General features: G+C 41.0%; 1 protein-coding gene across 5 annotated transcripts; it reads left to right on the forward strand.

Moving 5' to 3' along the window:
- The first annotated feature begins 2,953 nt into the window (after window positions 1–2,953).
- PJA2 (praja ring finger 2, E3 ubiquitin protein ligase) lies at window positions 2,954–33,725 on the forward strand. 5 transcript variants are annotated; one of them, XM_014951448.1, is made up of 9 exons: window positions 2,954–3,009; window positions 17,732–17,929; window positions 20,088–21,144; window positions 22,146–22,328; window positions 23,755–23,940; window positions 26,140–26,251; window positions 31,543–31,657; window positions 31,953–32,068; window positions 33,052–33,725. In XM_014951448.1, the coding sequence occupies exons 2-9, from the start codon at window positions 17,734–17,736 to the stop codon at window positions 33,181–33,183; spliced, it is 2,097 nt and encodes a 698-aa protein (XP_014806934.1). In that variant the 5' UTR covers window positions 2,954–3,009; window positions 17,732–17,733; the 3' UTR covers window positions 33,184–33,725. The 5 variants fall into 5 exon arrangements, with proteins under 5 accessions (XP_014806934.1, XP_014806935.1, XP_014806933.1 ...); XM_014951449.1 differs by having other exon boundaries at window positions 2,955–2,985; XM_014951447.1 differs by lacking the exon at window positions 2,954–3,009 and adding an exon at window positions 3,342–3,365.
- The last annotated feature ends 38,364 nt before the right edge of the window (window positions 33,726–72,089 follow it).

Consider the following 72,089-nt stretch of genomic DNA (forward strand, 5'->3'; position numbering starts at 1 on the left):
GCTCACTTGGCTGCCAAGGCACACTGCTGACTCCTACTGAGCCTGCTGTTGACCAGTACCCCCAGATCCCTTTCTGCAGGACTGTTCTCCTGCCACTCCTCTCCTAATTTATACTTGTGTTGGGCACTTCTCTGTCCTAGGTGCAGAATCCAACATTTGGACTTGTTAAATCCCATGCCACAGATGATTCTCCAATGCCCCAGTTTATTTTGATCCCTCTGCAAGGCCTCTTGTCCCTCAATAGAGTCAACAGCACCTCCCAGTTTAGTATCATCAGCAAACATTCAACTCCTACACTCAGGTTGTTGACAAGTACATTGAACAGAACTGACCTTGAATTGAGCCCTGAGGAACACCTCTGGCAACCGTTCTCCAACCAGATGTAGCCCCATTCACTACAGCTCTTTGAGCTCTGCCCTTCAGCTAGTTCTTCACCCAGCACACGATGAACCCATTCATCCCACAGATGGACAACTTGTCCAGGATACAGTGATGGATCATATCAAAAGCCTTACTAAAATAAAAAAACCTGCATCCACCACCTTCCTTTCATCCACTAGGAGGGTGACCTTGTCATAGAAGGATATCAAATTAGTTAACTTTCTCTTTGTGAACCCATGTTGACTGTGCCTGCTGATCGCATTGTTCTTTAAATGCATTTCAATAGTACCCAGTATAATCTCCATATTTTTTCCAGGTACTGAGGGTCAACTAACACGACTGTATGTCCCTGGGTCTTCCCTCACACCCTTTTTGTAAACTGGAATAACTCTGGCTAGCTTCCAGTCAGTGTGGACCTCCTCAGACCCTCAAGACCTTTGGTAGATGATTGAGAGTGGTCCTGCCATAACATCATACCCTGGTATGAGCCCCAACAGGTTCCATGGCCTTGTGAACATTCAGCTGATACAGCTGGTCCCTTACAATTTCAGTGCCCGCAAATAGAAAGTTGGTTATTCCCACTCTTGTGGTCCTCTGACTCAGGGGACTGGACAGCCCAAGGTCTGTCAGTTTAATTACAGACTGAGGCAAAAAAAATTGAATGTCTCCCCTTTTTCTCCATCCCTATTAGTCAGGTGATTATCTTAAACATATTTAGATTTCTGCAAGTTCTGCAAAAAATTAGCAGCTATCTACAGAAGAAAGCAGTCATCACTTCTATTAACCATGAACTCTATAGCCATTTATATTTATATAAACATAGATATATATTATACTCATCTATTATATATATATAAATGCAAATTTCTCTCTATATATACAGCTAGCCATTTATATTTTTATTTAGTTTCCTGGCTAGCAGTCAGCATGCTAGCTGATTTATTAGCACATAGAAAGCTAGTAACCCTCTCACTTTTCTTGCATTAAATGGACAGATGTGAAAAATATTTACAGGAAACATGGATGAACAAAGAGCCAAAGAGTGAGAACTGAACAGGTAGCGTAAGAGAGCAGGGAAGGAGCTGTAAGAAAATGGATGACCGGGACTTCTTGTTGCTGAGTGTCAGCAGGAGTATGGGACACACTCATAGAAATCACATTTCACTGGGTCCAGTGTTCACTTGTTTTCTACTTTGGGAGTGAAGTTTATTCTCCATCTTGGTCGCCATGTTTCAACAAGTGTTGATGTTCATTAATCTTCATTCCTAACTGCCTAGAGTGTACCCAACATTGTAATACTGGATCACTAAAAAGCTTTTGTTGCAGATGGAAGCAGGCTAGGTTACCATTATCTAATACTTTTTTCTAATTATTTTTTTTTTTTTATTTTGCAAGAAGCGAATCTGTTTATCATTGGAACAGAGTGTAGGGATGCTTACACTCACAAGAGTATCAAACAATGTAAGTTTGCTGAAATACTCTACACGAAGTTGATAACGACAGATTTCCCTGAGGAATGACTAATCACACTAATAAAAATCAATACTCAAACTTTATAAAAACCGCAGTTGAAAACAGGTGAAGCTCCATCACCGCAGACAATGTGCAGCATGTCTTGTCTGGCCTTGCCTTTGCACAGCGTAGTGTGTGCCCTGCCTTCATCCCAAACACCCTGTGCTTCTCCTCCGGCTTTCTGTATGCACACAACATACCACAGTTCTTCCCGCATCAGGCCATTATTTTCCTTCTTCTCCCTTGCTCTGCCCCTGTCTGTCTTTCCTCTCTAAAGTGTGTGCCTTCTGGCTTAATCTTGCTCTTCAGTACAACGTTCATCTCCCGATGCTGTGCGTTAAATCTCGGTCCTACCGTGAGCCACCCCTGTCCCACTCCTCTGCAGCAAAAGGAGAAATTGCTTTGTGCCTGCCTCTGAAAAGGAAAATCTCCTTCTAAATTCGGATAAAAGTGACCGGCTTAGAGGTGAACTCCCTCTGCGTGATTTAAACACCTGATTAGAAGGCTAACGGTAATTTATTCAGAAACGGACCGCACATACAGACCGGGCCAGGCGAAACCCGAGCAGCGGCAGCACTCCGGGCGAGCAGCCCGCTGGCGACTGAACGCCCAGGCACGCCGGCCGCCAGGGCCTCCCTGCCGCGGCTGCCTCAGGCCCGGCCAGGCCCCGTCCCCTCGGCGGGCCCGCCCTCTTCGCACGGCCCGGGAAGAACAGCCCAGCGGCCCTCCTGCCCGCGAGGGCTCACCTCAGCCGTGGCCTCCGCCCCCACCGGCCACCCTCCGGGCGGCACCGTAGCCCTCACGAGGGCAGAGGGGCCGGTCCTCCCGGCCGAGGGCTGGGGAAAGGGCTGCCCAGCCGGGCCGGGCTGTGGCTCCCGCCCCGCTCCTCACCGCCGCCCCGCCTCCACCCTGCCCCGCCCCGCCCCTCTGTGGGTGGCCGGGGCGAGCCCGCTGCCTCCGTTCCCGCCCCCTCGGCCGGGATTGGTCGCTGCTCCCTGGCCCTGACTATGTATTGGCCGCCGCTGGAGGCTGCAGAGCGTCAGGATTGGCTGTAGTGGCGGCCGCGGGCAGGCCGGCGGTGGCAGCGGGGAGGTGGGCGAGCCGGGCTCGGGAGGGGTGAGTGTGGGGCCGGCCCGGCTCGGTCTGGCCCGGCGGCTGCGGGTCGAGGCAGGGCCAGCCTCGGCTCAGTCCTGGGGCTCTGCGTGCGGCCTGGGGTTGCGGAGGGAGGGCGGTCGTGGAGCCCAGGCAGGGCCGCGCCGCGGCCGTCTTCAACCCTCGGGGCGGTCGCTTGGGCCGCGGAGCGACGGCCTCCCCTCAGGGGCCAGGCCTGCGGGGCGGGGGCGGCCCGGCTGGTGCTATGGCCGAGGGAGGAGAGGCCGAGGCGAGGCACCGCCGCCCCCTCCGTCCAGCGCAGCGGGCCGTGGTGGCCCGACGTGCTTGAGGGGGAGGTGGGCGAGCCGGGCTCGGGAGGGGTGAGTGTGGGGCCGGCCCGGCTCGGTCTGGCCCGGCGGCTGCGGGTCGAGGCAGGGCCAGCCTCGGCTCAGTCCTGGGGCTCTGCGTGCGGCCTGGGGTTGCGGAGGGAGGGCGGTCGTGGAGCCCAGGCAGGGCCGCGCCGCGGCCGTCTTCAACCCTCGGGGCGGTCGCTTGGGCCGCGGAGCGACGGCCTCCCCTCAGGGGCCAGGCCTGCGGGGCGGGGGCGGCCCGGCTGGTGCTATGGCCGAGGGAGGAGAGGCCGAGGCGAGGCACCGCCGCCCCCTCCGTCCAGCGCAGCGGGCCGTGGTGGCCCGACGTGCTTGAGGGGCTCCCTCGGTGGGCGTGGGGAAGCCGGCGGGGCCCGCAGATACAGAGCTGGCACGGACAGGCCTTCAGTTCAAAGTTGGTTTTGTTTTTGCGGGGTGTGGTGTGTTTGCCTGTTTTTGGTGTTTCCCCCACAACATTGTGACGGTGACTCAGTCTCCCAGGGCGGGGGGCGGAGGGGGAAAGCCTGGCGCTGAGGCCGGAGAGCCGTCGGCGATGTCGGGCCTGGGGTGCCCGGCCTGCGCAGCAAGCCCGGCCAGCTGGGCTCTTCCTCGGGCGCAGTAAAAAGAGGCGTGATAAGGTTTACTTCCAAAGTGAGCCCCTTGACATTGCTTGGACTCGGTTACAGAGCATTTGTGCTACCTGTCTGCTGGAGGACAGGTGCTCTGGGCCGCCTGTGAGCAGAACCACCCCCGAATTCAGGGACGGGAGGAAATGTGCCTTGGGCCTGCAATCCAGAGGAGATTTGTTAAGGTGCATCAACTGAAAACGTGCCTTTTTTTTTTGTTTCCCCCACACACGAGCAAAAAAGCATTAACCTGTAGTTACACTGCTCAAGATGGGTTTTGCCCCTGGATGAGAGCCCGGAGGGTGTTGCCTGTGTGTGCTTTGGTGTTACACCTTTAGCAGGTTACCTTGAACTGCTTATCTTCAGCTGTGCTGGCAGCGGTGGAGCTGCGTTCCCTCAGAGTACTGTGCGCTGCAGATATGCTTGGCTGCACATTGCTGGTGAACTAAAACCTCTTATGAAGAATATGTATTGGTTACATAGCATGCGAATTTGTATGCACAAAAGTACTAAAAGGTATAAAAAGTTGGTATTACAACTGTGATGCTGAGTACTTCATAGGATGTGTTTGAAAGCTTAGAGACTGCATTTGTGTTCTTTCTCTATGCTCTGACATGTTCAGACACTTCATTCTTTCAGTGTGGCTCTTGATTTGCACGTTGTGTACACAGTTAAGCATTTTAGAGGAATAATTTTTGATGAAAACTCTGTTACTCTGTATTTAGAAAAAATAAATTATGCCCTGTAGACATAGAGTGTTGTCAGACTAGTACTGTCTTCTGTTAATGCACAAATCACCAAGAATACATACTTTATAGATGTAAATCTCATTTAGGAGAAGTATGCATATTTAAACTTGTGTAGGCAAATATATGTAATAAAATAAGTTTACTTGTGGCAGAGTCAGACTTGCACAGAATTGATTTCCTGCTCGTTCTTACCCATTAGAGAAAGGAAAATGTGTGAAAAATGTTGTTCAGAAAAATCGTTACTTTTAAGTTGCATTAAAATGCATGATCAGAAAACTTCAATGAAATATACCTTTTTATTATTATTATTTCCTTTGCTAATTCAGTGAATTGCAATGCACTGTCAGTAGTGTGCAAAAGTTCTTGACAGATCAAAGCCTCATCAAAATAAGACCTATGAATTATCACCTTGTTAAGTTGGCTGCTCCTGTGAGGATGTTTACTTCTGCAAAAGGAGTTTAGAATAGCAGATGAGAAATATTCATATGATGTATTGGATTAATTCAGCAAATACTGTTACAGGTATTTGTATCAAGAATTTAAGATGGCATTGCTGCCATTTTTACATCGTCATCTGCTTTGTGGTCCATAGTACTTTGACTTGTTTGTTTTGATTCTTGGTCTCTCAGGAAGTCTTGAATAAAATGAAGTATTACTGTGCTTTACAGCACGAGAGGCCAGAATCCCATTGTACTGAGGACAATGCACATGTAAGGCAGACAGTCCCTGACTTGTGGTTTATCCTAGTATTTCTGGATAGTATTTTGAACAAAGTATGGGGAGCAACTTTGTTCTGATTCATTTATTCACTGATATGTTAATGATTCCCTCTGCATTTTTATGGATAGGGCTGTGAGTCTGAGAGTCCACCACAGAGTTATAATGATGCTTCAGGAGTCTTTTATCTATATGCTTAGCAGTGCATTTGGACAGGTCCCAAAGGTCTACTTTGCATTCGTTTCAGTTGGCAAATGTATTTCAAAACTTCAGTTAATACCTTGAAACAATGTTTGAGTTACAGAAACAACTTTGTGGGATAAATATAGGTAAGCCAAAATCACTTGAAGGGGAATGCTGGCTAACCTCGGCCTTTTATTTGGAGCATCTGTGGAGAAGTGATATTTTGAATAAAAAACATGCTAACTTGCATTTAGGAAGGTACTTTCAACCAGTGTTTGGAACTTCTGTGGTTTTGATAGCCTGAGCTTGAATGAAACACACTTCATGCTGTTTATCACAGCGGTATCCTGAAATGTATTGAGGTGTTAAAGTGTGAAATACAGTATGTCTTGAAGGAACCTCACTTCTCTTACTAGCCATGCCTGGCTGGCTGATTTCTGGTATTTGTGGAGCAGGGGTATAACTTATTTATATGGGAAACACAGGTAATTATTAACAAGCTTTTATTAATGAGTGGAATACTTTGCAAGTGTGACAGAATGGATTGACATGTAAATTGCTAAATACTTATGTGTCACAGAGGGAAAAAATACTTAGAAATTCTGCTGCCAATGGTGTTAATCATTCTGAATAGTTTTAAAACAGCTTTTCAAACTTGTTTAACTTCAAGTGGGGTATTTTGATACTGGACACTTTTATAGCATTTCAGATAACTAAATATGTGACTGTGGAAGCAGAGAGAATTCCAGCTGGCACATATGTGTGTGTCCTTCCATATGTGCTTATAATTATTAAAATGTGACCTGAAAAGTTTGCAGTTGTTCACATGTTAAAATCCCCTGTGGTTTTCATGTATTGCTGTAATATTGTCAGTGTCTTTCCAGCTAGATGCTAAGCTGGGGAGAGAAAATCCAAGGTGATCACTGATTTGCGTATGAAATGATGCAACTAGTTGACACTGTAGAAAAGTAGAATACAGAGAAATTGTTCTGATCTTGAGGGTGGCTTGTGGGTGATTGCTTGAGAGATTAGTGATAATCAGTTGCACCAAAGTATCCTACCCGGTCAGCTTGGTGTCAAAGGTGAAACTTCTGAAACAATCAAGAGATAAGTTTGCATAACCCAAATAGTTTTAAAACAATAGCAAAACCCACCTTCTATTTTAGTAACTTTGTAGTCAACTTTGTATCTTAAATAGGTGTGTTTTCATCACAAGTTTGGTGACCAAGACATTTGTAGCTTGGTGACAGCTTAAAAAAAAAAAAACCACCACATGTAAGATTTTGAGCAGCTTTCAGAGTCAGGAATCTGCAACAATATTTTATTAAAACTGGCTCCTTGGTAATGGATGTGTAATATGTTTCCAAGATGGTAATAAGGTGCTTTATGTGAAAAGTGGTTGTTTTTAAAAGGAGATGACAAAAAAAATCAAGTATTTATACTCCACCCAGTAAAATTGGTGTGATTTCAAAGAACAACATATCAATTTTGTGACCTTTTAGAAAATTCTTTAAAAAGAAAAAAGTGTGTAAAAGCAATGGAGAAATAGATCAGTAGAGAAATTGTGATTTATCTTCCAAGTTATGTGAAAGCAAGCAAATACTGCTTAGGAGTAACATTGTAGGGTGTTATCTTAGTCTACACACCAGGAGCTTGGGGAAAAACACACACAGATTTTCCCCTCCACCCTAACATAGTTATGTATGATTGTGATTCCAGAGCTGGAACAGAATAAGTATCTGAAATTCTGGAAGGATATGTTAGGGAAATGGTGATGGGGCTGGTAGGCACCTCAAACACTAAGGCTTTTCCTCTTTCCCAGCCTTTCCTCACAGTGACTCTTCAGTAGATGTTTGTTTGAATCCCTCTCTCTGGGCTGCATTGCTGATTGATATTCTTCAGTCTCCCCAGGCAATCTGTTTAAGTGACATGATATTCATACTGGTAGAAACATTTCCCTTATGTCGCTTCCATATGTTGTTTGCAAGTGTCAGGGAAATCTTCCTTGCTGCCATTTGAGAGTGATCTTTTTTGAAGTATGATACTTAAAACTATATGGAGAGCGCTAGGTCTGATTTTAACAGCATTGATCAGGACAGAAGGGTTACTTTTCCTGTCTTGTAGCCTTCACTCTAATACAGCTCCATATGTTGCTGTTTGCCGAAACGGGGAGAAGTATTGACTTGTGTGAAACTTGTGGTCCCCTGTAATCCTCTGCTGTCCTTCTGCTTAGCTGCACAATGCCAATTATTCCAACTTTGGTAGTTTGCTCAGTAGTTTATTCCTACCTGACAATAATATCCTGCGCCTCTCTGAGAACGATCTCACATTCTTCACAGGTATGTTAGAATCACCTCACATTGTTCCTACAATTTGAAAGTTTTGAAGGCCCGACTGACTTCAGGTGGGCTCTCCTATCAGTCGATTGCATCAGAGGCTTTTGTTACCCTTGTATCCAAGATACAGAATTCTGTCCATGAAAGGCGAAGAAAGAGTTTAAAGTGGTGGGTTTTCTCTGTTCTTCATGGAAAAAAATTAATTCCAAAAAATGACTTTCAGTACTTCTGGTAGTGAATAAGGATTCATTACCTGATTTGGGTTAACTTTGCTTTAATAAAGACAGGTATATAAGGTGAAAGATAACACTGCAAAAATAGGTCTTTGCGTCTGATAGCTTGCTGAATTATATCTCCATCATGTAAGAGTTTTGAGCACCTGAACTTCCAATTTGGGATTCTCCTGTCATCTTTTACTTACTGTTTTTATCAAGGAGAAAGGAAGTGACTGTTGTAACTTTTTAAAGTATGTTGAGGTCATCTGCAATGACAAAAGTAAAAGTAAATCTTGTCTGCCTAAACTATAGAAAAGTTTTGGTGTTTTTAGTGCTGGCTTCTATTTGCTGTCTTCCAGCTCTACATATAGAGAGATGCTTCCTCCCTTAGGAAACTTGGAACTGAAATAGGAGTGCAAGATGCAAAACTTGTAGGCAAAGGAAAAAGAGAGGACAGATATGGGGCGTTTGGTTTTGTCTTTTTTCTTTAGTTGATGAGTAATTTGAGTGGGAGGGAGAGAAGGAGACAGACTACCAGTACACCTTTTATTAAAAATAAGGGCTGAATTTCTGGATATCTTCTGAAAAGCAGGAGGTTAAAATTACTACTTCTGTGCCCTTAGTTTAGATCACATATTTAGAATATGAAAACTTGTGATATTGGGGAAGGACAGAGATGCATTTTCAGCTGATGATTAGCAGCCCATAATAGTGGGCCCATCACTACAGGGGCTACTGGCAAAGTTAGGCTTCTTATTCTGAAAGTTGTAAGGCTGACTTTCTAAGGGAGGATGGGACTTGTTCTTAATTGGTTAGTACATGACGCATACACTGTCCTTATCTTGAAAAGCTTTTAGTACTTCAGTTACTTAATCTCAACTCGAGAGAGGAAAGATTTAATGTGGAATTTCTGCTCAAGCTATTAATCAGGATAAAAACTGGAAAAGCAGTTATTGGTAAACACACAAATGTGTCCTACCAACTGCCAGCTCTGGCTTACCACAAAGTCAGGGTTGAGTCAAAGTCAAGGAAGAAGAAAGTGATGCATTTGAACTACTTAGTTTTATGTAGGAAAGTAAAGACATGGGCTAAAATGGAAGCAAGTCAATGTGAATAAACTGGAAATAATGCAGAAGCTGAGTAAATGTTGGAACAGCTAGGTGGTTAGAGGACACTTGAAAATCCCCACTGGAATGGTTACAGACCAGTGCCTGCTGAAGAGTGGGTCTGTGGCTTAGGGATGCAGGGGCTTCGGCAGCAGAGTTTGTGTAGCAATTCCTGCCTCAAGCTGGTTTGGTTCTACCACCTCAGCTGTGCTAATGCAACTATCTGCTGAGCTTTAAACAAACCCAGAGAGAATTAGATCTTCAAAGAAGGGGATTTGATAAAGCTGAGTAAGCTCACTCAGTCCAATTTACAGGCAACTGTTATAACTGCAGCTGAAGCTGCATTAGAGCAGGCCAACCTAACCCTGGCTCCTTGGCTGAAGTGAACAGATGGCAGACATGTGTAGAGGGATTCTGTGCACCCAAGTTGGTCAGAAGAGCCTGTGTGAAGGAATAGAAACTGTGCAGGATCTTGAACTCTAGAAGGATGTCTAAGGATAGAAAGGAACTCTATCAAGGTAATGGTTTGTAGCAACTAACCCATTCAAACACATGTACATGACTGGGCTTCACTTGTAAACAGAGTTCTGGACTTGAAGCAAGTTAGTTATCTCTATTTTTCTTCATGACTTAACTAAATAGTAATTGCCCTGTGAATATATCTAATGCATTTTATGTAGAGCAACAATTTAGACTTTTCTGCATATACTTGAATTCACTATTGTTTCTATAGTGCCAGCAGCTGTACCCTTCAGTCTGGCAAAATTTTTCTTTTCTCTTATTCTTATCCATAAGGTTTAAACCTGCTCGTGGTTATTCTTCAGAGACAGCTCATCACACTATCCATTTCTTGATGCAGAGGGCAACCCACCTGCCCCTCCTTCTTCACCTCTCCCCTCTGAGCAGCCTCTAGCCATTGATAGCAGGGCTCTACTCATGGGGTTCATCCCACCAGATTTCAGTAATGGCAACCAGGTTGTAGCTTTCAAGCACATGATGGCTTCCAGCTCTTGCTGCTTGTTGCCCATGCTGTGACAGCTGGGCTGTCAGCTGTGTCACCTTTTTTAGAGGACCCCATAGCTAATCTCTGGAAGACTTCAAGTGTGCTTCACTGCACCCAGCACATCTTGGAGCAACAGGCAGAGAGCCCTTGCTAGCATCCTGTCCACAGCTTGTCAGGGGCAAGCCTGATATTGCCCCTCTCCCCCTTCAAGTCTAGTTTAAAGCTCTGACAATGAGCCCTGCTAGCTTGTGAGCAAAGACCCTATTATGCCTTTCAGGAAGGTGAATCCCATGTGATGCCAGCAAGCCTGGTGCTGTGTAGACCATCCCGTTATCAGAAACCCCCAAATTGTAGAGGTGACCCCAGCCTTGGAGCCATGGGCTTGTCTATTGTCTGTTTCTTCCAATGTTGCTGCCTGCAACCAGGAAGAGAGGAGAAAATAACCTGTGCTCCACATTTCCTCTTATTTTTACTTTCCCCTTTCCTCCAGATTCCTTTACCTTTTAACTTTTGAGTCTCATTTTCAGTAACTTACCAAGTTAAGTGTGAAAAGCCCAGCAGTGTTTTTGAAGTTCAAAAAAATATAAATTTGCTGTGATTAATATTTTCATTAGCTCTCTAAACAGTGTTAAATGCAGAATTATTTTTGTCATTACAGTGGGTGAGGTGACAATAAGCATTTTGTTTACTCACAAAGGTGTTCAGATATCTTTAATTGCCTGTGCTGTATTTCCAAAGTTAGGCCCATAGTGGAAACAAATTCCTGATTTGTGTTTGTGGAAAGGATCCTTTGCACTATTGAGATTCCAGAGACATAAACTTGTCAATCTGTTTAAAGATGCAGCCAGCTGCTGTTTCAGTCTTTAACAAAATAATCAATTTCTGTAATCTGGGAGGTAAAAAACCCAGTTTTATTTTCGTTTAAAGTGAATTCAGTGGTAGACCAGCCTGCCAGCTTACTGAACTTGGACCACAGGCTACTTTCAGCCTTACGCAAAGAGAAGAATCTATACTAAGTAAAAACATTGATTTAGTGGAATCTATAGCTCTAAGGAAACTGCACAATGACCTGGAAGGTCAATGAAAAGACAATAATTAATGCCTGAAAAATGAATCCCAGAAGCATATTCTGTTTTTCAGTGTACATGCAGCTGAACTGATACTGCTTATGGAAATAATCACTACTGTGTTCTTAAATATCCTAGAAAGCAGCCTAAACCAAGTACTCTGAAGAAAGAACTTTTGGATGAATAAATCTGATCCTTTACATTTAGTTTTTCCTTATATGGTGTACTGGTTTTGGCTGGGATAGATTTACATTTCTTCATAGTAGCTTCTATGGGGCAGTGTTTTGTGTTTTCTTCTGGGAACAGTGTTGATTACAGAGGGATGTTTTAGTTCTTGCTGAGCAGTGCTTGGGAAGCCAAGCTCTCCTCCACTTCTCACTGCGTCCTGCCAGTGAGGAGGCTGGGGGTGCACAAGGAGTTGAGGGAGCACAGCTGGGACACCTGACTGAAACTGACCAAAGGGATACCTGGGACCATGCGGTGTCACCGCAGCCAATAAAAGAAATGAATTTAAACTGTTTTTATCTCAGCCCACAAATTTTCTCACTTTTACTCTTATAATTCTCTCCCCCGTCCCACTTACTGGGGTAATGAGTGAGTGGCTGTGTGGTTCTTAACTGTCTACTGGGGTTAGACATATGACTTTCTGAGGCTTAGATAAGCACCGGACAGTGAAGGTAGGTTCTAAGTGAATATTCATTGTTTTGGATGGAAATTTGCTAGTGTAGGTAGTTTGAAGCTTGTAGCATAATAAAATGTTTAAAGAATTTCAGTGTTAATCTGCCTATAGTGGCAAGAGAGAAATTGTGACAGTAATATGTTGGTTCAAGTTACTCTAATATTTCTTTCCTTTTTTGGGATTGTTCCATGCCTTTCTCTTGTTAACTGAAACGGAGTAATCTCTCCACCATCCTAAGCAGTGGTGCTTAGAAAACTGAAAATTATCCATTCTAATTCACATTTCTTCTTAATCTGCTTTTGGAAGCTTTCAATAACTTCTGGAAAGAAAGAGATGTAAAGTATTGGTTACAGATAAAGAATATTGCATAATACAGTTTAAAAGATAAAGGGACTATTTTTAGCTGCAACTTTTATCTGAGTTGATCAAGGATATGCTTTCATTATGGTTCAGAACTAGTCAGGTAAGGGAGAGGGTGTCAAGAGTGAGTTTTTTTAAGATACACCTGTTTGAGAGCCAAATGCATTCATATACTTCTGGGAGTAAATGCAGATTTTCTTTTTTTTTTTTTAAAGACAGTAACCTAGAAAACAGTAGTTGTGTTAGTATTACATGCATTCCCTTTTCAAACCTTGAATGTGAAATCCTGTTCTTGCATTGTGGAAGAAAAGGGTTTCTGTAATTCATAGATGTAAAAGGAAGAAAGAATATTGGTAAGATTGAGGCTAGAATATGTATGCAAGTTTTTAAAGAATGCTGGGAAATATGAGTTATTAAATTTAGTATGCGTTATTAAAAGATTGAAAAATACTACTTAGAGGGATATTTGAAGCTCACTTTGCATATATTAAAAAAAAAAGAAAGCTACTTAAATAAGTAAATACCTTCTGCAGCAGAAAATGCATCCCCTTTGGGACTGCTGCTTCCTGCCCCCCACCCCCGCATGCCATGCATCCTAATTTTGTTTTCCTATGTGAGGTATATAATAGGCCTAGGAGATGACTGTATGTGTGAAAGAAATAAAATTGGATGTAATTGGGTGAAAACAAGATCCAGGTAAATTTGATGGACTACTTAACTGAAAATGTCCTTGTGAGGTTTCTAGGGTTATGGGATGTATTTTTTTTCAGTGGGAATTACCAAACTCCAGTACCTTCTCTTTAAACTACAAAAATTGCTAGGTAAGTAAGGGAAGGGTTTTAGTATTTCAGCTCTTGGGGAAAAGGCAAGACTTTGTTCAAATATCTGAACTGCTTTAGATGAACTGCAATTTCTTATGCATATTTTATTGTTTTTACCATTGCTTTTATGGACTAGACTCTGCTCCAATAAAGTGGTGCCATGACAGCAGTTCTGGGAGTCACCAGTAAGACCAGTCTACCTGCCTCTGCAGCAGCTGAGGTCACCCTGTTCAGGAAATAGGCGTGTGCCACAATTGGCATCCTACATCTGCAGGGGCCTTGGTGATTTGTTTAGGTACTGTGGTGGATGTAGAACATGCACTCCTTGATCCTAGGAAGCTGCTTCTCTTTTTTTTTTTTCACCCTAGTGTGCAGGATGTGAGAGAGTTGAGAGGATAGGGGGACAAGAAAAGGTAATGGGGAGAAGATTAAAGGGAGGTAGCTGGGTTTCAGTGGCTGAGGACTGGGATCCTGTTGGAGCATGTGGCTGAGCGTGAGACTCCAGCGGTCCTAAATCTGCCTCTAAATCAGAATGGTCTGAGATTTCTATGTAGGATTGTGGTCAAGTGGATGGATCATTTCTGTCTGCTCAAGTTACAATGCTAGATTGTGAACACGTGTATATACATCTACAGTTAACCTTGAACATTGTGTTACTTCTGAAAAACCAGTGGGGTTTTTGCAGGAGAGGACAAGTTGCTTATGTGAGTCAGATGGATTGGGTCTACATTCTCAGGCTTTCTGTGTTACAGCCTGTAGTTTGTTGGCTCTAGGAAGTGGAGTCCTCAGTGTAGTGTTTGCAGAAGTGAAGTATGCTGCTCTGCATCAGTGATTAAGGCAGTGCCTGAAAAAGGCTGGACCTACCTGTTTGTGAACTCTGTGTTTTAGAAGAGTTTCCTCTTCTGGGTTTGGTTTATTTTGTTTTTAAAATTGAGCTCTGGTAATCTGAAATGCTGTTCTGCTTTATGACAGCTGCTGGTGATCCTTTGAGAAATTCAGGTGACTGTAGTACCCTTTTGAAAGATTGGAGATGTGTGTATAAACATCTTTAGCTTGAAGTGAATAAATAGTCTGTTTCTCCTGCCTTGGTTATTGGGTCACTGGTGTGTTGCATCTCTAGGACTGGTGAGCTCTGCAGAATTGTCTTGTCAGCAGGTGTTGAATGTGTTTTGAACAGACTACTAAACTGAGCTTCTGAAAGAGCATAGAGCAATGCCCACTTTTAAGGTTGGGTTAGCCTGGAAGAGGGACCTGACAGAGGATATTATGTGTCTCAGGAATTTAATTGCCTGAAGGGTTTCTTGTAAATTGGTCTCTGGATTCAGATGCCTAAATGCTGGCCATTTTAGGCCTGTAAGCAAGTAAGTGTATGTCTCCTGCTCTTATTTTGAGCTATTTTGTATCTAAGTAGAAGTTAACCTCTCCTGTAAACCAAATGTGGCATCCAAATGTTCAGTAAACAGTGAAAGCATCACTATATTGATCCACTAAATCTTTCCAAGGGCAGAAAAATAACTGCATGATGTATCTTTTAAAAACTGAATACAAGATGAAGTAATTCTCTTGCATACAGAGTGAGTAGAACAAAAAATGTACATTGCACCCAGCTTTAAAGATTTTTGCATGCTGTGAAAATCAATTTTAAAAAATAAAACATTTGCATTCAGAGTCTGACTCTCTTGAGTGGACATCTGATTTTGAATAATGCTGATGTTTGAGAGGACAAACTAAAATTAAGACTAGGGCAGTTATGTTGTATTTTTACCTTTTTTTTGGTTTGACCACTGGTATTGCCATGTTTGAGGGCAGATTTCTGTGTTGCTATGTTGATTATCTAATCTAAATGTTGTATTCTGCTCTGCAAGTTTGGATTTGGCTGCTTATTGTCAGCTTCCTCTGGCAGTTTGCTAACCAGGCATGTTATAACCAGTAAAAAATTTAAGAATTGTCAGAGCTTGCTTTAATAAATGTGGCTTACTTGTTGACTTAAGGATACTAACTGGTTGACTAATTAATAAGAAAATCAAGTGTCCACTTTTTCTTGCATTGGTTGCAGAGACTTTTTTCGGCAAAAATGGTAGAGAGTTTACATCTTTTGAAGGATTGCAAGAGTTGTATAGTTAATGATGAATTGACTATTTCAGCTTCTGTTGCTCATGTGGGATGGGCAGGGTTGGACCCTGCCCTGAAAATATTTTCAAGGGAGACTATATGTTATCAAACTACATAGAGTTTTGTAGAGAAATGAGAAAAAGGCCTCTGATACTTGCTAATTCTTTCTGCAAAGGTTCAACTGAATTCTCACTCAGGTATGTAGGAATAAGCAGCATCACCATATTGCAGCTGGTGATGGACCTGTTTGGACTGATGCAGTGTTCATGGAATTGGGCTGTGGTTGGAGAGATTTCAAGTGTGGGAGGAGGCTGGAAAGAAGACATGACTAAGATTACATTATTTAAGGGAGATTTAGAGACATAGATAAAATGTGGTGAGCTATAGCACAACATTTTTGTAGCAAATGTTTCTTAGAATTAGCTAAAGATAACAAAAAATGAAGCTGATAATGTTAGATGAATGACTCCTTATACCATATTTTGCTTAAATGTTGCAATTTTAAGCAATTCAATTGTAAATATTTGCCTTTTAAGCACTGCAGGGATCTTCACTGTTGCTGTCAATTTCCCTGGGAATGAAACAGTAATATTTTATACTCTTGTGACAGGTGTTCTATTGAGAGTCTAATTTTGGTTTACTCCAAACTTAATTTTTTCCATGTCAGGCTGACAGTGGTTATTTTTCTCTTCCTGGAACTTGTGGGTTTTTTCTGAGGCCCTGAATCTTCCACTGTCATCGTACTAAAGTTTCTGTCCTGTTTTCTTTTTTTTTTGTTTGTTTTGTTGTTTTTTTTGGTAGGGAAGGTCAGGCAGAAAATATTTGGATTTTTTCCACAGAGATTTGACTGAAGTGCAGATTGCTAGGAATTGTTACCAGAATTGCCATGCTGACAATTGTATACCAAAACCTTGTAGAATGTTGTGTGTCTGAATCTCTTAAGACTAGTTTCTACTGGAAACTATAGTTTACAATAGTTTGCTTTCTTCTTCATGCTACATTAAAGCTTTTAAGGAATTGTGATTTCTAAGAGTGCAGCCCCAAGAAAAGTATATCTTTTTCTCCCTTGCATTTTATTTTTCATGATTTATTAGATAGGCAGCAACAGAGTTAGTTTCCTGTATGTTAGTCCTAGGAAAATAACAGCTTCAACAGTGAATCTAGTTAAAAACACAAACACAGGAAAAAAGCAAAACAACACAAATCTGCTTGGACTGTTTGATAGTTAGTACATGTGTGCAGTCATATCTTTTAACAGTCTACATACTGCAAGTATCAGCCTTACTAGTGGCTATACTACACAAAGTTGCATAAAATAATTGCTAATAAATAGTATCTTTGCATGTAGATAGTCTCTTTTTGAAGGTAATGAAGAGTTTAACAGCCGGGAAGGAAAAAAGCTTTATTTTTCTGAAATTCAGAAAACTCTGTGTTAAAGTTTACAAACTCTATCTTTCCAGACTGTAAAGTCACCTTTTTAGTTTGAGTTTCAAGAACAGAGAAGCTATGTTCATGCCATGTTTAGTAAAGATTAAAAGTGACCTAGAGCAACATGAAAAAGACACTGACCATCTGAAATACTGAATGTCTAATCGCACTTGTACAAGCAACAGCCTTTGGATGTGGACACTTTTGCTAGATTAATGTTTTATACTACTGCTGTATTAAGATCTTTCTTCGTTACAATGTTGGCAGCTTTTCTCCACCAGTTTTCAAGTTTCCTTGTACTACTTATCCCATATTTTCTCAGTAAAAGCATTAAGATCCGTTAATAGGGAATACTGCTATAATAATAGGAGCCATATGAGGGCAATTGTGTTGTATGGCCATGCCCCAACATACTGCCTAGTGTAAGGAATAAAGATATCTCTTTGGGACTCTTGTTTTAGAAGGTGTGATTTGTTTAGTTGTTCCTTTTCTGTCACAGAGATAAGCTAGCTAGGGCTGTCTGAATTGTGCTGCATTAACTGAAGGCTTTTTCCATGAGAGTGCTTACAAATGTTTTTTGCAAGCTGGCATGTGTTGTGTCAGAGCTATGTGCAGAAGTGTATCACATTCAAAAAAAAGTCATGTAAAATCTGGGCTTGAGTTTTAAATATTTTGTAACAAAGATTCTGTTGTTTACTGCAGACATATTAAGATGGGGGCAATATTGGTGTTTGTCAATATTATTTGATGCAGATGAAAACTTGTGTTATGTGCATTCATAACATATGTGCCCAGGGTACTTCAGGTTCTTAATAATTGTATTGTAAGTGAAGCTTAAGACTTCAGAGAAATGGGAAATTTCTTGCTGAAAAAAAAAAACATATATCGAAGTGCTGAGGAAGAGGGAAATTATAAATACATACTGTTGTCTAATACAGTCTCTCTGTCTCTTCCTTTCCTCCATAATCTCATGTAGCAATGGGTCAAGAAGCTGGCAAACCTGCCTGGCCCAAACCAGCAGGAGGGTATCAGACTGCTACAGGTAGAAGATACGGAAGACGACATGCCTATGTTGGTTTTAGACCATCTTTGAATAGCCAAGACGGAGATGAACATCAACATGAAGACTGTGAACGATTAGAATGGGAGGATGTTCAGAGAGAGAATTCTTTATGTAAGTGCATGTATCTGTGTGTATGTGCCATTTAACTGCGAACTGGGGTGTGTGTGGGTCGAGGGAAAAGGCACATAGAGAAATGTTAAGGGAAAACAGTAACCACTTAAATAATACGTGTAAAGTACTTTTCATATGTCTTTATAGAATGAAAATATCATGAAGGTGAATTAACATATAGTCTATTTTAGGCTCTTTAACTTCACCTGAAGAAGTGCATTCTTGAGTGAGTTAATTCATTCTAACCAACTAGATAGCCATAACGCTATAATTCAAATTATTATCACACTTGGAAGAAAATACCTATTCTAACCTATTTGGAACTAGGCTGTGAAGTATTTGATGTATCATGGACCAGGTTGTTCTGTCTTTGTCAATTTTAGTGTAGTTACGGTGGAAATTAGTTTAAGCCTATAAAACATCTTCAGAGGTTCTCCTTATTTGTTTATACCTGTCAGACCATTTCCCTTTCTTGTTTAATGGATGTTGAACTTTAGTATTTCCCAAAATGTCTTTTGTGACTTTAGTATCTGAATAGTAATTTTGTAGAGAAATACAAAATGGCTTGTTGGGTTAGAAACATATCCCATGTACTTGAGTGTATAAGGTTTTCTGCTAAAAAAATGTTTGATATAGTCTTAGATCTTCCAAGGAGTATTTTTTCTCCTTTCTTTGTAGACTGTTGTGCAACTGCCTTTTCCTTCTAATTTTTTTAATAATACCATACTGTTACATTAACGTTGTCATATACCATTGTTCTTGGAGACTGTTATGTGATGTAGATTTATTTTGCTTACCTCAACTAGGTTACATTTAACCCAGCTGATACTTATTTTTTGATGGGTGGGTGCTACCTAAAATATGCTGCATATTTTCTTGCTAATTGGCTTGATGTCCTATATACATCTAAGCAATTGTGGAAGATGGGTGGAAGGAGATACTCTTGGAAATTTTTTAATCTGACTGGACTTGATCCTTGGTAACTTACTATAGGTGACTCTGCTTGAGCAAGAAGGGTGGACTGTAACATGTCCAGAGGATGCTGCCTGCCAGCCTCAGCTGTTAGCAATTTTGTGAAGGAGCTTCAAGATTTCAGTTGGATAAAATTTAATGTTACAGCATTGCTTCCTGCAAGCCAGGCTCCCAGTGATCAGAAGCACAGCTTTCGCAAGACTTCATTGCCATGAATTCACCAACCTAGGCATGGATTATCTATTTAGTTTATTTCACCCTGGAACACTAACTTTACATGTTTTTTTCCTACCTCTATGTGTTTTTAAAGTAACATGCTAGGGAATCTGTTCAACTAACCATGCAAGTCTCACTTTTTTTTTCTTATAGTTAAGTCACTAGAAATTTGGAAACTTAAAGTACTCTCATGAAGTCATGCAAGCCATTGTATGTTCAAAAATAGTTTGGGTATTGCCTTGGTTTTGAGTTTACAAGTGACTTCAACTAAGCATTAATTCTGTAGTAGCAGTATACATGTTTTTACCTTCCCTAACTCTTGCTGCTGGGTTTGATATTTATTGTCTCTTTATGCAAGAGGTGTTCAAGTGTAATATAACCAAACTGAATTTGTGATGATGGTAACTACTAACTGTAATTCCACATTCATCCCTGCTGTTATTTTCTCCTTATGAGGAGTTGCACTTACAGCTGCATGTAGAAAATACAGTGCTATTAGTATGTAATTTATAGTAGCAATAAATGCCTTTATCTGAGTGTGGCAGGAGGCACAATTTAGCCAGTTAATGGATGGATAGTCCAATTTTTAAATTATGGAAAGAAATGTTGCAGCTTTTTTAATCTTCTAGTGTTTTTTTTTCAGGTATCTTCCTCATCTTAAATTTTCCCTTTCCATAAACAATGTAAAAATGCTGCTTATGCACATATTCCTTTAATACTTGTGCTTTTTGTGAGCAGGATAGCTGAAATTGTATCATTTAAGTCTATTTCTATATGCTTAGTTTATATAAGTGAAGTATAAATTTATTAATGAAGAGTGACTGCATCTCTGGTAAATATTTCTGTCTATCAATTGCGCTGCAGCCCTAGTGAACTATCCTTTCTTCTTCATGAGCAGCTGTTGTAGATGAGAATATTTCAATTGTTTTTGATTATTCCAATGCATTCTTTCTTACAACTTTCTGTAAAGGTTCCAATTCGACGGTTCAGTTTTCTCCTGATTTATTGGATGAGCCTGCATTAGAAAATATTGGAACTGGAGAACCCATTGCCCAAAATGTATCAAGCCGAACTTTTGAAGCGAACATGTCACCATTTTCTCTATTCTCTTATGGTCTGGAAGGCAACAAAATCTCAGGGAACTTTATGAATCCTTATGAAAATTCTGAGGACCTTACAGAATATGCATCTGGAGGGCATAATGATTTGAATGGTCAGAATGGAATTGCTTTTGTAAACATTGACTCTTACGAGCCAGATAGCAGTGATGGAGAGGAAGATGATGCTCAGGACAAATTTTCTTTGGCAAGAGAAGCAGACAGTGTATTTCAGGGAACACTAGATAACATGTTTTCTGAGTTAGAAAAAAACATAGAGTCTTTTACTGACTTACAGTCCCGACTGTCTGCTCTCAATCACAGTGTTTCTACAGAATGTTGTGAAGAAGCGGGACCAATGCATTTAATGAGATATTTTAGCATAGATTCAGGCTTGGCGTGTCCAGACAACAGGACATTTAATTCTTCTGCTGAAGATCAAGCTATACTGAATAGTAACTTGAGTGGTGCCAATTGTGAAATGCAACAGATAAAAAATACAGTGGATGTTGGAATCAGAACCCCTATAACAATTGCTAATGAATTAAATGTCAATGGTGGAAGGACTGACCGAGAAAACTCAACTGAGCTAGTAGTGAGACCTAAAATAAGAAGACCAAATAATGCTAACCAGTTGGAGAGAGAGAAGTTTCTCCCTAAAGACAATAAAGAGGAAAGTGATTCTTGGAGAAGAGATGAAGTTGATGAAATCCAGCAAGGCCATGCTGAGCATGCCTTGAAAAATAGCAGAGAGATGAGTTCTGATATATACTTTGACTCAAGAGAATATGAAGGTCATCAAAAGAACACAGAAATAATAAGGAAAAATGCAGCAGCTCAAGAAGAAAAAAAAGTGCTAGATAGCACTGTCTGGGATGATTTTGAAGACTGCACGAGACACTCCTCAATGTCCCACAATGATGAAGACAGGTAAAATTTCATTCCTGTGTTAGTATTGAATCTTCTGTGTAAACAATGTGCAAATCTGAATAATTTGTTAGTTAATGGGACAAAAACTCAAGTGATTTCAGAATATGGTCAGATAACATTGATACACATAGACATACTGAGTTTGGCAGATTGAAAACTGAGCTGTGTGTGTTGTGGATTGCTGTGTAAAATGCACTCTATTAAGCATGCTTGCTGTTCACATATTTATTAGATTTCTGTAAATTTTTGAAGTGACATAGCTAGTTGACTATACTTTGAATTTTCGTAGGTGTCACTGTTACTATTGAGTGAACTGCTTAAGGGGCATTACCAAATGTCCAAATGTAGCTGTAGATAAGTTTATCCTTCTCAAGATTCTACTAACATAGCTATTTTGCTTAATCTGCCCACAACTTGTTATTTAACTGCCATTTCATATGGGGTGGCTGAGAAAATTCTCTTTGAAAAACTCCCGCCATTTAGCTGTTTGGGCTAGTGGATTATATAATTTACTGTAAGGCATCCATTGTATCTTTGAATGATTTTTAAAAAATGACCATTGTTTATGGTTTAGAGATTTGTGAGAGCTTTTATTTTAAATTTTGTTCGGCTGAGCGGTAAGGCCAACATTGCTTAATGTTTGTTAAGCAACCATTGGTGTTCTCAGTGTCACTGCTGCTGTCTTTATGTGCTAGGACAAAGACGTGTATAGTATTCCTGAGTTGTTTTATGAACCCTGAAAATCTGGAGAGGGAAGAAAAGAACCTTTTCATGAAGTGGGATGGGAAAAATTCTTTCTTAGGAACTGATTTTTTTAATCAGCTCTTTATGTACTTGCCTTAATACATCTCTGAATAGTACAAGATGAGTTTCTGCTAGAACGAATACTGTATATTGAAAGCAGGGTTCATAGAAAAATAGGAAACTACAACATGTTTGTGTTTTTCTTTCCCCTAAAGCAGTGTTTAAATTCACACCCCATTGCCTTGTTTAAATTGCAGTTCAGAATGGAGTGATGGAGAATGGTCTACAACTGTGCCTAGCTATTTTACTGCTACAGAAAAGGACCAGTCTTCAAGTGATGAGAGCTGGGAGACTGTCCCAGGCAAGGAGGACTGTGACCCTGAAGTGCAGAGCAGCAGCAGTGGTGTAGAAGAGAACACAGACGTCTGTTCCCAAAGAGGGTATGGTTTTATTTTGTTAGCTAAAAACTCCTGTAAGTTCTGACATCAGCGGTAACAAGGTATCCATGTGACACTACACAGAATAACACCAATTCTAAAACCTGTTACTGTGTTAGTGATAATCACCTGCCTACATCAAAATAATCTGGGTAGTCATATGTATTTCAAATTGGGGGAAAAAATGGCATGTCACAAACAATTCTATTTTATGAAAGATTCAGAAATGAGAGGGTATTGATTTGTAGTGTCAATAAGGACAATGGGCTGGATGTATGGACTTTATAATTAAATGCCTAATCTAGCTTTTTAAACACATATATTTTACATAAGCATGATCTGATACCACTTAGTACTCATTGAAAAGCAGTTGTTTATGTCTTCACTTTTTTGCTTCTTGTATTCCACTGTTCCTTTTCATTTCTGCAGGTCTATCAGTGATTAATGTAAGCTTGAACTACTTGCTTGCTGGGAACTTATTTTTTCAGTCATTCAGTAGTTTATAAAACGTGTCGGCCTTTGTAAGTCAAAATTTGTAGGTATAACTAACCAAGGAAAATTCAGTTTGTAAGCATCTACTGTTGACCTTATATTCTTAATTTGGGTCTTTATAAAGCAACAAGCCATGTCTAAGTGTTCTTTTAGCTGCTTCTACTCTTAAGTAGACAGTATCTATTACCAAGCAGTCAAAGTCTCTGCTGCTGCTTTTTTAATATGGCTGTCTCTTGAGGTTTGGAGAATTTGCATGGCTTTATAAAAACATTATGAAAACTCATCTGTTTCAGAACAACAACGGACCCGTGTACTCTTTAGCTTTCTTTGATGTGAACAGCCTGCAAATATACCCTTTTTTACATGTTTCCTGTTTATTTGCCCTTTGATAAGGAAAGGGGTCCTGCGTCCTTATGGCTTTAAACATCCAGGTGACTTGTGCTCCTCTAGAAATTCCAGAAATGAGAGGAACCTTTCTCCTTTTGCAGGTAGCTTCTCTTGCAAATAATATCTCTTTGCATTCAGGCCAAGTTTCCCCATGAAGGCTGTTCCAGTGTGTCAAGAGAGCCTTTCTTTTTAGTGGCTTTAGGACCTTGTAGATGAACAAGAAAATCTTTAGTCCCAAATTTACTAGCCCTGCCAGGAATACTGCCTGTGCTAGGAGAAATGTAAAGCAAGCTACTTGTTGTACTGCTGGCCTTGAGCATTATATGAATAATTTTGTGATAGAATCATGGGTGTTACTAGATTCTGAGTCTGGGGCCGATACCAATGGGAGTTTCTTGTTTTGTACAGCAAATAATAAATTCCTAAACTGAGGCTGCAGTCTTGAGAAAAATGCAGCTGCAGCTGTTGTAATGTGTAGCTTTTGTTACTTGCATGTGTTTTTAAGTTCTGCTAGATTTTTAGTTTTAGCTTTTCATTTATGTCTTTGAAGGGAACAGACAATATTGGAGGAAGGAGAGATTCCTTGGTTACAGTACCAAAATGAAGTAGAAAGCAGCAGTGATGAGGAAAATGATCCAGTTAGTGATTTTGTGCATCCTGCGTTCTTCCTGTTGGATGGAAATAACAACCTTGAGGATGACTCCAGTGTGAGTGAAGACCTGGATGTGGAGTGGAGGTATGTCTTTGACAGATTCCTGCATTAATTTCAGCAGTTTGTAGTCACTACTTTTTTTTTTAATGTAAGATATCAAAAATACTCATGGCTATCCATATGCACTTGTTTCAAAGGCTGATAACCTGAGTTTAAAGGCTTATGGCAGGTGAAGGGCTACGTTTCCTCTAAAGAGAGCGAGAATGTAGATTTGCTAAATCAGACTGATCTGAGAAAATTGTGGTGTGCTAAATATTCAAGGGATGGGTGTACTTTTTCAATTAATTTTCAAGATGGTAGGTGTAGTGGAAGTGTAACAAAAGTAAAGCAATATGAATGTAATCAGCATTCAAGTCAGTGCAGTTCTATAATTGGTCTTTTTCTCTTTTGCATCTGGTATAAGTTAGATGCTTATTTTATCTCTTTGAAATGCCATGCACTTACCTAATATTATCATAATTTTGAGTTCTTCACTCAATTTTCTGTCACTAGAATACTGAAGAACAGTGCAATATATTTATTACAAAAAGTCTGCAAATACCAAGAAGGTGATCCTAGCCATTTACAGAGCCTAATCCTAGAATAGTGTAGTGCCTTTGTTTTAAAGAGTGAGCTAGACAGAATGCTTTCTGTGAGAGATTTAATGCTTGCTCTCTTGTGCTTATTAAAAATATTATAAACTACAGGGTAGATATGCCAGGAACACTGGTATTTCCTCTTTGTGAAGTTATATTGTGAAAAAGCACAACAAGGACAAATGGGGCAGTGCCAGGCAGCAAGCTAGCAAAGGAATTGTAGGATATGGACAAAACTGTTCAAGTGTTGGAATTTAGCCTTGGTCAGCTTTCTAATTACTCAGAATAGGAAGGAAGATGCTTCTCTAGTAGTCTGTTAAATTTTGTCTATTAAGCATATACATATCTGTACATGATCTGTCTTATGTCTCTTCTAATATTTAGTCTCTGAATGTTGAAAATAGAACTCAAAGCAGCTGCCATGCTATGAACCATGACACACAATGTGATCAAAATCTGAATGCTAGTTGTAAAACGAGCTTAATAGCATACAGAACCTTCTAGGTTGGAAGGGACCTCAAAGATCATCTTGTCCAACCGTCAACCTAACTGACAAAGATTTCTTTTTTTTACCTGAACTATATGTCCTTTTACTCGGAAGCCAGCAGTGAAAGCTCCCATCATGTTCTTCTGATGTCTATATTGTCTAGAGTTGTACCACTGTCCTGGGAGCAGGTGCTGGCAGTAGGGGCTGCAGGGTGGCCTCGAGGCTGCCCTGTGTGGGACAGAGCTGGCTCCAGCAGGCCCACTGCAGGGTGGCAGAGTATATTTTAAGGGTTAAAAAATGCAACAGAGTAGAGATGAGTGAGGATGATGTGAGAAACAAAGCTGCAGACACCGAGTTCAGAGAAGAAGGGGGAGGAGGTGCTCTAGGTGCTTGAGGAGAGATTCCCCTGCAGCCCCTGGAGAAGAACAAGGTGGAGCAGGAAGGTATTTGCTGAAGGAACTGTGCCTGTGAAAAGCCCACACTGGAGCAGGTAGTGAAGAAGTGCAGCTAGTGGGAAGGACCCACTCAGGAGCAAGTTTATCCTGAAGGACTGCAGCCCATGGGAGGCACCGCACACTGGAGTGAGGGAACAGTGTGAGCAGGAAGGAGTGGCAGGGAGTCACTGCCATGGACTGACCACAGTCTGCATTCCCTGTCCCTTTACACTGCTCGGGGTAGGGTGACATAGAGGAGTCAGGAATGCAGGAGTTAAGTTGAGCCTGGGAAGGTGGTTTAGTTTTTGTATTTGTTTCTCACCATCCAAATCCATTTTTATTGGAAATAAATTCATAGAATCCTAGAACAGCCCAGATTGGAAAGGACCTCAGAAGATCATCTGGTTCAACCTTCTGGTTAAATTAAAGTTTTCCCTTATGTTGAGTCTGTTTTGCCTGGGATGGTGATTGATGAGTGATCTTGCTGTCTTTATCTTGACGCATGAGCTTTCAGTCTTATTTATGCCCCCATCCAGTTGAGGTGGTGGAGTGAGAGAGCAGCTGGGTGGGTATCTGGTAAGCCAGCCAAGGTCAACACAACACAACCCCCTCATGAGTGTATACACACAGTTGTTAATTGGTATTGTGCAGTAATTTGTACCCAGCCCTGATGTTATTACTGTTTACTTTGAAATGAATAACATGTTTCCTGACTCATGTTTTTCAGAATACTTGATGAGTTTGGAGATGGCCTAGGGCTTGCTCAAGCCATTCCTTATATGGATCCTCAGTTTCTCGCATTTATGGCACTAGAGGGACGCTTACAACAAGCTATGGAGGTATTAAAATATTCTTGCTGGTATTATATCAGTGATCTTGTGACAAGTTTTTATTACTCAAGTGTTTTACAGCATAATCTGAAAATCAGGAGAATCAAGGAAAAGATACTTACCTGTTTCAGCTTGAACTTTCAGGTCTGCAAGCTTGAAAGTAAATGTTGGAATCTCTCAAATTTAGTCAAGAAGTCATAGTGCTGCTCCTTTTAGAGTATGTATTTATTTTCTCTTAAAGGAAAAAAATACTGATTTCTAGTAGTATAAACATATGCTATCTAAACTATTCTAAAGAATATTGCTGAATTCCATGCATAACGAAGGGAAGTTCATAACTGGATCTGTGCCTGTGGATTGTTGCAGCATTTTTTTTGCAAGAGTATAGTTGAACGTCTCATACCTTTGTTCCTCTATAGCAGACTTTTCTCTATTTGACTACTTTAAGTCCACTCGTTTTAAATTTAAAAAAAAGCAAACAAAACATCAAACCACCCAAAAGCAAAAAAACATTTTATCTTTACCTTGTTCTAATCTCATTTAATCTATCTAGCTTTGCATAAACCAGAGCATTTGTTCTCAAGAACCAGCACAGTTATGATCTTTGTCTTCTGTGTTACATGATGTTTGTCACTGTCAGAGTGAATATGGAGCCAGCTGAAATTCACTTGGATGCAATGTGACAATTCTTGCACTGCCAGAAGTCTTCCTTTCAGGGTATTTGTCAAAATAAGAGTTAAATGATGTGTAGACATATAATGTGATATTACAACAATTAAATTGAGTGTGACATAAGTTTAGGGGCGTCAAGGGGCAGTTTGACTCCAAGCTTTTAGTTAAAAGGGGTGAACAGGGCAGACTAAGTCATAGCATGCTTGCAGAGAGAACACCAAGGGTGCTTTAAAAGGCTTTCTGAAGCTGACAGTCATTGGAACAATTGTAGATTTTTTTTCTATGGATGTGAGAAAAATAAATGAGTTTGTGAATAAACTTCGTGAGGATTTTCCAAGGGGGTGGAAGGGTTATTCCCTGAAGCTGGCAGTCATTCAATTTCCAGGTATTGTGCATCCCCCATGGTATGTGGGAGGTCAGCATTATTTGTGATCAAGTAATATAGGGTCTTCTCCAGCTGTGTAGGATCTTGTTACCACTACTCATCTGGAGATACTTCAGAACTGCTTATTAGTGTGTAGGAGGTCTGTTGATATCCTTACTCTAAAAGCAGTATTTTGAACTTGTGCAGAGAAAATTCCTTGTCTTTTTCATAGCTGCTGGTTTTCACTACATCAAAAAGGACAGAACTACAGAAGTAGCTGACCCCCTCCTTTGCACCAAAGCAAGACGATCTGTATAGAGAGGAGAAACTAATCCTGTCTTTTCCTTTTTTAATCTATATGTTAACACTTAAAGAAGAGACTGAGGTTATTATGGCCCTGAGGTTTTCTTTCTCATTACTGTGTAACAACAGTTCCCTAGTTACTGTCAGAAGAAGCGTGTGCACTCTTGTCAGGCTGACCTGTAAAAGCAATCCTAGGTGGCTATGTGCATGGCTGGCTGAGAAGATGCTGTAATTATGTTAGTGTCACCAGGAGTGCAGTGTCATTGAACACACTTGGCAAGCAGGTAGACGACTAAAAAGGTAGTTACTCTCTGGTACCTGTGGTGCAGGTCACTGTGGATGTTGGACAAGAGAGAAAGCTAATTCTCTTAAATAGTGTTAGGGCTTGAAATTAGCACTTAGATGACTGAAATTTTACAGTTGGTGTAGAAGCCTGGCATAATCTGAATGAGTCAGCTGGTAACAGACTAATCAAAGGAGCAGCTGTATTGGCTGTGACTAAATGGACCACACTGGTTTTGATAAAAATTATGAGTATTTCCTCCAAATCTCAAGCAGAACACACAGAGCACCTCTTTCCAGTATGGAAATGGCTACTAAAATTTTTCAGAAAATAAGAGCAAGGATTACTCCGAACTGTTCAACATTTCTCTTAAGCAATATTGCAAGTATTTCTGGAATTTGAGGAAAAAGTGAGCAAAAGAAGCCTCTGTAATGTCTGCTTATCCAGAATTAATCTTTTAATGACCAGAGTAAGATGCAGACAGGATTGGGATACAATGTTTTCTGCTTTCTAGAAACGAGGACTTGCAAAAGGCCAGTCCAGTGTAATCTCTTAAAATATTTTATCACCCTGTCCCTGACTGGATTAACATAAACTAAACATCCTGGAAGGATGCTAAGAACTGCCTTTAAACACAGCTTTCCTGGTTGTCAGTCAATTGTAGATGAGTATGTAGAAGTGTGTTCCACAAAATTTAAAAATGTAAAATCTTTGATTGGAACAGTAAGTATCTCAATGTTACAAAGCCTTTTCCTTCTCTTTGGTACTGTGGTCACAGTGCTTGCTCAGATATCTAAAATATGACATAAAACATTTAAGGGAAAAAAAATTTAAAAAGAGGTTTCTATTGGGATGCAAAGACCAAACTGAGTTAACTTTTCAAGTTTGGGTAAGAGATTTCTGAAAATGTCTCTGCTTTCTGCTAGAAAATGCAATTTTTGATTTTCCATTTATAAGCTATATAGACAATGTCTGTAATATGATGACAATTTTTGTTGTGTAGTTGCAACTCCGTACTTGATATATATATGCAGTTAGACATCACTGACCTGTGTTACTAAGATACCCCTCACAAAGTGACCAGGCTTGAAAGCTCTTTGAGAGAAATAAGAGTTGAAGCTACTTGTCTGTCTTCCTTGTGATTGGTGTTTTACGCTCCTCATCTCTTTCCCCAAGAGTAAAGGGAATGATTTCATCTGTTCTAGACACTGTCGTCTTATTTTGGAGCTCAGGGCTTATTCTGGTTTTGCTAGTCATTTTTTCTGCAGGATGATTAGATTTCAGATTCACCAAATACCTCCCATGCTTGGTCTACAACTTTTGTTCTTGCCATCCAGATCTTACTGCTTTGTATTGCCTGTTTTCTTTCTGTTTGGAAAACTGTACCCCAAGCTAATTTGCCACTTTGCAATTACATAATATCTGTATATTTATACTCAGCTTTCTAACAGGCTATTTGTTGTCAGTTATACTATTTCAGTATTATTTAGATCTGGCTTTAGGGAAAACAGCTGTTACTTAAATCTCACTTAGTCTGATTCTACCTTATGGGTGCAACATACCTCTGCATTTTCTTCGAGTTTAAAAAATAACCCATCTGCTTCCTGGTAATATGCGTTTTTGCACCAGAAGTTTTGTAGTGGAGAATTCTGATCTTTGACTGGCTTTAAGTACACTCTGATTTGATGAACAGATTGGGTTTGGATTGATTACAACATCATTAATAATCTGTCTAATGGCTATGACTTTATTCATTTTGTTACTAATTTACTTAATGTACTTTCTTAAATTTCCCAAAATTCTCTTTTCTAAAATAGTAGATTCATTAGGCAGATATTTTTCACCTAAACAACATGATTTATTACAAGAGTCTATTATAGCTCAGAAAATTTTCCAAAAAATTCTCTATCCAGCAAACTAATTTACTGTAGCTATGAAACACTTGAACGGGATGTGACATGATAATGCATCCAAAATTGAAGTGTATCTTAATTGGGGTTGGGGGACATCTGTCCCAATTAATTGTGACATTTGAGAGGAGAAGTAATGAATATATTAAATGTTTTTTTAAAAAGCTATGTTCTATAAGGCTCTGGGATCCTAAACGTAATAACTTGTAAAAAAAATAAATCGTGCGTACTTCCATTTGTTTTAAAGAAATTACTTAACTGGGAGGTTTTGGTTTACTTCATTAGCAGTATAGAACAGGTTGGCTGTTTCTGCAGCATCGGTGACTTCATTTATGAGTATTTCCTGTGCTGATTCAGAGATGTGAGGAGCTCAGATCCCTCTAGACTGTAGCAAACCTGTCTTTAACAATGTCCAGCATTTTGTTTATGGTATGTGGAGCAGTAAGCAGTTGCACAAGTAATAAGAGGAAGGAAATAAAGGTATATTTGAAGTTAAAGGTATCTTATAAAAGTTGTAAAATGGGCACTTCTTTGCTTTGGTTTTGAAGATGTGGTTTTAAGTGTCAGAGTCATTGTGAAGCTTTCCATCTGTGATGTTTGTGTTGTTTGCTTTTGAAAGCTACACAAAAGAATGCTTTTGTAAATTGTTTTCTGTTTGAGAGTACTAACACTGGATGCAGATAGAGAGATTTGACATGTAGGTAATATTGCATCCTTCTGTCTGCTGGGATAACATCTCATTTTTCCAGCTGTAGTAGTTAATCTGATTAAGCACAATATTTTTGCCTACGGATTATTCTCAGACCACTGCAGTTGTAGCAAAATACTGTTAGAAATACTAAAATTGCTGTAATGTTAGTAAGGCAGTGTTGTCTGCTGTAGTAGAATTGAATGTTTTAGGCTGTTAAATAGGATAAGTGTACTTGTCTTGCAGGTGGACTTGCATATTGCACTAGCGATAACTGTCCTATGATTTCCTTTAAATTAGCAAATTTATAGGTGAGAATGTGTGGTGGTAGGAGTTCTAAATATTTGTCTGTTAGCTCATGCTAATGTCTCTGCTGCCACAAACATTTGACATTTCTCACTGAATATAACCAATCTGAGTTCTGTGTTGTGTGTTTGGTTTTTTTTCTACTGGAGATCGTTTCAGTGTCTTGTGAGGTTGAATGTATGATGTAAAAGTCAAATCTGCCTGCGGTGGCATCAGAGTCTTAAAGATTTAGTACAGTGAAAAAATTTAGGCTTTAAACAAGAGGACTTCAGAGCACTTTGTCATTATACAGATGAGAAACATCTGTGTGGATCCTGTTTTTTACTGAAAGACTATATTTGTAGTGTAGCCAATGTACTCTACTATTTTCTTTTGTACTTGAGTAGTTCAATAGTTGAAGCCCAGAAACACATTAATGAGGCTTTTATTTTTAGGAAGGGATACATAATGACAGTTTTGTATAAGCAAGCTTTATTATGTTTTTGACTTGCTGCCTTTTCTGAAACTTTCCAGAAAGAACAAATTTTCATTAGAGAAGTTGTGACTCTGTCCTGGTACTTTAAGAAAGCTTAAAAAACAAGCTGTTATTGTTTTGACCTTCAGTTTCAGCACTCATCATGAAAATAAAAATGATGTAATGGTTAGTCTGACAGACGTAATTTCCATTTAAGAAAATAATGCTACTAGAATTGGAGTCCTTGTCTTGTTTTTTGTTTTTGTATGGAATGTTACTGTTTTGAGTAAGAGGGCTTGGTCTCTGCTCGCCCTTTTCAGACTGCTATGGCACATCTGGAGTCTCTTGGATTTGATGTTGAACAGGCTCATCCACCAGCTACTAAAGAAGCTATAGATTGTCTGCCACAGATTGTCATCACAGATGACCATGAAGGTATGCAAAAATAATTAATTAATTTTTACAAAGTTTATAAGAAGAAATCCAGTTCTGTAATACCATAGATGCAGTATTTAAACATCCTTACTGTGCAGCTGGCAATGTTTTCTAAGAGCTTTTGGATCTTGAATCAGACTGAATATAACTTTGGTCAGTTTGGAAAACTAATCTTTACTGAACTGTAATTGTATTTTGTACTCATTAGTGATACTGTTAATAATGTGTATTTTAATTGCAGCTTATCTTGGATGTAAAACAAGATAATAATGCTTTTTCTTCATCACGGCTGTAGGTCAAGAGCAGTGCTGCACTATCTGTTGCAGTGAATATGTAAAAGATGAAATCATAACAGAGCTACCCTGTCATCATTTGTTTCACAAACTTTGTGTAACTCTTTGGTTACAGAAGGTAAGTACTACAGGATTGGTAAGGTTTTATTGGGTTTTTTTGAGTATTTGCATTCTTCTGGGAAGAACACTTTAACTTTGAAAATGTGTGATGAAATACCAAGAAATAACTGGCTCTTAATTTTATGCATTATTGAACCAAATTGTAGTGCAAGTGAGTAAAGTAATTTGTATCTGCACTCACCTGAAGGGCAATTTCTTGAATAGAAGGGGTATTTTTGTAAGGAAAAATGTGGACTGACTAGTAAAAGTGAAAGAGTTGGATGAGTTAACTTGTTTTGGTACAAGAAAAGTTTCTTTGCTGTGCTCATACCTTGAAGTAAAGAAGATGGCTAGGCTAAACAAATTGTAATTAATGAATTGGTATTTTTTTCCTTGCACTTGCACTCTGCTTTACACACAGTAGGAGTCTGGACTTGCTGGTTCTCAGTGGGCCTACAGTGTAACACATCATTTCCTCAAGAGATACAAGAAGAAGAGTAATTGATTCAGACTAGGGAGATAGAGCACCTCTAGCATGGGCTGGTGGTGGGTTTATAATTATTTTTTTTCATCCTGATACTGTCAATTACAACTTTGATATTGCTTGTATTATGTCTCCCCTGTTTCTGCTGTCATAGTAAATTGCTTTTGCTGAAAAGTAGGACAAAATACTTCCTGTTAGATCTGGGCTATACTTAGTTTATTTTTAATCCTTGACTGGAAAAAAAAATTCCAACCTGTAAAATCAATTCTTTGAAGAAGACCTTGCAGAGGGCCTGATGTATCTGCTGTGTAACTGGTTTTAAAGCAAAACAAAGCTTCCTTTTGGCATCGTTACCTGTCTCTTAGCTCCAGGTAGTCACCCAGTCAAATCTGACTTTTGAGACAGTGTTGTTGTGAAGACATGAAGTACTTCATAAATAATAATCCATAGCTTTCCAACATAATTGAATGCAAACCATGCAGATGACCCAGGATTGTGTGTTTTGTTTTTTTTTGTAGTCGGGAACATGCCCGGTTTGTCGTCATGTGCTTGCACCCGTGCCTCCTGAAGCAGCTCCTGCCACTGTTTCCTTTCTCTCTGATCATGATTTGACATCTTCTGTTCGCAGTGCTACGGGAACCTCAAACTAGGGTCTGAAATTAAATCTTTGGTACCGAAACAAAAATGTAAATTTTGCCTGTTTAATTGCAATGCGAAAACAAATATGTATAAAATATTGTATGTAAAATACTATCTATATTATATATTTTAGTTTAGAAAGAGGGTGCAATACTTTCTAAACTCTTTAGGTTTACAATAATGGCTTAAATTTCCAAACTATAAGTTAGAAGAATGTTGCTGGTAACTGTAATGTCTAAATCTTGTACTATGATAAATTTTTTTGAAAAGATAATTAATGTGTCACTTTATTCAAGTTCTTGCAGCTGCAGTGCGGTTGCAGCTTAAAGTTATGTTTATAATCTGTTGTATGTAGTGTAACTGAACTACTTGCTTTTGTCAAAGTTAGTTCCATTCGGTGACTTTGTAACTGGTCTCTCATACCTACATCAAATGTGAAGATGTTCTGTGACACCAGCAGCGATAAAATTTGATTTCACTGGAAAAAAATTGCGTAATGAAACAATATTTCTTATAAGTACATTCTATAATAAATATTTTCCTAATGTCAGAAGTGCTAGTAAACTGCTGCTGTCTGGGTGTTTTTTCTCTTATAAATGCTAGCACAATTTTTAAGCCTGTGTCCTGAGGAAGTGTATGAACTATGGAATTTCAGCATGTGAAGTTCCAAGTTTCTAAGAAGTTGCATCTGTAAGAGCTGGGCAGCTGGTGTTTGAATTCCATTTTACTAATTAGGTCCCCTGCATGTATGCATGCTCCATCTCTTTTTAAGATATATTTATTTATATATATATATATCAGGGCTGGGGTTGCTTTCTAATGTAGATATAGTTAAAACATTTTTGGAACTTGAAGTATTAAAAAAAGGTAGAAACTTCACACACTTAATTGAAAAATGCACTTGGATTGTTATAAAGTTATTTCAGAAATTTTAAAATTAGTAATGTTTCTGGTATTTGCACTGGTTGCAGTGGGTTATGCTACAGTTAATATTTTAAAGGAGGAGAGACTGGTTTCTATAAATAATATTCCAGTATACACAAAACTAATGATTAACTTCATGTCCATTATAGAGGACAGAAAGTTAATATTTGGACATGTATACTAATGGCATCACAAAAACTTTTCTGTGGCCATTGGATAGACACACAATACCTAAAATGTTGGTGCATGGGAATAATACACAAGGAGTCTAATCAAACCCTCTTAAAACAGTTCCAAATTCTTCCAGTAACTCTGAAGTTAAGGTGAATTAAGCTCTTGGAAAAGTGATTGATCAGAAATTAATAATCTTATAGTAGCTCACTGGCTACACAGTTGCTATTATGGGTGTATCATAGTGTCTCATTTCTTTACAAATATTAACATATTCTTTTATTACCAGTAGAAGACAGTAATATTCATGTCTGAGGGACATAATGAGCTGTGTGATGTACTTTGCAGTGTAGTTTGTGGACTGCAGCAGAACAAAGAAGTGGGGCAGTTGCCACAATTCTGCTCCTGAGGTTTTCAGTTTTCAGTATAAGGAAGCCAAAGCAATAGGATACTGGTGAAAAGTAGTATGTATAGGAAGATGTATAGCTCTGTCTTATATTCCTGTATTTAAACTATATTTGTTGAAGTAGGTATCAGTGTGATTTAGGGAAACATGACAATGAACATAGGCTCGTAGGCACACTGACTGGTAGAATTCATATGAAACCAAGAAGTGCTTGATCTTCCACAACTCTTTGCAAAATAGTGCTGTGGAGATCATGCCTACCAGCTACCACAGATGATAAAATAGTAATACAGCCCTTGAAGTTCATCTGAGGTGTGTATGGGATACATGTAGACTTAAGAGAAAGTGGAAATTAAGACATCTGTATAGCTTGCCAGGGCAAAAACACCAAAATGGACTGTTGTTCTTCACTAGCACCCCTTGCAGCAAATGTTGCAGGTATTTTAATTAGCCTGTACTTTGGTTCTCTCTAGAATGGCACAGTATGTTGGCCTTCATTTAATCTCTTAAGCACAGTGTTTTATAAAGAGAATTACTTTAATTTCTGTGGCAAGATTTGGAAATCCTCTTGCTAGATGCTTTTGATTCCAGACTTAACCAGCAGTGGCAAGAGCTAAGCTAGAAGGTTTTTCCTTCATTATCTGCTTTTGCCTCAACTCTGACTTCTTCCTATTTCTAAACAGCTGTCTAAAAGAAGAGTGTTCATATTATCTATTTTTTGTTTTGTTTTTTTTTTTAAATGTACATATGCAGGTCTTTCCTGGCTCCTCATCTGAGAAATCAGCAGATGAAAGGTCTTTCTAACAAGGTGTCTGGAAAAAGCATATGTTAGGTCATACTCAAAAGATTACCAGTAGAAGTGTTTACCACAAAAGAGAAAGTAAAAAAAAAAATCCAAACCTTTGGATCATGTCCAAATGTTTATTGTGATTATTTAATTTTTTTGGTAAATGAAGTCATTGCAGATTGTTGTGCAGGTTCTGTGGTTCCTGCTTCAAATATGAAATTGTTTGGTTAAAACAGAACTAGCTTCTGAAAAGGCCCTGTGAAACATAATGTTCTTCTAGAAAAATAATTTAATTTTCTTTTTACTCAAAGAGATTGTTAGACATTTTCACAGAATCACAGAATCTTCTAGGTTGGAAGGGACCTTAAAGATCATCTTGTCCAACCGTCAACCTAACTTTGACAAAAATAGACACCCGCACAACAAACAAAAAGCAACACCATCACTAAACCATTACTCCCAGCACTATATCAACCTGTCTTTTGAACACCTCCAGGGATGGTGCCTCAACCACCTCCCTGGGCAGCCCTTTCCAATGTCTGATAACCCTTTCGGTGAAAAAATTTTTCCTAATATCCAGCCTGAACTTCCCCTGGTGTAATTTGAGGCCATTTCCTCTCCTCCTGTCACCTGTGACTTGAGAGAAGAGACAGACCCCCATCTCTCTACACCCTCCTTTCAGGTAGTTGTAGAGAGCAATAAGGTCTCCCCTCAGCCTCCTCTTCTCCAGGCTGAATAACCCCAGCTCCCTCAGCATCTCCTCATAAGACTTGTGCTACAGACCCCTCACCATCTTTGTTGCTCTTCTCTGGACCCGCTCCAGCACCTCAATGTCTTTTTTATGGTAGGGGGCCCAAAACTGGACACAGTACTCGAGGTGGGGCCTCACCAGTGCCGAGTACAGGGGGACAATCACCTCTCGGGCCCTACTCACCACGCTGTTCCTGATCCAGGCCAGGATGCTGTTGGCCTTCTTGGCCACCTGGGCACACTGCTGGCTCATGTTCAGCCGACAGTCGACCAACACCCCCAGGTCCTTTTCTGCCCGGCAGCTCTCCAGCCACTCTGCCCCCAGCCTGTAGCGCTGCCTGGGGTTGTTGTGACCCAAGTGCAGGACCTGGCACTTGGCCTTGTTGAACCTCATCCCGTTGGTCTCAGCCCATCCATCCAGCCTGTCCAGATCTCTCTGCAAAGCCTCTCTACCCTCCAGCAGGTCGACACTGCCACCCAGCTTGGTGTCGTCTGCGAACTTACTGAGGGTGCACTTGATCCCCTCGTCCAGATCATTGATAAAGATGTTAAAGAGAATTCAAGTAAAAACTTTTAGCTGCAAAAAAGAAAATATTTTTTTTTTCCCATGTCGGTTGAAGCCAAGCATTCCCAAAGAATGAGAAAGCAAATGTGAAAATTAAGCTTTTTACTGTTGAAGGTTCATGTTTTCTGTATATGTAGTAGGTCACTGGAGACATCTAACTTAACTATGCGACATAAACTGAATTCATCATCCTATCACTATGCTCTCTGATAAAGAGTCTCTCCCCATTGCTCCTGTAGGCCCACTTAAGGTACTGGAAGGCCACAATAAAGTCTCCACAGAGCCTTCTCTTCTCCAGGCTGAACAACCCCAAATCTCTCAGCCTGTCTTCACAGGAGAGGTGTTCTAGCCCTCTGGTCATCTTTGTGGCCTTCCTCTGGACTCACTCCAACAGGTCCATGTCCTTCCTGTGTTGAGGGTTGCTGAACTGAACACAGGACTTCAGGTGGATTCTCATGAGAGCAGAGGGGCAGAATCACATTAGCCCTCTGGTCATCTTTGTGGCCTTCCTCTGGACTCACTCCAACAGGTCCATGTCCTTCCTGTGTTGAGGGTTGCTGAACTGAACACAGGACTTCAGGTGGATTCTCATGAGAGCAGAGGGGCAGAATCACATTCCTTGACCTGCTACCCCTGCTGCTTTTGATGCAGCCCAGGATGGAGATGGCTTTCTGGGCTGCAAGTGTGCATTGCTGGCTCATGTTGAACTTCTCATCCATCAGCACCCCCAAGTCCTTCTCCTCAGGGCTGTTCTCAGTCTATTCTCCGTCCAACCTGTATTTGTGCTGGGGGTTGCCCCAACCCACATGTAGGTTCTTGCGCTTGACCTTGCTGAACTTCATTAGGTTCACAGGGGCCCCCTTCTCAAGCCTGTCCAGGTTCTTCTGGATGGCATCCCTTCCCTCCAGCATGTCGACTGCACCTCACAGCTTTGTGTCATCAGCAAACTTGCTGAGGGTGCACTCAGTCTCACTGTCCATATCCCTGACAAAGATGTTAAATAATACTGATCCCAATAAAGCCCCCTGAGGGACACCACTCATCACTGGTCTCCACCTGGATGTTGAGCTATTAACAGCAATTCTTTGAGTGCAGCTGTCCAGCCAATTCCTTATCCACGACGTTTTCCATCTGTCAAATCCACATCTCTCCGATTCAGAGACAAGGATCTTATGTGGGACAGTGTCAAATGCTTTGCATGGGTCCAGGTAGATGATGTCAGTTGCACTTCCCTTATCCACCAACACTGTAACACTGTCATAGAAGGCCGCCAAATTTGTCAGGCGCAATTTGCCTTTAGTGAAGCCATGTTGGCTGCCACAAGTCCCCTTTCTCTTTTCCATGTGCCTTGGCATAGTTTCCAGGAAGGTCTGCTCCATGATCTTGCGGGGTACAAAGGTGAGTCTGACTAGTCTGCAGTTCTCCAGGTCTTCCTTTTTCCTTATTTTAAAAAGGAGGGTTATGCTTCCCCTTTTCTAGTCAGTGGGAATTTCACTGAACTGCCACAACTTTTCAAATATGATAGATAGTGGTTTAGAAACTTCATCTGCCAACTCCCACAGGACCTGTGGATGCATCTCAGCAGGTCCTATGGACTTGTGTATCTTAAATTTATTTTTTATGCTGCAATCCCCCAATAAGATGCAATTGGGTGCCACTGAATTAAGTATACAGCTGTTTTTGGTAGACTTGTTCTTGTTCAGAAAGCCAAGATGACAACTAAACTAAACAAAAATTAGTTTCCTCTTTGATTGCCTGTCTGCTCCTTTCCTTTGAAGATTTTGGTTTTTGTTTTTTTCCTTTTCCTTTCTTGTTGAGGTGGATGTAATGAAGTTTTGCAGAACACTGAGGGTATACAAAGACAGCGTTCTTTAAACTGAAGCTTGATAGATTATGGAGGAGAGTCCAATTAGTGACTTGTAGAACAGCTGCCAAATACTAGCGGATAAGGCTCCGTGTCCTGTGTTATATAGGAGACAAATGGGCTGACAATCATCTCTGTAGCCTTTGGATATTTGAACCTGATATCAAAGGTTCAACCAGTGTTCAGGAGTCCTGATGTGCCCCTGACTGTTGCTGTCTTATCATTGAAATCCTGTCCAAACTAACCAAAACAAAATTTGGTACTGTCAGAATCAGGGGAGGAGTTCAAGACTTCAACATGACAAAGACGGATAGACATAGTGCTTAGACGCCTGGTTTAGTGATGGTTTTTATCAGAGTTATGTTGGTGGTTAGACTAGATGATCTTAAAGGCCCCTTCCAACCTAGGCAATTCTATGATTCCATGACCTCATGTCACATTCCTCATATACAGTGCAATAAAATAATAATAAAAAACCTTCTCTTCCCTGAGCTTGGAAGGAAAATCTATCAGATGATTTTAGGTGGAGAGAAAGGAGGATATTTTGCTGAGAAAATTACATACTTGGTATGGATGTAATTTCAATATACGCTCCCAAACTGTATTTCCAGACACATTATCTTTTGCTGTGAACTTGCAATGGCATCAATCCTGAAAAGTCCCATTGTGTTTTAGCGAATTTAAGACTTCTGCTGTAAGTGACACACTTCAAAGCAGCCCCATCAGGGTTACGCTTTTTCTTTCATAAAACAAACGTATGCAGCTATAGCACTCCTGTTCCACAATTGCCTTTTAATAGGGCCGTCTCTCTGTGGTGACAAAATAACTTCGTGAGCACATCTGAATTGATACTGTGAATTTATCCTGTGTTGCTATAGGTAACCTGTTCTGAAAAATAACGAAGACAGGAAAAGAAAAACAACCCTGGCTCAGTAATTTTAATTTTTTCTGCATGCTTTTGGAATCCATGCTCTTTCCCCTGCATTTTGTGTTGCTGGGTGATTTAGAATATTCACAACAGAAAACAGATAAGGAAATATGATGATCATGTGCAGTCCTGTAGTCAGTGTGGTGCACACAGACAACTAAAATGCATAATTGTTTAGGCAAGAGGAGGAGTATCACTGTGGGGAGAATAAGCTTTTGTTCTTTATAGGCTAATAAGAGGAATCTATATTTACAGACCTTTGTTGTCCTAAAATTCCGCATAATATTCCGCATATTATTTTTTTTAGTGTTAAGTGTCTCTGTAGATAGACAATTACTTTGCTGTGAGCCATATATCATTAATAATGATAGACAAAACAACTAATGATGGATATTAATGATTAAGTATGAGGATGTAAGGATGTCCTGGAGCCAAAATGTAAAGGGCATGATTACCATTTATATCAGAGTTACTTCACCCTCCTGAGGTGTAGGAAAAGGCTTTCAAGAAGAAGTGAAGGAGAATTAGGTAGCAAAAAGGAAGGATAGCGTAAACAGAATTATAGTCCAGTATTTTTTCAACAACCTTTAAACTACAGTAAAAACAACTCCCCTTTTTCACTTGTGAAGCAGAATTGTCTTCGGCTTGCCAGACAGGAGCCTTTGAAAAGACCTCGAGGAAGTAAATTAAAATTAATATCATGGTGAGAATTATATTTCCCAAGTCAGGTTAGGTATTTTATGTCAAATTTTCTAATTGTAAAGAAGCAAGAGCTACAATTTTAATGTTGTAACTCTTGCAGTACTGATTAATAATAGCTGGGACCTGGTGGTTCTTTGATAGCTTGCAATAGGAAAACCTGCTGAAATAAAAACTATAAGTCAAAGTATTTCTTTCTTGTATATGAAGTACCATGACCTACTAGTGTGGAAGATCATCTCAATGGGTAGAAGAGCTTCCCTCTGTATGAGTGGAATTCCCTTCTCTTGGCGAAAAACAGAAATACATAAACCACTTTTGTAATGCTGCTTTAATGCTGCAGTAGGATGCCGTCAGCTGCAGAAACACTGACGTGGATTTGAAAATGCTGTTTGCATATTGCAGCCAGTTTGGCAGTAGCTGAATCCTATTTTAAGGTGGTAACTTTTGGTTTGCTAGTCAAGGAAGGTGTTCATGTTAGCAACAGCAAAAAAAGCCTCCTCTTAAGCTATTGTAGCGAAATACATTGAAGCCTGTATAGAACCACTTCTGTATATATATATGCCTTTATCTTCTTTATTGTTTTACTTTATACATGTCCGAATCACAAGCAATGTCAGAAAGGAGAAATTTTTGCTTTAAAGAGACTTCAGTCCTCATTATTTAGGTTAAAGCTGTGTTGGTCTATGAGTCTGTCAGACCCTTTTTTCTGACACCATGAAAGATGACTAAGTGGACCAACCCAAAGCAACTCTAAAATCGCACACGGAAGATAGCAGAGCTGACGTAAAGAGATTGCTACTGAGCGGTGAGAGTTTGGGACGTGAGTGAATAGCATCATTTAAACAGAGAAGCGAGGCAGAAGAGCAGGCGATCTTCAGCAGTGCTTTTCGGCAGGGTGATAGCAGTGGTTCAGCTTCAGTTCTTTTTCTCCCTTGGAGAGAGCAAGGATCTTGCTTGGAGCTTTTTTAACAAGTTTCACATTCACTGCGATTTTTTTTTGAACTTCTGGTGAAGAAATACCCTTCGGGTGTTTTCACTTCATGCAGTTTTCTTCTCAAAGTGGACGGAGGGAAGAGGAGGAGTGGGAGCAGAGGAAGCGTGGTCTTTTCAGTGAATCTAAACAACCTACCTTACCATGTGAGACCAACTCCAGTCGTGAGTGAGTTGGGAGGAGGCCGAAAGAGGAGCATGCAGCCCAATCGTGCTTTTGGCAGCCCTGTCCCACAGCACAAAGCACACAAGCTCCCCAGGCCCTGCTGTCTGGCCCGCAGCACTCTCCTAGATCTTCAGGAGCGGTGGAGCCTTGATCACTACAGCACATTCAGAACTCTCCGGGTCTACATCTTACATGTCCCATGAGACAGTTGTGTTTCTGACTGGGAGGAATAACGTGTGCGTGTTTGGTGTTGGGGACACAGGCAAGATGGCTATGTGCCATATATTTTCTGTTCTGTTACTGAAAATGGTTTGATGCATGACAGTGGACAGAGACATAGTGTTACTAGTGTAGTCAGTGTGTGTTAATGGGAAAGGTATTTTCTCCCTTATTATGTTACAGAGGGAAGATATCTCTCTGTGTGCATAATTCAAGCACAGAGGATCACGAGAAACTTCTGGATGTTTCATTTTCAGAATTAACAGATATTCAAATAGCAACTTGTATTTCTGAAAAAAACATAAATTATTTTGTCTAGCTTCTAGGGTTTGTACTGGGGATGCTAGTATCTTTAACAAGTGTTCATCTTCTGTCCTTTGTTATACATGACAGCACACATCTGAGGCAGATGACTATATTCCTTCCTATCCACCTGCTGCATTTTGTCAGCAGCATATATTGTATAGGTAGTAGAGGTATCGTCAAGGTAGTATAATCAGTTAACTTGCACTAACATTCTGGTTGCCTTGTTGTGCTGCGGTTTGGAGCATGCTGGAGAGTGCTAACTAGTCCCGACTCCTCTACAGTACTGGAAGAAGAGATGCATTCAGGGAACATACTGCAATGCAGGGCAGCAGCTCATCAGAAAGATATTAGACATTATTTCCCAAAGAAGAAAAGAGGAGCATGTCAGTGCTGATCATTTCCACATTTCCATAGATTTTGCTGCATAATTTCAACAGTCACTGGATAATCATCTGCATACTAAGAGATAATACTACAGGTCTAGATTTAAGTACAATAGCTGAATAATATTTTTTTTTCACACAATAGTCTGCCTTCAAAACTGACATCACACTTATGTACAACATACAGTGGAATTTCCAACTCGTATTGAAGCTCAGGAGATGAGATAGAAATCCTTTTAGGATTTTCATTATTTAAGTGTAAAAACATCAAATATTGATGAACTTCTTGAAATGTTGTGATCTGTTGTTACATCATGTTACAGAAAAACCCACTCTAAAAATAAACATATATATTCATATTGGCTACATTCAGAACTGATCTCATGCAGCTTTTAGCTATTGTTCTTATTAACAAATACTATTTATGTCTTCATGTATCACACAAATTAAGCTTTGATGAAGTCTAATTTTTCAAAATCCTTACCACCCTACCATGCATAAAATTCAAATATATTTGCAATCCCCAAATAGAGAAGGCCATTGCTGGTATACAACACATGTCCTCATTCAGAGGAAAATTGCTTTTTTCTTTTTTTTTTTGAGATGGAGCATTGAGAGAAGAAAAAAGTTGCTGAGCCTTTGTCTGTTTCCTTAAATCAGTGAGTCTCTTGTCCTCCATACGTATGACAAATTGACGTATGAGGTGATGACTAATTTTGCAGAACATCAGAGTATGGCTTAGAATGGCAAAACTTGCTGAAAGATGTTGTGAAATTTCAGTTTGAAATCCTGAAATACATATTCATTGCAAAGATGCTCTTATGCCTGCAAGCATTTGCATTCTTTTCTCAGCTACTTAAAAAACTGAAGGGAGTATAGTGTTAGATGATCAAGTGTTAGCCTTCCAGTCTTTAAATGTCTTCATCATGGGCTTATTATGTTTTCTTAACCATGACCACTATCATTATTAGGTTTTTTTCTAAGGGTCTATCTAACATAATTGGGTAGTGATTTATAGTTCAAAGTGGGGAAGCAGGAGGAGATTAAAAGCTGTCCCTCCGTAAAAAAAAAATTCAGACTGCAGTGTGGAAGGGATAAAGAAAAGCTTGGTAATTTTCCAGAAATTAAGACAGCAAGGTCAGCACCAGTTTTGTAGCTTCTTTTCAGGCAATATTCCCACTGAGGTCAGTGAACTAAAGTCATATTAAATATACTTAATTTTTTCCTCACTGTTGTATTATTCAATGCAGCAACATACCAGTTCTAAAAGCATTTGACACGAAGGCAAGGCATGTGCTATTCGTTTTCCTTAGCTGCTCATAAAATTATGGGTTGTGGTTTTTTATAATTTTGACCTGGTAAATTCTAGAACACTTGATAATAAAGGATTAGGGATCGTTGTAAGCAATGCTTTCAGGAAAGAACAACACTACATCTCCTAAATGCTTGTATAAACTAGTGTAGGATTACACAAAACATTAGTCAAGAACTGTGCAGCAAGAGTGGATGCATTACGGGAGACTTAAATGCCTGCAAAATAAATGTGTTTTACATAAAAAATAGGGAGTCTTTGCTTGCCAGCTGTCTCAGTGCTATCAGATCGAAGCCTAGTAGAGTCTTCTTGGTAGAGTTTTCAGGAAGGATGTGAAGGAGAACAAGGCAGAAGCTTTATGGAGTTTGACAGGTAGCCTTGCAGAGGCACAATTATATGAGAAGGCATCTCAGTGCTGGAGACAGAAATGTCTGGCACTGCACACTAGTGCACTTTATACGTATGTGCTGCTTCATTTTTTCTTGCAAAATATTTTTATTTCAAAAGTCGTATTGTTTAAAGTGTGTTCTGTTTTTAGCCTGGTTTAAGTCGTACTGTTTTTAACGAGAGCTGCCTGACTTGGGACTTCTGGCTTAGTCCCCCTATCATACCTCTTCTCTTTGGTATCTGCAAGCAGATGGTTTGTGCACAGAGATCCTCAAAGGAGGCCTTTATTGCTGCACGTAAGCCACCAGCACCTTAGTGTGCATCATTATGGGATAATACGCCCTAGCAGGTAATCACAATACAGTGCTTTCATACTGTCCAAGCAATGCCCTAGATGTGTTTGAGAATCACCGAACTAGCATTTATCGAAGGAGACAAGGAAGGATTTATGTAGCAGAGTGTGGGAGACCATATGCTCATGGGTGATCAGGATCCATGGGGAGGATATTCACCAAGGTCCTTGCAGCCCTTCTGCCCGTGCTGCCCCTGTGCCAAGTGCTGCCTGTTCACCAGCTCTCTGCAGGTTCGGTTGGAGGTGGTGCATGTGGAGTAATAGGGCTCTTCCTTATTCCCAAAACGATAGAAAGAAGGAGAAGACTTTGCTCCCTCATGCTCAAAAAGAGATTTGAGCCAACAGACGGGTTTGGGACTTCCAGCCAAGAATATTTGTGCCTTTCCAAGAATATTAAAAGCCAAAAAAGTTGTTTTTATATTAGTGCTATGTTGGACTATCTGGAAGGATGCATAAACTGTATTTTTTGGAAGTCATTAAATAGATGGATTTGTCTTCAGATGTGTGTATTTAAAAAGTAGTGCAATTCTGTGATGCCTGCATGGACAATGTAATTTCAGAATAACTAAATGCAATCTTGTACATTTTTACAAGTGCAAGTAAGTCACAGCATCTGCTTGCACTATTACTAATATCCAGTGTGCATCTGTGCATGTATGAATACAGGAGAGAAAAGTAAAATGTTGACATTAAGATGAGAGAGCAGTGGAAACTTACGGCTCATTCACTTAAATATATACTTCTGTCAACTTCAGAGAATAAATATCCCTAATAAACTTCTGTTGTTGATGATATATGTGTGTATATGTGTATGATAGCCCTTAGAATATTTGCATTTTTCTAATTGACTCAGCCCTTAGAATATCTGCATTTTTCTAAATTACTCAAATTTTTCTTACCACTGTGTATACTAAATTCTGTATTTTAAATGAAAAATGAGTACAGTAAAACTTCAGGCAGAAATATTTTATTTGTATCTCAAGATACAGTAGACTTACTTGTTCTTATTTAATTTTTTATGTCTAGGATGTATACCTACAGTGTAAGGCTACATGAATGCACTTGTAATGTATATGTAAATATTTAATTGACAATTACAACAAGTGGGGTAACTTCATCTGGCTGTATTTTTGAAATGTGTTTTACATATGTGTTTATTCCTCAATGGCATCACTTCCATGTTTATCACAAGGGGCTCTCTATTCATGTGAGTAGCAGCAAGATCCTGAAACTGAAATTTCTGGCAGACAGAGGGCAAAATCAGGTATTTTCTTGATTTCCTTTCTAATTGGATAGGCTTTTTTCCATGTATTTTCCATAATACCAAGACTAATAGTAGGCAATAACTGCATTGGGTGTCAGATAAACCTGCTTTTGCCTGGTCGCTCTGCCTCTGAAGTGAAGATAATGTCTTCCAGCGTTATGTTTCTCAAAGACTGGCTTTGTCATAGAGGGTTTGGGTTTTTCCTCTAAAAGAGGTGACTTTGCCAATAATCTTTAATTTATGTGATTTACCAAGTCATCTAAATTAAGTAGCAAAATCAAATTCCAATTCCCATGAATTTCTGAAAGAAATAGCATCTGTGATGTGCAGTTCTGTCAGCAAACAGTAACCATGTGGCAGCAATCACGCAACCATGGATAACGCATGTGAAACCTTGTCTTCAAGAGATTTCAAAACCTCAGGCGCATACACCACATACCCTTTGACAAGCTGCTGCTACAGTCTGCTGGAAACCCGGTGTGATAGTTCCACAGTTTGCCTGCAAGGCCAGTGCACAAACACCACTGCGGCACTGAATTAAACAACAGGCACCAGAAAGAGGGGCTGAATCCCCATCTGGCAAACATACAGTGGACACAGGTCACATCATCACAATTAATAAACATTTATGAAAGCACAGCATCATCAAAACTCTTTCAAAATTGTTTTGCATGTGAAAATTAGAGCTTTAAACACAATGACGTAACATGAAAACATCTGGGGCAGTTGCATTTTCCTGCATGATAATCTTTGAAAGGAAGGTTATTACTATCAAGGTAACAGAAAAAATTACTACAGTGAACCCAAAAAGGTCCTTCCTAACAGTTCATCACTGGGAAATCCTAACTTTTCACATACTTTGGCTGAGAAAAATGTGGTTCATAATAAAAGTGTGATAAAGCATAAATTTAGTATTTGCTTGAAACCAGAAAATATAATTGTGTTCAAATGTAAGAAACTACAAGCATGAATTTGTTCTGAACAGTTCTGGCATGTTGATTACATTATTAAGGATGGAAATATAAGAGGCCTACTTGGTAATGAGGTTTTTTACACGTTACTGAACAATGTTGTTTTGTTTTGCTTTTAACTCTTGCTGCCAAAGAGCCAACTGGCAGAAGCAGTCCATGGGGTCGGTGCATGGTTAGGTTCCCCTGCTCCCCAGGGCTCATGCCACAGTTTATGCCTCAGTACGCATTCCTGCTTGACCTGGTGAATCTCCTTTCCACCCATGGCATCATTCTTGCTCGGAGGAGCTAGCAGTCACTTTTAGCCCTCCCTTGCATTAGGATTGCTCACAACAATGTGATTGTTCCATCCCCACTCTAACTCCTTCATAACTCAGTTTAGACTAAATTTATCTCTTGTTAACTATGAATTTATGGGGTTTACAGCAGGTTTTACACTGGGCCAGTGTTTGTAAATTGGATCTGCAGAGACACCCGTTCTTCTTTTTTTTCTTTTTGTTTTTTCCCCACTAAACATCTTGATCCAATTTGATACAGAGGTACTCCAGGCTGAGAGCTCATTGCAGTGGTCAGCTGCTGTCTGGCAGCTTGATCCTCTGGCAGGTTACAATGTAGGGAGATTTAAATTGATGCTGTACTTGCGTTTCCTTTCTTTCTCCTTTGCACCGTTGGCAATGTCACGTACGTTAACACTGTGTAGAAGAGTGATGTGTTGCCAGTAAAAGAGGCTTTCTGAATGACGCATTTTCAGTTGCTGATACGTGGACCATTTTTACTTACCAGTTTTGGTAGCCATTTTAGACATAACAGAATGGAGATATTTTAAGGAATTTGACATTAGAAAACCTAAAAGTATGTAGCAATTACTTTAAAAATTCACATGCGCTAAAATATTCACTGGTTTGTTAAGTCAGGCATATAAAACAAGTTGTTCAATTTACACTTCTTCCTTCATTCTCTAGATCTGAGAGAGCACATAACCCTTTCCTGCTCTCCCTGTCGTCTGGGACCAAGTGTTTCATCCTCTGTTTCGTTCTCATTTGTATCACCCAAGTACTGACATTTACGGAAATACTATACTGCAAGTTTCATATCGTAAGAGTTCCAAAAGAAAAGAAACTTCAGTTTCTTCTTCCTCACTGTTGAAAGTCACATTCATCACGGCTTCAAAGTAGCCTGAAGACTGACACAAGCTGAAGTCCTTGACGTCCCTTCAGCTCAGACTATGTTTTTCTGGGTAAATCTCGTAATCTTTACCTTCACAGCTATAAAATAGACTACTGAGGCTTGCTTTAACGTGCAAAATGCAGTGTTGGTCCTGTAGGAGTCATGGTAGACTATACTAGCATTTCTACAAGAAATGACAAGGTCAAGTTCATCTAGAGTATGACACAAACAAACAATTGAAAAGGTTTCTTCTTACAGATATATGACATTCCATTAAAGACTTTTGAGACCTGTGCCTAACATTATGACAAACCATGTTACTTGTTCCTGAAAGCCATTTTGAACTCAGTATCATTCCCGTGTGTTTTTTTTTTAGTTTCTGAATATGTTCTTTTCTAGCAGATGTCCTCTATGTATTGTCCTTCTAATTGCTTTACAACAAGATCATTTCAGAGGCATACATTTACAGATGCATAAATTAATTCTTCAGAGCATTAACCTCTGCAACTGTATCTTTAAACCTCACCTACAACAGAACCACAGCTCTGGGAAGGGGATGGGCAGAGAAAACTGGGGTTTTACTCTGATGTTTTCTGGTTCTTTGACATTTTTATTCTTCAGTGCTTAAAAAACCCTCAAGCTCAGATTTGTAGTACTGATTTATGCATTAGCAGGAGGAGTTCTTTGAACAAATGAACTTTTTGTAACAAAGGGCAGAAAAATTCATAAAGGATCAGGTCTCTTTCTGTTTGCTTGTTTAAAACTGGCTGCTCAGGTTCCTGTGACAGGTGGCCTCTCCATAGGGCCCCTGCCTGTTCAGTGGAGAGAGAGGAGCTGCTCCCAAAGTCCTCTTGTGTGGCTGCTCTCCCTCTCCACTGCTTCCCTGGTTTAGCCTGGACTACAACAGCAGCTCCACACAGGCATTGAAATGAGGGGCCTTTCTCCAGCCTTGCACCAGCAAGGGTGAGGTGGGGAAAGTGCTGTCCTCCAGCTGTGCATCTCTCAGGGCTGCCAGTACTGTGTGCATTTTGGGTGATCTCTACTTCCTTTGTTTTTGTAAAGGTGTTTTGATATGTGGTACTGCTGGTGCCTATTATCATTATACATGAAGATAGTGTAACACCAGCTAGAACAAAAACTGAAAGATGTGTCACTGTAAGGTGTGCAATTAAAATAGCTTTACAACCAAAATATTCTTCTGTTTGTGTCTTCTTTTGCTGAAAGCCTGTTCTGCCACGTTTTTTTGGAAAAGGAAGTTTGAGTTTAAAAGAGGTGATGTAATCTTTTCCAGATCTGAACATAGATATGGGATGCTTAAGCCCAGGTTCATGAATGTGTCCTTCTTTATCTATTGCTCAATAAAAAAATTCAATAGTTCGTTTAAAAGTTGGTTGTCCTTTCTGCATCCATGGATTTTTGCCTTCACCATTCACCTTCTTCTAACATCCCAGAGAAAAGTAAAAGGCTGTGAAAGTCATTGCCAGGAGGAAATACCAAGAAGGTTAGGAGGAAAAAAAATCTCATAATAAACTGCAGTACATTTTCTCCTCAGCATGAGGCAATTTAGAAACAGTTCATGGAATCTGAAAAAATTGTTTGGATACAAATTCATCACATGCACTGGTATGTGTTTCCAAATGTTGCATCCAGTGAGTGATGTATGTGTATATATAATGATTCATGGTGAGATGTGTCAAATATAACTGTAATCTTCAACAAATAAATACATTCTCTTTTCTCATGTTATTATTATTTTGCATGTGACTGTAACGTTCTGTTCATTGTACTTATGTCCATTTTTACTGCTTATATATGGAAGTGCTTTTCCACATAAAATGATTTTTTTTTTTTAAATAGAGTGCACATGAAAATAGAAAATTGTTGTTGTTTTCTTATTGCAACTTTGTTGTTGCCATCGGTCTGTTTGGTCTTAAAAAAAAATTTAGATAAATGGTTCTTATATTTGTAATGAATGAAAAAAATTGAACCAAATTCAGCCATGCATTGACTGTATTGATTTCAGTCTGCTTATTCTTAGTTTGTTTTGGCATATTATATCCAGCCATGCACTAGACAAATAAGCCTTTGCAAGTATAGGAGAGAAATCGTACTGTCCTTATCAGAAACAGTCCTCGGGTGAGCATCATCAAGAAAAGGAAGAAATCGTGCTGAAATGTGTAAAAAGTTTTTGCTGCAAGCAATGAAAATGACAGATAGACAGCCCATACCTATTACTTCTCTTGTAAAAGCAGCAGAAAGTTAAATGCTTTCTATTAACCCTTTGGTTATTATCATGTGTCTGAGCACTCAGACATGTATGAGTTGAAAGTATATCTTGAGAGCAGAAGTGATCTCTCAAGAAAAGTGGAAGACATAAGAGTGGCAACATGGGTATATTGTTTGTCTTTCACTGTCCTGTAACCTTCCCACCTTTCTACTATACCGTACAATGCAGCAATTGTCTATGTTGGATTTCCTTGTAAGGTCCCTGAAAATGCATTCTGGATTTGAAAAGTAGGTCTTCTTAGTTTTGTGTGGATATAATATATTTTTCAAAAGTAGTGCAGAGGAGCAAACTATAATCCTCATATAAAATATATTACCCTCAGCTCTGGATAAGTGAACAGTCATTTGTCCAGTACTGCTGTAGAGGCAAAGAGGAAAGCATTGCTTTAATCTGTTGGTTTGGCAGCCACTGCATTATCTGTTTATTACTTTGGATTTTTCTCCAAATACTGATTTCTTCCTCCACTCTCCCTGTGTTGTGTCTAGTACTGGGGGCCTCGTGTTTTCTCAGCTTTTTCTCTGCTGCTCACTATCTCTTTTTCTTTCCCAAACAGCTGACTTTCCCACACTGGGACATTTCTCTCTGCACGGTTTGCAGAAGAGCTGCCCCTTTAGCATGTTCCTGAGGGAGGCAGAGAGCAGGGGGTTGGGAGCAGCTGCCCAGGTCGTGCTACAGCCCCCTGTACCTCTCTGTCCCCCCGACTTCTGCTCCCAGCTTCTCACGGGCAGATGTGAAGCAGAAGGGAGAAGAACAGGCAATGTCACCAGCAGCAGCTCCAGGGTTTTTACCCAAATGGAGATCCACAGGCCTTGTTAGGTTTCTGGGGATGGGTTGGTTGGACAGGCAACTCTTTAAATCTTCCTTATTCTGAAAATAATGAAAATAATGTTCTAACAGTGGAGTCTCAGTGGTGCATTAAATCACTTTGCAGTAAGAGATTTCTACATTTAAATGTCAAGTCAAATGGCTCAATCCGCTGACTGGTATCCATATTTCAACCAGCACAGTTTTTATGAAAAAACCCCATAGTTAAGATTGCTCTTCCCATGAAAACTCCCAGCCAGGATGTGGGTGAGGAAGCCAGACCCCCTTTGCCTTAGAAAAGGGCTGCTGTGGGCCTGCAGGAGCAGGGGTGGCCCAGGCCAGGGGTGGTGATGAGCCACTCGCCACCTCCCCCAGCCTGAGAGCTGGTGAGCAGCAAGTGACACCAACAAAAAGTCACCTTCAGAGTTAATAAAAGGAGGAAATTCCTCATGCCAGATCAGTCCTTGTCTGGGGACCATGTGGCTGCCTGCAGCTGCAGCATGTGGCCCAGCTTATGCCTCCCGTTAATCAGCTTAGTGGTGGCTTCTTGCCTTGTCAGATGCTTTTTGCAGTCTCACTCTTCTCAGTGGTGCTTGGTGACAGGACAAGGGGCAACGGACACAAGCTGGAAGATAAGAAGTTCCATCTAAACATGAGGAGGAACTTCTTTATTTTGAGGGTGGCAGAGCACTGGAACAGACTGCCCAGAGAGGGTGTGGAGTCTCCATCTCTGGAGATATTCAAAACCCGCCTGGATGTGTTCCTGTCCAGCCTGCTCTGGGTGAACCTGCTTTGGCGGGGGGGGTTGGACAAGGTGATCTCCAAAGGTTCCTTCCTGCAATTCTGTGATTTCCTCCATGATGCTGGATCTCCTCCTGGGGTTGCGAGTGGCAGCCCTGCTGCCAGTCCCTGCCTCCCAGGGAGCAGCATCTGGATGCTGGGCGCATGGGTGCATGCTCATCACATTGCTCTTTTGACTCTGAAATGGAGGACGTTAAGAGGAAAAAAGCAAAGGAAAAAAAAAATCAGGTACAAAAATGCAGAGAGGTGTCTTAGCTAAAAACTCAGGCAGCTTTAATTATTGCTGTGTGTATTTATTAATAATTTATTTATTAATGGTATTTCTTACTAGGGCACTGATCCACCGAGAGCAGCTTGCCTCTCAGCACCCGGGACACAGCAGGGGGCTGCAGGGGAGGGATGCAGGTTGTGGGGTTTGAGCTGTTCTGCATCAGCCCCCACTAAAGAACCTGGGGAGGGGACCTGCTCAAGTGCCTCGACATCCATATTTGGTAAAGTAAGCCCTTTCGAAGTGTACTCAAGGGTTCTATGTGGTAAAAGTTTTCAGTGTTGAGAAGTGCACAGCAAAAAAAAAGCACAAGGCTTTTTTTTTTTTTTTTTTTCCTCCAGGGGGAAAACAAGGGATTTTCCTCCAGTTTTCTATGCTTTTGTGTTTCTTTGCCATCAGGTGCTCCTGGAAAAATGAACATAATTTAGTGTGTAGCAAAGCTATACTATTTGCTTGTTTGTGAGTTGTGCAAAGAGTACGGGCTGGCAACAAGGAATGCCTTTTTAGCAATAACAATTCAAAGGGGGAGGAGAGAGTCTTTGGAGTGATGTATGTTTCTTGAAAGATGTTTTGGAGTGCGTGTAACAATGGTAGTGAGGGAGGTGTAATGTGGTAAGCATAAAAACAAATGAGAAAAATTTTCTCAGAAAAACTGAGAAATCAAAAGCCTCATGTACAAAATGCCGTGTTTCTGGCTTTTGCTTATTATTTGAGTAGTATGAGCAGGGCAGCTGAGGGAAGTGTCCTGCAGGTGAAGAAAGTGGAAATAAAGTGTCAAAAATGTGTGGAATATTTTTCCTCTCTCTGAGGACAGTGAGGTGGTTGCCCTGTGAGACTGGAGCAGCTCTCACACAGCTGGAGAGGTGCCCCAGCGCCCCAGGAGCTGCCAGTGGTGTTAGTCTCATAAAAGCGAGTAATTTACCCTAAGTTAGGGGCAAGGCAGTATTACAGATGTCTTATGCTGGGTTAAATGAAGGCACCTGCCTGATTTCAGAGCAGCAAGACTAAGCCTCAGCACTGCTCACTGCAGCTCCTGCAGGCTCCCAGGCCTCCCACACAAGCAGAAGTCTTTACTGAGCCGCTTCTTGTACCAAGGCCCCCAACAACAGTAAACTTCTGGGAAATAATTTCATAGAATTATAGAGTCATAGAAGCATAGAACCACCTACTCCAACCTTCCTTACAATGAGCAGGGAAACCAGATCAGGTTGCTCAGAACTCCACCCAGGCTGACCGTGAATGTTTCCAGGCCTGGGGCATCTTACCCCCTCTCTGGGCAACCTGTGCCAGTGTTTCACAACCCTCACAAAAATTTCTTCCTTATATCTAATCTACCCTCTTCCCGTTTTAAACCATTGCCCCTTGTCCTATTGCTAAATGCTGTATTAAAAAGTCTGCCCCTGTCTTTCTTCTAAGTTTCTGTTAAGTATTGAAAGGCCACAATAAGGTGTCCTTGAGCCTTCTGTTCTGCAGGATGAACGACCTCAACTCTCTCAGCCTGCCTTCATAGCAGAGGTGTTCCACCTCTCTAACGATTTTTGTGGCCGTCCTTTGGATCCACTCCAACAGGTCCATGTCTTTCCTGCGCTGAGGACTCCAAAGCTAGACAGTACTGCAAGTGGGCTTCACCAGAGCAGAGCAGAGGGGCAGAATCACCTCCCTCAACTTGCTGGCCATGCTTCTTTTGATGCAGCTCAGAATACAGCTGGCATTCTGGGCTGCAAGTGCACATTGCCCTCTCATGTCCAGCTGTTCATCCACCAGTACCCCTCAGACCTGATCTACAGGGCTACTCTCAATCCCTTCATCCCCCACTCTGTATTGATTCTGGGGGCTGGCCTGACCCATAAAGTCATAGAATCATTCAGGTTGGAAAAGACCCTTGGGATCATTGAGTCCAACCATCAGCCCTACTCTAAAAGTTCTCCCCTATAACATATTCCCCAACACCACATCTAAATGACTCTTAATCACATTCAGGGATGGTGATTCAACCACGCCCCTGGGCAGCCTATTCCAGTGTCTGACCACTCTTTCTGTGAAGAATTGTCTTATAATGACCAGTCTAAGCCTACCCTGTTGCAGTCTGAAACCGTTCCCTCTTGTTCTATCGCTAATTAACCGTGAAAAGAGACCAGCGCCAACCTCTCTACAGTGTCCTTTCAAGTAGTTGTAGAGAGTAATGAGGTCTCCCCTCAGCCTCCTCTTCCTCAAACTAAACAGTCCCAGCTCTTCAATTCCTCTTCATAAGATTTATTCTCCAGGCCCTTCACCAGCTTCATTGCCCTCCTCTGCACTTCCAGCACCTCAATATCTCTGTTGTATTGAGGTGCCCAGAACTGGACACAGTACTAGAGGTGTAGCCTCACCAGTGCTGAGTACAATCAGCTCCCTACTTCCACTGGTCACACTATTTCTAATACAAGCCAGGATGCCATTGGCTTTCTTGGCCAACTGTGCACACTGCTGCCTCATATTCAGCCGCTTGTGAATTAGAACCCCCAGGTCCTTTTCTGCCAGGCAGCTCTCTAGCCACGCTTCCCCAGGCCTGTAGTAATGCATGGGGTTGTTGTGGCCCAAGTGCTAGACCTGGCCCTTAGCCTTGTTGAAGCTCATACAGTTAATATTGGACCCAGGTGCAAGGCTTTGCACTTTGCTTTGCTGAACTTCTTGAGTTCACATGGGCCCACCTCTCAAGCCTGTTCAGGTCCCTCTGAATGGCATCCTGTCCCTCAGGGGTGTCAACTGCAACCCTGATCTTGGTGTTATCTGTAAATTTGCTGAGGGTGCACTCAATCCCTCTTCTGTGTCTTTGATGAAGATATTGAATGGTACTGGTCCCAGTATGGAACCACGAGGGACACCACTAGTCACCAGTCTCCATCTGGATATTGAGCTGTTGACCACTACCCTCTGGATGTGACCATCCAACCAATTATTCATCCACCTGGCAGTCCATCCATCAAATCCATATATCTTCAATTTAGAGAGACAGATGTTGTGGAGGACCTTGACAAAGGCCTCACAGAAGTCCAGATAGATGACATTCATAGTTCTTCCTTTATCCACTGATACAGACACTCCACCACACAAGGCCACTAGGTTGGTCAGGCAGGACTTGGCCTTGGTAAAGCCATGCTGGCTGGCTGGAATCACCTCCCTGTCCTCCATTCTTCTAGGATGATCTGTCCATGATCTTCCCATGCACAGAGGTGAAGTTGACAGGTCAGTTGTTCCCCAGGTTCTCCTTTCTACCCTTTTTAAAATTGGGTGCAGTGTTTCCCTTTTTCCAGTCACTGGGGACTTCACCGCAACTACATCAACCAATTATCTCCCAACTCTGGGATGCATCTTATCAGATCCTGTAGACTTCTGTATGTTCACATTCCTCAGTTGGTCTTGAATCTGATCTTTTCTTACAGTGGGAGGAACTGCTCGTCCAAACACTGCTTTGCAGTCCATCCACTAGAGAGGTGCAGGGAGAGAGGTGGCCAGTGGAGACTGAGGCAAAAAGTTGTTGAGTACCTCCGCCTTCTCCTCATCTGTTCTTACTAGTTGGCCAATCGTGTTCATCAGGGGATTGGGGCAGACTTTCTTTGACCTTCCTTTTACGGCTGACATGCCTATAGAAGCCCTAATTATTTCTTGCATCCCTTGCCAACTACGGCTCCTGCTGCACCTTGGACTTCCTGACTCCATCCCTACACAACCAGGGAGCATCCCTATACTCTTCTCAGAATACCTGTCCCTGTTTCCACTGCCTGTGTATTTTCTTCTTGCCCCTTAGTTTGCCCAGCAGTCCTTGATCCATTCATGCTGATCTCTTGCCCACCTTTCCTGATTTCTTACACATGGGTACCGAGAGCTCTTGTGCTCTATGGAAAGTGTCCTTAAAGATCTGGCAGCTGTGTTCCACTCCCTTGTCCCTGCAGGCAGTTTCCTTAGGGTTCTATTGCCTAACTTCTTGAAGACATGGACGTTTTCTTTCCTGAAATTCAGGGTCCTGACTTTACTCCTCGCCTGACCCATATGCCTCAGGACTGTGAACTCCACTAGTGTGTGATCACTGCAGCCCAGGCTGCCTCCGATCTCCATGTGTCTGATAACTCGTGTTGGTGAATAAGAGGTCCAGTATTGCCTCCCCTCTGGTGGAGCTATTAGCTGGCCTAAGAAGTTACCTTTGTTGCACCCTGAGAGCCTCCCAGATTGCCTACAGCTTACCGTGCTACTTTTCTACAGATGTTGGGTAGGTTGAAGTCCTCCAGCAGGATGAGAGCCTGCAAGCACAATGCCTCTTGTAGCTGTAGTAAGAAGGTTTTGTCAATAGGCTCCTCTTGATTAGGCGGCCGGTAGTAGACATCAACCACAAGGTTCCCTTTGTTGCCTCAGTCTCTAATTCATACCCATAAGGTTTCAACCTGCTCATGTTATTTTTCAGAGACAGCTCTTCACACTCTATCCATTTCTTGATGCAGTGGTCAATGCCTCCACCCTTCCTTTCTTGCCTGTTTCTTCTGAACAGTCTGTACCTATTGACAGTAATGGCAACAACGTCGTGGCTTTCCAACAGCACAGGGGCTTCCAACTCCTCCTGCTTGTTGCCCAAGTTGCATGGATTAGTGTGAAGGCACTTCGGCTGGGCTGTCAGCTGTGTCACCTTTTTTAGAGGAATATCCCTTCATTCTTTCAGGGTGTTTCAGTAGTATTTCCCTGTTGGCTCCTGTTACCTCAGAAGCCCCTGGCTAATCTCTGTAAGACCCCAAGTGTGTTCCACTATACCCAGCACAGCACTGAGCAACAGACAGATGGCCCTCACTAGCATCCGGTCTTACTAATGTTGGCGTGTTGTCCCACAGCTTGTCATGAGTGAGCCCAACATTATCCCCTTCCCCCTTCAACTCTAGTTTAAAGTTCTGTCAATCAATCAGCCCCACTAGCTCATGAGCAAAGACGCTCCTCCCTCTTTTAGAAAGTTGAATGCCGCCCAATGCCAGCAGGGTGCCTTGCAGACCCCCAAAACTGTGGTGGTGACACCAGCCACAGAGCCATGTATTAATAGAATGAGTCCATCTGTTTCTTCTAATGTCACTGCCCAAAACTGGAAGGATAGAGGAAAATATTACATGTACCCCAGATTCCCTTACCAAACATCCCAAGGTGCTGGTGTCTCTTTTGATCGTTCTTGGACTATGCATTGCAGTTTCACTGCCACCCACATGGAAGAGCAGCAATGTGTAATAGTTTGAGGGCTGTACCGGGCTAGGAAGTTTCCTAGGGATATCCTTAACTCAGGCCCCAGGGGAGCAGCAAATTTCCCTAACAGGAGGGTCTATCCTGCATATTGGACCCTCTGTGTACCTCAGAAGGGAGTCATCTACAGTTATAATTCATCTTTTTTCCTTGTGGAGGTGGTCATGATACAGAGGGCAGGTCTTTCTGACCTTGGTAATAGCTCTGGTGTAGATTGACCATAATTCACATCGTCAATTGACTGACCTTCCACTTCCAGAGCTCAGACCTGTTGTATAGAGGTAGACAGGAGGGGATTCACCTGACACCCAAGCATAGGCTTGCCTCCATTCACTCCTTTCCTGAAGTTACTGCCTTTTGCCTGGTGGGGGGATACAGGATCCCCTTGGTCTTGTGTTTTTTTCTGGTAGGTGTTCCTGTTTCTGTCTCAGGGATGGCAGATATGGTTCCACCAGTCTATCATCTCTTTCTCAGACTCCCTGATGCTCTTTACCATGTCCATTTCATCTTGAAACTCTGCCACCAGAATGAGAGGATCATCTGCTTGGTCACACCTCACACGGGTCTTTTCGCTACTGCCAGTTCCTGGAAACTGAGAGCAGAATATGTCAGTGACAACAAAACTGGCCATACCTGAAAAAGTTGACAGATTACATCCTCCAGCATGGGAGAACTTCTTCCTGCTGTGGTCATCACTGCTTTGACCTCAACACTCAGTACTGCATCTGACCAGCTTGTGGACAGAAAAAGGTTAGTGCAGAAGGTCTCATAGGCAAGCTACATCACAAACCACTCAAAACCACAATAAACACTTTGAAAAATATCAATAGGCCACAAGTAAAGTCTTGTTATTGCTGCCTTCCCCAAACATGCACACACACACCTGCATATACAAACACATCTCAGCATTAGTGGGTCTTGTATTGAAATGACAAAACACTGTGGTTTTCCTTCTTTAGAATCAAACACAATTCAGGTGACTTGCTGACTTCAGGCAGTTTCAGGTTGTTACCTATAAAGTGCTCTGCTTTCAAAAATAAAATAAAATCCAGGAACCTTGGCTTTTTCTTTTTTCATTTTTTTTTCTAATTTTCACTTTGGTTTCATAAAAGGTGCTGGAAAACAAACTCTTTTCCCCTTTCAATACTGCAGTTGCTACTTAATGCTACTGTCTGGCAATAATTCAACTTTAAAAATACCCACAACTATCTGCTGTAATTCCAGAGACTTTAACATGCTCATTTAACCTCCAAGGACAGAAAGAGTGATTACTATTAGGAAAAAAAAAAAAAAAAAAAGTCACTCCTCTTTTAATTAAAAAGATGTTGTGTTTGTGCTGGAAATTACTTCAACAGTTTGAATTAAATATGAAATTAATTTCTTTAATGAAACTTATTAAAAATTTATATTATTAATGTGAATACCTTAAAAAAGGAGGAAATTTTTTTTTGTTTGTTCTAAAACTTTGTTGAGAACTGAAACGTGTTTTGTTTCCCACATCACTTACAGTTGTTTTCAGTGTGTAACTCACAGGTGCTGTAACACAAATTCTACAAAAAAGCTTCCTCTTAATCTCACGCCACCCCTTGCTGAGAATTTCTAATTATTTTCTTTTTAAACTTTATCCCACAGGGGACGTTAGCTCTTGTCATTTTTCATTTCAAGGAGACTCTTTGGCAAAATATCTGGCATAACATCTGAAGTTTTGAGACACTGTTTGCTTATTTACAAACGCTAGCCAAGCCGTACAGTCAAGAGATGGTTTGGTGGCAAGCACTGCAGAGGTAGCCCCACTGAGCCTCTGAGGAGCCCTCAGCAGTGACAGCTCTTTTGCCTCATAAATCAAACTCCTTAGCAGCCACTGTGGTTCATTTTCTCCCACATGAGAGTCTTCAGTCTGAAGTTGCTCCGTGCAATGACATGAGCTGTCAGACAAGCCTGGACTCTGACCCAGATGGTGTCTGTGTCCCTGCAGTTATCAATCCGGCATGTGTCACCCCAGCTCTTTTCTTGTCTGCCTACTTCATTGCTTTTGCCAATAACCTACATCAGCCCTGGGTGTCTCGCAGCTCTCACTACTCCACTGGACATGTCCAAATTCCAGAGAAGCATCCTCCGTGCAGGAATGAGTGAGGGAAAATTCTGTGCCACACGTACGACAGGTCCAGCACAGCATGGGCATGGGACCGATGACATTTATTACCACCAGCTTGAAAACTACAGGGAGTTACGTTCTTACTTGTCAGTTGCAAACCCTGATACAAAAGCTCACATGCTTTTGTTTCGTCAGGGGTTAGCGTACTGAGGAAAGGCCAGTGGGACGCAATAAAGCATTAGCAAAGTGCACTTCTGAGATACTGTCATTCCACTCTTAAAGAGAGGAGAACTCAGTCATGGGAGAAACCACTTCCCTGAACCCATACACTGAATTGTGACAGAATCAGAATTAAAAAAACCCTGGTCTTCATCCCCTCAAAATGTTCCTGCTGTCTTTCAGTTGTATCTTCTCTCCTTTCTGCACTGCTGCAGATTTTCTTGACTTTCTGTTTCTTGCTGTTGTCCTGTTCTTTATCCCAAAGGTGCAAAACTGTGTTTCACTTGTTACCCCTCTTTCCCCCAAGGTCCCTTATCTCTCACTTTGGATCGATTGACTCATTCTCTTTTCCAGAGTTTAGCACAATCAAAACTAATGTTATTGTACAGCTTCCAATATGTTTTGGGCTGAAGTTATGGCTTATTAGTAATGGCTTATGTGAATTGACAGAGAAACACAAAATACTTGACAAGCTGAAGTTAGGTGATTAACTTTTAAATGGATCTCCATTTCATCCTGTCCAGACTGTTAAAGACACCAGTGAGTCTTGCTAGACTGTATTTTTTGTACATTTTCTTTTCCAAGCTGACGGTACACTTGTTCAAATGCTTTTGGCTGCTTTGTGACTTTTTTTTTTTTTCTTGTTTGCTTTTTTTTTAAGGTTTTGGTTTGGTTTTTTTATATCATTGAAAGGATAGTTTGGATCTCTTAACCAGATATTGAAAAGGGTGTAATGAAAAATACTGGCTTTTACACTTCTTGCTTATGACACCCCATCCTCCCTAATGCTGTCTGGTAATGGCATCCGAGCCAGCACAGAATAAACCTGCAATCCCAGAAGCATATTACCTAAGGACTTTTAACTTCAAAATAGTGCAACTGTTGAAATATTGAGAGCTAATGTAGTGTGCCTTGTGTTCAAAATTTATGTGACTGATCAGACTGTGTAGAGCTTTTCCAATGATGTTCTTGTCCAAAATCACACATTGCTCTAAGTGATTCTGGTGGGCATACCAGTAAGTGCTAAAGCTGTACCTCAGGCTACTTGCTAGCACACACTTTGATCAAATGCCAGAAATATATAAACTACAAAGAACTAAACCTATAGTTTCTTACAGGTTCAACTGAAATGTACTTTGGATCAGTGAACTGTGCCTGCATGCCTCAGGATACCAGACTGGTGACTTGAAGTGCAGGCTATTGGTTATTGCTTTGGAAAAAGTAGCCAGACTTGATTAACAAGACTTCATATAATCTCTAACTAAATGATGTCTTTAAATGGTAACTTTCACCTGAGCTGTTGGGCAACTTACTAGAAAGAGCTTTGGGATGAGATAAAGTGTGTGGAAGTGTTACATGTCTGAGTTTGTTTCTAGTGCTGTCTTTCAGCCTGAGAACAACAGACTGGCTTCAGGAAGAAGGGCTTTCTTTATCAGAAGTGAAACAGAATGAATTCGTCTTGCACCTTGTTTTTTAGGGTCTATTTGAGGCCTTTTTGAGGATATGGATCCTCTCATCTAAGCCCTGTAATATCCTTATGTTGAACTACCTGTGGAATAAGCCATCTGCCACCCTTTTTTGGGTGAGAGAGGGGGGTAGTTGTGCTGCTGCCATTGGTGCTGCTACTTACTAAGGAAATTCTTGGGGCTTCTTGATTATTATTTGGGTTTGTATGAGGAATGGAAACAGAAGTTGGTCCTCTCATACATAACAAGCATGACTGAATCCTACTATACAATGAATCCTGTTATCTTTGTCTAACTTCTTCTCCACTCCACCCCAAAACAAACCATTCACTAAAGGGGCCCAAACTGAAGCCTTGGTGACACATGTTATTGTACTCTACTTCATACAGCTCAAGTTACAGAAGAAGCTCTTCTTTTCATCTACTTACTAGAACACTTACTGCATAGTTCTAAATCCTGGAATATGCATACAATGATTGTTTTCCACAGAAAAATGACAATAATATTCTCATACAGCAGAATTTTTGATTTCCCCAGCGTTCCATTCAGTATCAAAACTTTATCAAAAAGTTCATTGATTGAAGTTAAGCTGCACCCTAGCAGCTGTGATGCTGTCAGTCATTGCAGGCTGCCTAGGGGTGATGTTCAGCACGGAAATCCCTCTGTACAGCCTCCCTGTGCAATGACCTCCAGCAGACCACTCGCTTGCTCTGACTAATGATGGAATACCCTTCATTTGAGGATAAATTGACAAAAGCAATTTTTAACAGGCAAGAAAATGAGCAATTGAACTTATTTGGTGCAGCAAGTTCCTAAACTGATGTGACAAACCCTAGGCTACAGACAGTACCTGAAATCCTAATTCAACATTTCAGATAGATGTTAGATGGTGCAAATGCAGCAAAGAGGCTGTTTTACTGTTCCTTTACAATCGAGGATCAATGGAAAACAAAAGCAGAAGACATCCATCACAGTCACAGAAACTAGAAATACTTCATAAGGAGGAGAAAAATTGTGCAGGAATATTTCTGTAAATATCCTGTGCAGCACAGCTGTCACCTGTCTCCATCAAGTATAATGAGACATTGTGAAAGAATATCTGTATTCACTAACTTGATCTTGCCTCCAGACAAACGGGTGCTTATATATCTCTATCTTAGCCAAATCTCCTGACTATGAAACTACAGCTTTTAAAACAGGGTATTGACCTCTAACACTGGTAAATGATGCTGTCCTTCCTTAATATTTTTGCCCTACTGTAACAGTAGTAGCACTGATGTGGTGAGAATAAGAAACAGCAAAGACAAAGGACAGCAAAGATTCGTACAAACAGACAGTGCTACGTTCCCTTGCAAGGTATAGCTCTACTTCAAAGGGGTGGACATCCAAACGGTAGTAGTATCACAATATTAAACACGGATGACGTTTATTATTTGATAAAGTTAAGAGGCTGTGCTTCTGGACATGCACTTTACCTCTTTCAGCCTTCTAACCTTCACTGGCTCCTTTTGGTTTAGTGCTTTGCTGTACCCAAGATAGGAACTTCTTTTCCCAGGTGAACTAGTGGGTTACTATGCTTTTCCATCTTCTTTTACATTTTACAACCTTGTTCCTAAATCCTCCCTAGGATTGCTCATTCAGTTGCAGAGCTAAAACTTTAGCTGGAAATAAATATAGTTGGAATGCCTCTTCTTACAAAGAAAATAATTGGCCAAGAAACTTTTTTTAAAAATCAGAACCAGTTAGGAGGACATGTGCACCTTGATTAATTTTGTAAGACCTGTGTGTTTCTGGGGAAAGACTGCTACATTTGTCCACAGTCTACAGCAGCTATGTCTACAATAAGGGATGCTTTAGCTTTCAGGGAGGGATGAAGGTTGTTACTGGAATACTGTGTTGGTTACAAGGGATTGTACCTCTGGTTGTTTTGTTTAGTTTTCAAACAAGCAGCATTTTACTTAAGAGATGCTCTTTTTTTTCTCTACTGATCTGTTCTGTTCCTGTTGGACGGTGGAAATACGGAAATGCATAGCCAGAAAAGAGAGCATGGAGGATAATTGGCAAGTAGTTTTGTCAAATAGAATGCAAATAACATGCTGAGCAAAATATTTTCATCGCTAATTTGCAAAAGTGAGGAGGTGACAACTCAAATGTTCCAGGTAGCCAGAGTTGCCCTCTCCTAAGGATGCTGTAGGAGCAGTGAGAGGTGAAACATGTGGTGGGCTATGGAGAAAAGTTGGGAATGATTCAACAACAGAAGGGGGTACTTTTCCCTGGTTCAAATACAGAAAGAAAAAATTAACTGCTTTATTACTTCTTCACATGAAATAGACCTTTAGTAGATCAGTTTGATTTTACTTACTGTAAAATCAGTTTCAAACCTTTGACTTTCACTCAAGATGTTCAGTTCAGCAGTGACTAACTTTGTTCCATGCTAATGTAGCTGGACTGCAAGTTTTACTGGTGTCAATCAACTAACATAGTGCTAGATCAGTTACACCTTTAGAACAGTGACTAGACCACAGTTTTCTCCCTCTTCCCACCTGAATTTGGGTTGTTATTTCCCCCTCCTTTTCTTTTCCTCCCTCTTTGAGCTTTCAGTTTTTCTTCTGCTCTCCCCATTTTATTTTCCCTGCTTTCCACCTATCCCTTGCTTTCTCCTTGACTAGATTTAATCTCTATTATGATGTTCTCTTTTCTTCTCTGAGAAAGCAGACAAAGAGATTTAGTACTGTAGAAATCTTCATACTTGTCCATGGGTTTGTATGTGCTGCCTGGTTCTGCATATGCAGCAGTGAGCAAATCCAGAGCTGTGGTAGCTCCTGTCCCCACCGCTGGCCATCGAAGGGCTCATATGGGGGTATGTCTTCTCTGACTCCCAAATCACATGGGAACACTTCCTTCACTGTGCCCAAAGCAAGACCACAGGAGCAGGCATGTGGCTTACGTGAGTGTCAGGTCTCTTAGGATAGGCTTTTGTTTGACTTCTGCTTTCTTTTCCCTCCTAACAGAAATGCAGAGATTCTAACCCTTTTAGCCCAAAACAGAAAAAAAACCCAATTAAAAGGTGTGAATCTAGTTGCTGTCTTGAATTACTGTGAGTTCCTACAGGGGACAAAATGAACCTGGCAGGAAATGGGATTACATGATTTACATAGGACAAAACCACTGTTGCTTTGAGTTTTGATGAAGCTGTCAGAATGCCTTTCTGAAGTACGTGTGTTTTTGCAATTTTGCATATTGACCTTTCAGATAAATCAACAGTGACTTATGATACTTTACACCTTGAAAGGCGGCATTTTATGCTAGAACATTTGAATACTTTTTCCTTTTTCTAAATTGCTTGTCAATTGTGGCCATAAATATAGACTGAGGAGAAGCTGCATGAATAGAATCCTTTAATACATTCCAGACAATGTATATTTTATAATGCAAGAAATTAGAATTTCTCATGTTCTTTTCCCTCTCTTTATTGCTCATTTTGGCTATTATATTGCCTCTTGTATGCTACAGCAAAAGTCCAAGGAAAACCAGTGCTCCACATTTGTCAGCCAGAGTCTTGGCGGTTCAATGGACTGTAGACGTTGCTGCTACAGGCAATATTTCAGAAGGACCTTTTGGTGTAGCTGGGAAAGATGATTGTGCAGTGCAATTGAGTTCAGAGGAGTTTTCATCTGTCTCATTACTTTCAAAGCGCTGCAAACATTTAAAGCAGGTCTTCTTGAGGCTTTTGCATGTTTCATCATTTTCTTCGTTCAGAAACTAGATGATCTTTCAAAGACTGGATGGTAGATGTTACCATGTATGCATACTGCAGTAATGCAGCACCCCAAAATGCCACTTCATTTTGTTGTAAGTTGTGTAAAGAGGAGAAAGAAGACTGGTTGGTAAGAAAGAAACATGGCACACAAAAGAGTAACTTTTTCTCTCTTTATTACAAAGCATTGCTCCAATTTTCTCACTAGGCAGCAATTACCCTTGTGAAGTAAAAAGAATCTTACCCTGAACCTTCAAGAATTCTATTTCAGTGGGTCTGAAGAGTTTTTATTTTTGTGTGTATAAGATCTGTTTTAATCTGTTGTTACATGAGATGGGTGAAGTAATGTAAAATAATTTTATTTTTAAAAAAAAGTAAAAGGAAAAAGCTTAGTTGCTGAAATGCAAAAGAATTAAACAAGACCGCTGACTTGCCGCTTTCACCAGCTTGATCTTCTATGTCCATTTAACCTGTAGAAGGGGGAGCAGTTGGAGGGACACTCAGCTGGGCTTCAGGAGGAGACACATCAGTCTCACTGGGAAGGACAGCAGGGAAGGGCCCTCTGTCCTGTCTACTGCTGTAGCTCTGGTGCCACTTGGCATAGTCTTCAGAGAGCAGATTTTCAAGGTATCAGAAACCATTTTTCCCTACAGCCTGTGCAACGTGTATATTGCAGAAATGTATTGCCTATGTGAGAACTTTAGCTACTGTTCTCTGTAATTCTTGATTGGTGGTTTAATGATGCTGGATCAAACCCTGATGAAGGAAGCTGTCCGGGACTGGAGGAGATGAACTTTTTCAGATGAAAGAAAAAAAAATAAAAGAGGATGAATTGGGGAATAGCTAGGAAGCACTTTCTAATCAAAGCAGCAGGTTCAGAAACAAATTTCCAAGATTAATAGTGATGTGTTGAAGAGTATTTCTTTTTTAAGACAGATCTTGATCAGTTGATGAACCAAACTAATCTTTCATACATGTGGGGGCTGAAAGTCAGAGTCAGGAGAGCCCTGATTTTTTTTTTTTTCCTTTGTGCTTTCAGTGCAAAGGTTTTGTCTGATGTGTTCTTTTAAAATTTCCAAACTGTGCCCAAAATACTATTTTATTGGATGGGTTTGTTAGAGTTTGCAGTTGGATTTGATTACAGTGCAGGTGTATGTTTTGTGATGGTGTTGATGGATATATCCTAATTGTGCAGGACTTGAAACCATGAGCATAAGGACATGACAATTTTCGTAATGAATATACTAAACACTCTAAGCAGTGTTTAAACAAATACTCAAAAAGAATTTTAATATCTTATGCATGGTAGCACTATCATAAGGGGAGGGATGAAAAGGAGAACTCACTTACTGTGGTTTGGGTGTTGTTTTGTATTTTAATGCAGTTTTCTCAGTAGACCCTTTCTAGTCTCAGAAGTGTAAATTTTCTTTTTCAATTTGGTTGTGTGGGATCTGTGAGCTTTTGAATAGTACTCAAACAAGGGACGGTTATGCAAGTTAGCACTTGCTGATGTTATCCATATCCATTTAAAAAAATGCATATATTTAAAACTTCTGTGTCTTTTGGGTACCTAACTGCAGCATGAATATGTGAAGAAAAGCGTTTCCCATTTGCAAGGAAAATGGTTTCTGGTGCTGTTGGGAGGTGTTAGGGCACACGGACAGAATGCGTGGGAGTTACAGGGGTAGTGACAGATCAACTGCCCTGAAGAGTTCTGGCCAAATCAGAGCCTTGTCTTGCCTGGGCTCTAAGAGGAACCTGTAATGTACTTGGCAGGCTTGAAACCTGAGGCCAAAGGCAACAGAAGCATTGAAACAACTTGCCATTGACAGCCAGGCCAATTCCAGCAACAACAAGGGACAGTCAAAGGGACCTGGAGGCAGAAGAGCACTCAGTGACTCTACTCTTGCAGTCACCAGATACACTGTGTTGGAATGCTCTGCCGGATTCAAAGCAGATTTCTAGCATAAATGAGCCCTCCACAATCCTTCTGAGCTCAGCTGCTTCGTCGGCACCAGCAGCAGCGAGAGGCTCTGACTGAGATGCAGCCTGGGTCAGGGTTCCTGCCAATGGCACCGCTTCCACCTGAACCAGCTTGGTGACAGCACCCTTTGAGGACCCACCCAAAGCCTCCTTAATTCCTGGACGCCACTGCATCTGAAGGTGGTTCAAAATTTACCCTTTCCTAAATTCAAAAGCAATTAAACCATAACAGCATTTTTTGTGGAAGAGTTGTGTCTTCGGCTTGCAGCATCAGCGAATGAATGTTGTTTCAGGGTGGGAACTAGTCTGTAGTGACACAAAAGTTGTAACAGAATCACGCCTCCCCTCCCCCTGAACTTTTTTTAATGCATCTCTGAACCTGAGATGACTAAGAAACTCAAGTGAAGTGCTTTCCTTGGATAAAATTTTGATATTAATGAACAAGAAATTTAAAAAAAAAGGCAAGATGCAGAGGACAGTTACCGTAAAACTTCTTCCTGGTTAACCTTTATTTTCTGCAGGTGTTTGGCTACTCTTTGGAGCCACGTTTTACTGCAGCTGAAGTCAGACATCTATAAAATCTGTACCCACAAGTTACAGAGCCTTGATGAGGGATGTGCGATGAAGAGTGATGGATGAAGCCATGAGAATGTCTGGAGAGCAGGCTGCCTTCTCGTTCCTCTAAGCCAGGGTGGCCCTGATGGGCTAGAGCTGGCTGCACACTAAGCCCTCCTGCCCTGCAGGCTGGTCTCTTCTGCAAGGGCCCTGGGCAGCCCTCAGGCAGGGGTCTGACAAGGAGAAGGTTGAGCCCCCTTCCTGGGGCAACCCAAGGTAAAGGCTCTGCCATCAGTTGCCTTGGTTTGATGTGTGCTGCTGGTCCAGTGGCATCGCTGTTTGGTTGGGTATCATGCCTAGCTTAATTAAGGAAGGAAGTACAATTTTACAGGGAAGATAACATCATTTATTAAGAAAATATATATACATACAATTTTACTTTTTTCTACCATCCATGTTCAGTGTCACTGATGCACAGTCCAATCATCTGGGCTTGATTTAAAATATTAGCTTTTGGACAGAAGGGTATTAGAGAAGCTCTGTCTCCTCTCGCTCACCTCTATTAATAATTTGTTCTATGCCTTTTTTTAAAACTGGATACAGAGCAAGATGACAGCCGTGCTCTGTGTGAGTGGGATTTCTCTCAAACAGAAATAATAAGCTGTCACAGGGCTCAAGCACTGTAGCAGAGACTGAAAGAGGAGCTTCAGGAAAAAATGCATATAAAATAAACAAACTTGGAGGTTGACGTGAAATCTCTTCCTGAAGGAAGCAGTGTCTGTGTTTTGGGAAAGAAGAACAGACAAAATGTGTTTGAAGATTTGAATAATATTTTCTAGGGAGTGTTCATGTATTTTTTGTAACAGTAGGACAAGTGAGGAGGCAGTTGAGACGGGGAGGATTTATAGAAGCAGGGTGGGACATCCATGCAGCATTGCACAGACTCTTCCAGACTCGTTCCGTTGCTGGCTTTGAGTTTCAGCTGGATGTGCTCTGGTGCTGATAACCTCCCTCCTCCCCGCCCCCTCCCACAAGTCCATTTACCCCCATGAAATTTAATTGCCTTCCTTTTTGACGCCAGTACTCACTGAGCTCACAGATAGCAATGAAAAGCCTTCGATATATTGCCTACTACTTAATCAATAACAGGAAAATTCAACCTGCATGCCATGACAAGGGGGAAAGAAAGAGTTATGGGAAGGGAAGGGAAGGAAAGGTAATGGCTGTAACGACCCTGGCCTCCTGTCCCTCCTGGCTGTGCTTCCCTACAGGATGCCCACAGAAGAAAAATGCCTGATTGAATAATGTTTGCACAGAAACCAACTGTAAATCCCTTGGGCAGCACAGTTAGGATGTGGTTTGTCAAGTATGTCTCTTGTGATTGTAGTTCTAACGCGAACTCTGCTGACATGTTTTTCATCTGGGAAAAACTACATTGTCTTGTATTCTCCCTCTGTTTGAAGACTGACTGTGAGGATTGCACTGAATTGTGGAATAATCTTTGCTAATGCATAAGTAATGCATGCTGACTTAACTTGATGGCTGGTCCTATTTCTTAACAAAAAACATTTACAGTTTTATTAGGAAAAATAAAGAACCTGTTAGTAAAGCCTACAACTCAATACAGGGTTTCACTTTCATTTTGCTGCTTTATTTCCTCTCACAACCATATGAGTTGGCAACTGCTGCCTTTAAAAAGAAAAAAGTGCATAATATCCCACCAGAAGGTTCTTGCAACCTGTTAGACCTCTTGCTTATTATGGAGGAAAATATTTGGTGGTGGATACAGGCAGGCTTCTCAGGAGAAGACCTAAATATTAACAAAAGGATCAAGATGCCATCTTGAAGAGGTGGGGTGTTGGTCCTTATTGCAATGTTATGTTTTCTGATGTTGCTGGAGTATTTTCTCTTAGCTTTTACCACAAACATTTGCTATGGAGCAATCTAAATCCTTTGACGCACGTAGAGTTAACACACCGCCCGTCAAACCTAGCAGAGTACAGCTGGCCTCCTGCGTGGGCAGACAAAGCAGTCAGGAGTTTTCCTTGGGTGCTTAATTATGAGCTTCTTGAGGCACTTAGTGTAAAATGGGTCTGCTGCCTCGGAAGGCAAGGTGCCACCTTTGTGTCTCCCCCTCTGTGCAGCTGGAAGTGGGGATGGAGGTGAGTGAGCAGGTCTCATAAGGCACCCCATGGCTCTCAGCCCCGTGCTCCTGCACTCAGCTGCCCGGTGCGCTGCAGATTGCCTACACTGCCTTTTGCTTTAAAGCTCTATGGTGCCCGAGCTGTCTGCCTGTAGGTTGTTTCATTTACTTATAAAAATAAAGCTGTATGTTAAAACTATCCTCAACCTTTGAAAGTTGGTGGCTGTTTTTTTGCTCCTCAGAATTTGCATAGGTGGGCAAACAAATAACCATAGGCACGGTTCAAAACCATGTATTTCAAAACAAGTGAAAGCAGTAAACATCTCAAATGCCTGAAAATTTAACATCTTTTTAGCTTTTTTGTGTGTGAGTAGTTGGATTTACACAGTTGGAGAAGAATATAGGGGGTTACAAAATCTTTTGTTCACAATGCCAAACAATATCAGAAAAAATGATGAAAGAGCAGTTATTTTCAGATTCTGCTGGGAAGGTGAGGCTGGTGTTACTTTTCAGGTCCTGCATAATGCCTCTTACTAGCTTGCACTAGTTTACTCCCTAAATAAGTACTAAGGACTAGTGCCAGCTATTCAGGCTCTTTGTTAGAAAGAGGAATAAAAACCATGCAGGAAATAATTTTGATCGGGAGGACTAGCCAGGCACCTGTCCCCAGGTATCCCCCGCCATTCAATGATTCTGTCCGTCCTTCTGAGGACCTGAGCTCCTCTCTCCAGCTCAGCGAGGTCCTGGCTTTGCTAGCTAGCCTTTGGCAGTGCTGCCACAGCCCAGTCGCTGTGACATGACCTGATCCGAATGGCACAGCACGTCAGCCTCCTGTAATTTTTCCACTTGACATGCTGCAGTGTACCGTCTATTCTCAGAAACAACGGGAAAAGAATAAGACTTGGAAATGTGTTTTCTGAAGTACAAATTGGTGGCCCTTGGGAAAACAACTTTGCTTTCAAAAGGAAGAATGCAAATAACTGCTCACGGCATATGCAGTGTCAGTGTCACGTAAGTACCATAATGCCCTCCTCAATCCTAGATTATGGAGCATTCCTCCAGAGACTCAGCAGAAAGCACAGCAACAACAGGCACATGCCTAATGAGACTGAGGTATTATTTTTGAGGGAAAGCAAGCTTCTCATATGAAGAAAATTTTTTAAGCTTCAGATTCTTGTCTGGAGTTCCCTTTAAAATTCGTCTAAAAATATATTTTAAGACCAATTTCTTAGTAGACATAGAATGAGCTTGTTTAGAAATTTAGAAACCCAGTGCTTCATGACATTTTTGTGAAGTCTGGAGGTTAAAAAATTGGTAGGTGATCTAAGAACAGAAGACAAGCACAACTGAATAACCTAGAAGCAGACCGCAGAACTGAAGGGGCTACGCAGTGTGACGAGCACCTCTGTGTTGCTCTCAGTGCAACAAGGCAAATGAGATCCCAGCATTGCCTTGAATGTGCAGAACTGAGCTCTGGTGCCTTCTGAGAAGAGCAACTGCTACACCCCATGTTCGGATGCCATGCTCCTCGTCTTCATACCTAGGGCAGCAAGAGGAAGAGAAGGGATGCTCAGAGCTAAAAAAAAAAAGCAAACCCAGGCCTTTTTACCCCTGTTTGGCTGTGGCATCTGGGATGACTGCCAGCTGGTGGGCAGTGTTGCAGTCATGCCCAGTTTAGGAACAGTCAGTGGAGCAGCCGCTTGGGATTAGAGCTGTAGTATGTCAGTAGCATAAAGCTCTGTTTCCCAGCAGGGTCTTGCCAACTTTTGGCATCTGCCGGGATCTTTAACTACATAACTAGATTGCTGCTCAAGTGTTGGGGGGATCTTAAAAAGGTGCTGTTATTCCACACAGTGTTGCCATCTACTGCCTTGGTGCTGGAAACAGAACTAGGAGCCAAGGTATCTGCATGGTCTTCTTTGGCTTATCTACAGATGCCATGCTCTGGGTCTTTGCTGACTTTATCACATCCCACATAGTGAAAAGAGGGAAGTCACAATAGGAACAGTGACATAATAGGTCTGTTGGGTGCTGCATTTAATTTTGCATCTCTAGCATCAGAAGCTTGCTGTGCCCAAAAAAAGTGTTTGTGTGTTAAAACGCGTGCAGAGAGGATTATTGGTGTTTTGCTGAACTCATTAAAAAGTGCAGGGACTCAGCAAGCCTACAGCAATGTCATGAGGCTCGGGGCTGTGCACTGAATTCCTGCAGCACACAGGGAGCAGGAAGCCCAGCAGTATTTCTATATGCTTCCACAGGTGCATTTTCACTCCGAGGTTATATTGTTGCTGAATATAATCTACACAGCCTCCATTACTCTTGCCGCAACTCTCTCCCAAGTGAAACCAACGCTATCAGAAAAAATGAAACCCACAGACATCTTTGTGCCAGCTCTAAGCAATGATCCCAGCTTCATTCCTTTCCTGCTGTCTTCCAAGAAAGTCTGGTAATAAGAAATTGAAATGTAAATGCCGGTGAAATCTGACCAGGCATACCTAAGCACCTCAGGAAAGGCTTCCTGGCATTTGGTGGAGGAGGAACACACTTCCTGGGGGAGGGTGAAGGGCCCCTGAAGTGAGATTTATTCAGACACTGTGTTGTCAGAAGAAAGTGCACATCTGAGTGTGAATGTGCCCATGCAAAGAGGGTGGGTGCTTGGTCTCATAGTTTTCACATTT

The sequence above is a fragment of the Calidris pugnax genome, unplaced genomic scaffold (genome assembly GCF_001431845.1).
Source record: "Calidris pugnax isolate Ruff unplaced genomic scaffold, ASM143184v1 scaffold148, whole genome shotgun sequence".
In the NCBI taxonomy this organism is placed as follows: domain Eukaryota; kingdom Metazoa; phylum Chordata; class Aves; order Charadriiformes; family Scolopacidae; genus Calidris; species Calidris pugnax.

Bases quoted from the DNA above. Each gene is read 5' to 3' on its own strand.
- PJA2 (XM_014951448.1), top strand. From the start codon at position 17,734: ATGGGTCAAGAAGCTGGCAAACCTGCCTGGCCCAAACCAGCAGGAGGG. The intron at 23,941-26,139 runs GTATGTCTTTGA...CATGTTTTTCAG, and splicing joins GACCTGGATGTGGAGTGGAG to AATACTTGATGAGTTTGGAG. The intron at 32,069-33,051 runs GTAAGTACTACA...TTTTTTTTGTAG, and splicing joins TAACTCTTTGGTTACAGAAG to TCGGGAACATGCCCGGTTTG.